At 41.4% G+C, this 61,927-nt stretch overlaps 2 protein-coding genes across 3 annotated transcripts; one reads left to right on the top strand and one right to left on the bottom strand.

Annotated features, from left to right (window-relative positions):
* Positions 1–7,292: 7,292 nt before the first annotated feature.
* fhl3a (four and a half LIM domains 3a) lies at positions 7,293–35,140 on the bottom strand. 2 transcript variants are annotated; one of them, XM_041044526.1, is made up of 7 exons: positions 34,914–35,140; positions 34,248–34,318; positions 13,401–13,573; positions 11,718–11,892; positions 9,317–9,486; positions 9,042–9,228; positions 7,293–8,713 (listed from the first exon to the last, which is right to left on the bottom strand). In XM_041044526.1, exons 3-7 carry the CDS (start codon positions 13,554–13,556, stop codon positions 8,562–8,564), a joined length of 840 nt encoding a protein of 279 aa, XP_040900460.1. In that variant the 5' UTR covers positions 13,557–13,573; positions 34,248–34,318; positions 34,914–35,140; the 3' UTR covers positions 7,293–8,561. The 2 variants fall into 2 exon arrangements, with proteins under 2 accessions (XP_040900460.1, XP_040900459.1); XM_041044525.1 differs by lacking the exon at positions 34,248–34,318.
* A 6,237-nt stretch (positions 35,141–41,377) lies between these two features.
* Positions 41,378–43,790, top strand: utp11 (UTP11 small subunit processome component). Its single transcript, XM_041044840.1, has 8 exons — positions 41,378–41,554; positions 41,741–41,802; positions 41,932–42,034; positions 42,184–42,303; positions 42,797–42,890; positions 43,044–43,174; positions 43,264–43,374; positions 43,509–43,790. Exons 1-8 carry the CDS (start codon positions 41,495–41,497, stop codon positions 43,590–43,592), a joined length of 765 nt encoding a protein of 254 aa, XP_040900774.1. The 5' UTR covers positions 41,378–41,494; the 3' UTR covers positions 43,593–43,790.
* The last annotated feature ends 18,137 nt before the right edge of the window (positions 43,791–61,927 follow it).

Raw genomic sequence — 61,927 nt, 5'->3', positions numbered from 1 at the left:
TAAACCTTTTCAGATGAATATCAAATGCTTTTCTTTTTCATTCCATTACATTCCATTTTTAACCTGCCCTAAGACAGGAATCGGATTGCTCCTTTTCCGTGCTTTTTTTTCTCTCCATACTAAATCTTTTAGACGTTTTGAATTACAGTCAATCATGGTCAATCCACTCCTCAAACTTTTTGCATTCCAAACATCTCATCTCCAAACAACTGTTCCAATAGATCTGCCCTGCTGCCAACAGTAGAACTGCACTGCAGTAGGATGGTAAGTTATGAAAGTGTATGAGTATTAGTCATACTCATTAGTCGTATTTTTTTTAAAAAAAATACAAGAGCATGCTCAGCAAACTGCTATTTCACTCCTTACCCTTCATTCACCTCTGTTTCATGAACCCATACAGATTCAAACACACACTACAGGAGGAACGTCTTGCAGACAACCTAACATCCCACTGAAGCAGAAAAGTAATCAGAAGGTCTTTCATTTCCTGTCAGCAGCTCTGGCTCATTTGATCAGTCTGTCATCGTCCTCACCGTACTCACTGTTGGCCTGACTGTGACTGCAGTATCCCCCCGCCAAACCATTACCTTCTTTTCAACCACTGACAAGTTGACTCATCAGACACCTGCACCACTCAACCATTAGAAGCATAAGTTTTTCTTAAAGACATGTGGCTTGATTGATGTCATTTCTTTAATACTGCCCATAACTTTCATCATGAGGCTCCAAACCTTCTGGCCGTGAAATCAGTCATATGCTCCATCTCACAGTCTTTGTACAACATTAGAAGGTAAACAAACTCTGGCTCTCAAATTTAGCCAAAAGAGCAAGAAAAAAGGATGTCAGCTAAGAAAATAATGTGCTGACACAAAATGCTTTCCTCTTCAGACGCAAAGAAGAAGCTTCTACTGCGTACTGTACAGCATTATAGTTTTTATGGTTTTCACCAGACCAAATACTAACAAGGGTAAAACCACAGTCACAATAGTTGCAGACAATAGTTGTGAGTAATATTCTTCTGTCCCGAGGTTGTTCAAGTCTGAGTTGCTTTATAAGAATTTAACACATTCCTACACTCCCACATTAATAAACTCTTTTAGTTCCAAAACCACATCAAAGTGTTAAAAGTGTAAAAATGTATGGGGAAGCAGCGAATGGCAGAAGAACAAACAAACAGTGTGTTTAAACACATTTTGCATTTTAGAATGTGAGAAATTGCAGTTTGGGTGTGAAGCACAAGTACATTGCATACAAGCTGACAATATACAGAGCATTCACTGCTCGTTTTCAGCATGGGGTGGTTTACACACCAACTATCTTCTAGTTGTTGTTATATTTACGTTGATGGTATGTTATTATGTAAACGTAGGTCAGATCAGAGCGGTGGATCCATCCAACCCTGAGCTGTGGAAAAACAGGGCCTTGTTTTCCTGCTGAGAGCGCTCATTACAAGACAGTATAAGAGCTTCCCACAAGCAAGCACAACTCCTTGACCTCAGATTGGAGTGAATGGAGAGGATGAAAGCTTGGGCCAAGCCACAGGGGCAGACTCCAAGCCTCGCCAACAAGCACTAACCCCGTGAGTGTCAGCTTGGGACACAGATGTGTGTTTCTTTTTTTTTTTTTTTAATTTCTTCATCCACAGCACATACCCCTTCAGTACACTGTCAGCCGCTACAGCTGCTCTGCTGTGGAGCCCTGTGTTCTGTTGTGGTACCTCAGCCAAAAGAACAGAACAAATTTAGGCAAAAAATATAACTGGGAATTACCCTATGGGAAATCACACAGTAACTGAACTACTTGTCCTTTGCCTGGTCTCTCTACAATAAAGGCTGCAGGTAAATTTGTCCATGTTAAAATGTTATTCAACCAAAAACCATAACCAATCACCCAGCCAACTCCTTTTAGCATGTGATTTAGTTTAGTTTAGAGCTGCATGTCAATAAACTATTTTAAACTGGTGTTTGCAACAAATTTTTGCCTTATTTTAGCTTATCAAATGGAAATGTTTCGGAATTTAAGTAAAACTGTAAACCAACATGTTTTGTAACCAACATGTTTTGTAACCAGCAGTTTTTGTAACTTAATTTCATTCTGACTCTGCATCACCAGATTTTCCAGCTTCTCCAACGTGGCGTTTCACTATGCATTGTACAGTGTGCATGACAGATGAAATCTGAAATTGAATTTGAAGTAGTCACTGAGTTAAACTGAATCACCAACAAGAGTCTAATCTCTCATTTTCTCATTTGGGGTTAACCCACATCTGCTGAGGTTACATACTACAGACATGACTGCGGTGGACCAGTGCACTTTGTCAAGTGGACACCTAATGCCAAAGTGTGTAATGACAGAGACCAGGGGAGAGCAGGAAGAAACCATCTTAATGTATGGCTGAGGGTTTAGCTTTCTGCGCCAGCTTCCATGTTCCACTCTGGAAAATAACCAAAAAGTAATTTTTCTGTCAAAACTTGTAGCATGTCTTTTGTGTCTCTGAGACAACATACAATACACACTGAATATGTTTATGTTTCTGATGAATTAACATGAACTGATGCTTAAAACACTAAAATACTGATGCTTAACACGGCTCTTTTGGCTGTCAGGCAGTGCAGCTCAGTTGCCTGATGGCCAAATACTAGTGAGAAGACTTGATTGTGGAGTTAAATGTAATCCCAGAAGAGCACACAGTGACCAGGTTTTTGATTCCCACAGACATTTTTTTTTATTGTGCTTATTTGCAAAATGACTCACACACAAAACAGAAACCCAGTGTTGAGTCTGGTGTGAAAAGAAAGACCTTGCGCCCCTCACGTTTTTGTTTTTTCAGCTTTTGTTACATCACTGCTGATAACTGGGTTGCAGACTCACACACTTCCAGTTACACTCTTTGTGGTTGGATTGAAATGTTATATGAAGATGGGGCTCCCAGTGGACCCATAATTTAGAGGAGTTAGAATGGCAAACAACCTTGCTCTTGGAGTCATCTGCAGTGATTAAACATAGTGCTGGGAATGCTTACTCAGCACTTTGTAGGCCTCTGCTCACCTAAAAATTCCCAAAATTGCTCAAACCTCTCACTCAAACCCACATCAAAAAGAAGGGCAACTTAATAAAAACTTTGATTCCCCTGAACTACTTCAAGGGGCAAGAAGAACAAATGCCAAGCCTCACTATATATACACACCATATCACTCGGCACAGGTGTGTTTCCCAATCTGTAATCAGCAGGCGAGGCACTCTCATTGACACCAGGTGTGTCATTTGCCACTGATGCAGTCAGTGGGACAAAAACACAGCAATGAATAAATGATTCCGCTTCCTGATAAATTAAACAGATGAAGTGAATTGCCTAGATGGGATACAGCACGCTGCACTATGAACAGCATGACTCATGCTGTGCTGTGCTTGTCTCAATTTCGTTCATGACATGACCTCAAGTTGCTGCAACACGCGCTGCCGCTGGCTCAAGCTTGATCAGTTTTCCATGATTAAGTCTGCCTTGATCTTTAACAAATGAAAAACAGGAGGATGGTAATTCAATTCATTATTTAATTCATTAACTTGTTCAGTGTTTTCAGCATTTATTCTCAAATTTGGTTCACAGGGCTGGATGCAGACATGGAAACGCACCACACAGTTTGTCAGACTATCGTAAAGTGGCTAATAAAGATAACCAATTACAAACACAGTTTTTACCGGTGGAAAATCGAAGTTTAGTCATTTAAAGACAAAAACTAGAGTGATCAACTCCAGAATAAGTCTCTGAATAAAGGCTGACAAAGAAGGTAGTGTTTGATTTGAAAGCCATGTAGACAGTGAAAACTCATCATACTCTCCTATACAAAGGCTCTCACATTATAAACAACATATCTTGTCAGGGGATCAAGATACAGCATTTTTCATGTTCAGGCTAAATTCACATAAAAGCAGATTAGAAATCTGAATCAGGTCTGGTCTGGTCTGAAACCTGAATCAGGTCAATGTAGGACATGAAACATAAAAATCCTGAATGTATAGTTTCTGATTTGTAGTGCTGTATTGAATATATGTAGTGCAATTCATTTTCATTCAAAAAAATGTTGCAGTAGGAGGCTTATTTTGAAAGTCTTACTACTCTAAAAACACTTCACATCCACACAGGTGTTTTCACTTATTGAAGCTAATTAGGCCTCTGCTCAGTTTGCTATTTGGCAAAACTATGCTGGGAATTACCTGAGGTCACAAAACTTCACGAACTAATAAGAATTTAAAAAGGTGTTAAGTTGTCCTGTCTTACCAGGTGCAATAAAACTGATAGAGTCAAAAGCTGCAAAGAGAGGAAACATGACTTTTTACATTTATGTTTTTTTTAACTCTCAGTTTTGACAGTGCTTTACTGGTACTATCCTGTGTCAGTTGCTATACCTACACACAGACTTATCACCTTTGGTGGTAGAATTTGTAGAGGTCCTCACAGTAAAGTCTGCATATTGTGACCCCAGCTGCTGCTGCAAGACATTTTCAGTTTGAAAGAGACAAACCGAGTCTGCTCTTTCCACCCAAACTGCAAGAACAGGATATTATTTATTTGCTGTGTAGCTAGTAAATCTGTACAGATAAACATGGATTCAGTTTAAGTTAATTAAATCTGAAAATGCATGACATGGATTAAGCTAGTTGTTTTCTCACATCAGTACAGGCATCAGTTCAACACTTTAATGCGAAATTAAATATAAATCTAATTAGTTTTTGTATTCAGGCAACAGCTTGAAAAGGTTTATATGAAACCGTGTTATTGTTTATTTTATTAGGCTTCAGTCAAATATAAATAGAGAATAATGTAAATTGGTTGTCTCACACAAAACTCTAAAGTCTATTTAAATTCATTTAATCTAAATATGTAGACGATGAAGCCTCTGAAATTATCACCTTCTGATCTGATTCCTATTTTTAAAAAAATAAGACAGGGCTAAGACTGTTAAACTAACTACACCTTACAAATTAAAAAAGAAAAAAACAGCATTTTTATTACATCACATTTACTTTGGATTCTGAGGATTAACTTTGCTCTGACACTGTGATAAGCGCCTCTGGCTTGCTTCAGTGCTTCAGCCGGGCAAGAGCAAGAGCAGACATCTGGGAACGATACAGATGGGGTCGGTGCTAATCATCCCTTACTGCTGTTTTTATGGACCCAACTTTCAGTAAACCGTTGGGATCTGAGCCTGTATTAACATGATTCTATCAGTCTCACTCCTCTTTTGATACTTTTTATGGACCTTACGAGTAGCCCTAACCTGTACTATTCATGATTCATGCCTTACTGTATCTTCTATTACTGTAGTCTTTCTTTGTACGTACATGGTGATACACATGTGATGAATATCAGAGAAATATTTTCTTACACGTTAACTTAAAGTAAAGTTAAAGTAATGTATTTATAACTGTAGTCCATAAATGTTCCATTGGAGGCATGTCTGTCATTTTTTTTTTAGCACAAAGGACTCAAATACATTATTAAGAATAGATTTTGTTTCTTCTCTTTAACAGAAACTGTACCAGATAACACTATAGACTGAGGGCCACAAATGCCCACAAAAGGTAACTGCATGTTTGACTTGACCTTAAAGTCCAAATCCTCTTATTATGTTATCTGGATGAACTATGACAATCTGTAATCACTTCATACAAGTGATGCAAAGGACCATATTTTGCACTGAACAGCGCTTAAATTGCAACAGTTTTTGATACAGTGTGCATTTTATAGAAATGCCCAGAGTTTTTAAATGCGTGTCCAGCAAACCTAAGTGTCTCAGTTAGGTCATGTTTGTGTCCTTTAGCGGTTAAGTTCAACTTTGTGATTTAGGCTGATAAGACAAATTCAGTTTTACATTAAACATAAAATTTGATGTGTTGCATTGATGAAAACAAAGTGAGCAGTGTGTGAACAACACCCCAGTTTCTTTTTTGGTGAAATTATAAATGACATGACTGGCACAGAGCCTTGCCTGTAGTTGTTTTACCAACTATAGATGGGAAATGGAGTCCGGCTATGTCTACTTGCATTAACCTTGTCATGTTCACGGACTAAATAAAAGTCACACTGTTTGTTTTTGAACTGGCGTTTAAGTGAAATGTTAGGCCTAGCAGCTAAAATGTGAGCCTAATATCTTTTGTGTGAAGTGACCAAGCATGTGGGAACTCAGCTCTGCTGCTGTTTGCACACTTCAAGCCTTGATTCTGGATGACAGTGATAACAAAGATGTGGGACAAAGTCAAGGAAAAAGAGAAAGAAGAAGAAGAAGAAGCTTGACAAAAGGCAGCTATTAGATTCATATCAGTCAGTTTTCAAATCGAAACACACATTCTTCCCCTCATGCTAGTAAAAGCTGCTAAAATTTAACTTTCTCGTAGAGTGCATGCACCATATGATACAGTTAACTGTCTCCTTCTGACCCTTCCTGCTAGCTGTCACCTCCCTGCCCGTCTCCTCCTTCCAATAAATCCAAAGAGGTCTGTGTGTCAAGCTGACCCCCCAGTGAAAGTGCCATGGAGCAAGTCCAGATGTGAACATCCTCCCTCTCTCCTTCTCTCTCCTCTCTCTCTCTCCCACACTCTTTTCTCTCCCACTTCCACCACCAGTCAACCCCCCCTCCCTCCCCCATGCAGCTACGAGTTTTCCATTTCCTTTTTTGGTGAAAAAATCCGAAACAGAGGCAGGGAGGAGGACATTTCACCAATGCAGACAGGAGAGTGTATCTGGCCGTCTGATGAAACAGTCGACTCAGCATAAACAACAGTGTATGTATACACATTCAGCCACACATTCACACACATGCGCTCACTCTCTCTTTCACTCTGTCACACACACGCACAGAAATATCTTAAACCTCCCGAAACACACACACACATACTTCTTAGTTTTTTTTTGTTTTTTTTTTTAAACTACACACTTCTTTCTCTAACACTTTCTCACACTCATACACGTTCCCCTTCTGGATTTACACAAACACCAGCACGCACACACACACACCCACACACACCCACACACACAGATCTTTCCTAGAAAGATTTTTTAAACACACCAGAAGGGTTTTCTCTGGCTTGGACAGTAAACACAAGTCTTCAGAAAGCTATGAGCTCATAAACCAGTTATGGATATTTCACTATAACCACAGCATATGAAAACTGCTCAGCAAAAATCAGTCAGTGTAAATTTATTTGATAAGACTTCACAAATAAGACTAACCATTGTAGCATTTAGTCATATTAATCATCTTTTTTTTTTTTTTTTTTACAGTAAATTCATACTGTTATTGCCTCGATGGCCTCTTTTTCATCTGAAAATGTATATTTGCCAACTCTGACTCACCAGCATCAAAGCTGAAATAATGAATTATAGGTTTGATTGTTTTTCTTTTTTTTTTATAATTTTTCACATACAAGTTAAAAACTAACAAAAAAACAAAAACAAAAAACAAAAAACAAAACAACAACAGCATTAACAGTAAGAAAACAATTACTGTGGCAAATTATGGCAGATAAAGACATGCATACTCCTCCAATACAAAATGGTAACACATTTCATTGCAGCTTCTTTTGGGTTATAAATGCTGGCTCTTTGAGCAAAGATGATAAAAAGATTCATTACAACAAATGAAAAAGATGATGAAACATTAAAATAAGTGTCAATGCAAAGTTCCGCAAGCAGATACATAACATTACAAGGGATTTGTGTGTCTTGCGCCATGTCTTTGAAGTGTGTTTTTATGTGCACATAACATGGTAGCAAGAGACTATCTTATCCAAAGTGCAAATGACTATCATAGACTGACTGCCTCACTGAAAGCATAATCATTTTTTTTTTCAATTTTTTTTCTCATTTTAACTTTGACACGTTTCAGTTTTGTAAATTGGTCTAATCTTTTGCCACTTTTTTAACAGTGTCACGCCTCCTTCTATGTCATTATATACAGTAAACTGTTCAAGATGTATAAAGCAAGACATACATTATAGAAAGATAACTGACAAAGCAACATTCAAAATGCATAAAACTGCAGTTATAAGAGCATTTAAAACAGTAACTCCACCATACTTTCAAAAATAAGTCAAAATAAAATCAAAATACAGACTGTAAGGTTTATACTCTGTCCTGTATCAGTGTTCTGTGTCCTCTCTTCAGAGCCTGACGTCTACCTGAAGTGGCAACTTATTTATATATAAAATATGCAGGAATTTTTTGCAAAGTGACTAGCATTTTGCGTTTCTTTGGTTTTATAGTACATAACATATTAGAAATTATATTCTTAAGGCACTCCATGAAGTTTTGTTTTTGGTTAAAGAGGAAATCTTTGTGGTGGTTCATGCAAACAATACAGCATCAACACAGGATTTTACGCACTAGTTCCTGGATGAAAATCTGACAACAGGAACTGATGTCTTTATATAAAAATGACCTGAGAGAAAGCATTTGTTAGCCTGTGTTATCTTCCTTGGTAATGACCTGGGGTTCTTGAAATGCTGTGACAAAGGGCTAATGGTAAATCAAGGGAAGGGTTAGAATACTGTGAATGACTGCTCTATAGGTTGCTGTGGCAGTCGCGGCACAGGATCCTTTCACCATCAGGGAAGAAGCCGGCGCCCACCAGTGAAACAGAGCACTGGGAGCAGGTGAAGCATGGCTGATGCCACTGACGATCCTCAAATGAGATGTATTTTCCTCCTCCAAAACCTGGGACAGAAAAACAATGAGACAGAGATTAAACTCTATATCAAGCATTGCAAAGTTGACTTTGCAAAAATAATCTCTTTCCAACATTTCCAATAAATCTTTTTCTGGAACTGAGATAGAAACAAATGTGTGGATCATCATTTAACTGCTTATGTGTTAAAAACAGTCTCCTCCATGCAATAATGACATCCTGAGTATTCTGAGTAATATTTTGAGTAAGGCAAAGAATGTGAAATTCAACATGCGATTGCCGGCCTTTGCGATATTTATTATGATTCGTTGTGCAGAATCATAGCTCAGTATATAGAGTAGAATTATGTAGTTTTGCCTGTGATGGGTTTGCTGCAGGCCTCGCACTTCTTGGCATACAGGCTGCCAAAGCAGTTGAGGCAGTAAGGGCTGTCGTCTCGGGAGGTGAAGTGTTGGCCTGCCAGCTGTGTCTTACAGCTGGTGCACACAAAACACTCCTTATGCCATGGCTCATCCCGATAGGTCACACCACCTTTAGCCAGGGTCTAAAAGGTCAGAGGTCATGTGGAGATCCTTTTAATTCACTTCTCAAATCTATTCCCATGCACATTCCTATTTGATAACTTTACTGACCTTTTTACAGCGTGTGCAGCGTGGAGCAAACTTATCCTCGTAGCAGGGCACACAGTAGTGTTCATCCTTGTCAGGGATGAAGGACTTCGAACCAATCGGCTGTTCGCAGCTGTGACAGATGAAGCAGCCCTCGTGCCACGTAGAGCCTGCATATTCCAACTTCCTCGTACCTAGCAGACAGAAAGAGGGGACGAGGAGAGAAAAAGAAAAAGAAGAATGGAATGACAGACAGCAGAGGGAGACTTAACTGTTTTGTGTAGAATGCATCTTTTACTGTCTTTCACAAAACCATATTGGGGTTTTTTTTGGTGGTAATTTTATTGAACAATGAAACAGAACACTTGAACAGCATGAAGGCATATAAATCTCATTTTGTTTCACTAAGATTTATTTTATTTTAAATCATAACACCACAGGCCCCATACTTCTTTCCTACTGCTGGAAACTGGCAGCAGGCCTTACAAGAAAAGGAGTAATGCCATTTTCTCTGCCGTGTCCCCAACCAATCCATCTTCTATCCCTTGGCTGTTGAGATTTTTATTTGACTAGTCGGTTTATTCTATGGTGACGCAGTGGTTTGTGTGGGGCTGACATTTTGTACTTCTGCTGTCTGCAGATTGCTAATGTTTCACTGCTTGAGGCTGTGTGCTGTGGTGTTCTCTAATCAAAAACACAAAACTCCCCTTCCAAAGCATTCCAGGTTATAAGCTCACAGGAAATACACTGGCTCAATGAGGACAATATTAGCATTTAGGTATGAGTATTTTGCGAATACAAAAATGTGAACAAGCTGAAATCTGAAACAAACCACTTCTGATTATTGGGAGCAATTTAACAAGCATCAGAACACAAAATCTCTTCACTGACAACAGGGTTTGCACACAATGGAAGTTCTACAGTGCTCAGAAAGTATTTAATTGATTTTGTCTGGTCAATTTGAGTAGCTCAATCTGAACAGATTGAATTCATCTTCAACAGATGAAAGCAAAGTTGCTTTTAATTGTAACATGTACACTGTTGCTGCAGTATGCATTGTAGGTTTTAAGTGAGACTCTCCAGTGGTTATTTTACTCTCTTTTGTATATTTATTCTACTTTGAAATGAAACTCAAATGAGACACACAGTGCAAACCCGAAACTGCTGTTTGTGTCAAAGGATTTTCTAACAGGCTAAAGTGAGTGACAAAAGAAGAGGGCCATTGTCTGGGAGAGCACAACAATACAACATGTGTATGACTATCTCTCTAACAGTGGGAGCTTTTTTTTTTTTTTTATCTGATCAGTCTTTTTAAACAAAACAGCTTACGCGGAATTCATTTACATGGCTTTGGTATAAAGTTTCTTCTCTCCTTTGGTTACATACACAAACCACTTCAGCTTAGCGTCCATTTATTAAACAAACATAATTCTGTCTTTGTTTTTAAGGATGTATATATTTTTGTATGATGGCAAATGATCTAACTGGAAATTCTCTTGTTAGTGGAAAGTTTTTATTCTTCAGATATGCACAACTGGATCCCAGTCTTCCAAAGCTTTCACCGTATACTATTCAATTCCTATCTGGCTTTATGGCAAGATATCATTGATCTAATCACTCTCTACAACAATCTTTGTTTCTCAAGGTGACTCACTTGGGTCTGACACAATAAACATTGCATTACAAATGAATGGTCTCGACAAGAAAACATGAGATTACCTACAGTAGAAATTAAGGGGAATGTCATACCTTCCTGGAATTATTTTCTGCTTTGTGAGAGATGTGTAATCTGCTACGGGGACACGGGAACAACTGACTTGCTTATCTCTTGTTATCATCAGTCTGCTGGCAGCCTGCCAGCCCTGGAGATCTGGCTTACAGACAACAAGTCAAGCATATTGGCAATTACTCTGTCATATTCAGCCCTGAGTGCTGCTCTGTTGTGGACGCTCACCTTCGTCTTCAACTTTTTTCTAAAACCTCTCTCTTACTGTATCTTCTTAATCTTTTACTTTTCATTTGTCCCTGCATCCTGGACTTTGCCATGTCATCATTTTCCAAAGTCATTTGTGTATCTATCTTGAAATTTGAATTTGTATACTACATGGAAAATGAAATGTGGAACAATGAAACTAATGTTTAGTGGGTGAGTAAAGTTCCACAAGATATGGCACTGTCAAATGCTCTTTGTGCAAAATACTTTACAAGTTACTTACCCTTTCATTTTATTTTATTTTTAATCAGTTGACACTCTAGCTAGGACCATACAAACCTCAACTGAAAGAATATTCTGCACACAGTAAAACATTTGATTGTTGGAAAAAGAGTAATTCAGAGAACACAAATTAAATGAGCCCTTCCCTGCAAATCTGAACACTCCAAGACCAATTGCACAAGTATCTTACATCCCTTTTTCCACCTTTACCTGGCATCACAACCTTGTCGCAGGCTACACATTTGGAGGAGAACTCATTACAGTAGCAGTCATTGCAGAGCAACGCGTCATCCTGGCTGGTGAAGGGTTCATCTGCCAATGAGCGATCGCAGCGGAAACAGCGGAAGCAGTGCTCGTGATAATGCCGGTCCTCATAGAAAAGCTCCTGGCAGCAGAACAAAAGGAGAAAACGAGGATAATGGAGGTCACTTCATACAGTTATAAACCCATCACTGAAATTTTATCACCTTCATTATCATGTGCTTCCTCCAAAATATTTATCTTTCTCTATATGTTTTAAGGTTCCACAATTGCAGTCAATCTGGAGAAAGAAAAAAAAGGGAAAGACTGCAAGACTAAACACTAACAAAGGTTTCTGGTTACAACAGGAGCAGAGAGGAGTGCAGGATTGTTCTGGGTCAAACTGATACATATAATGTTGTAAATGCATACACAGTAACAAGTATGTGGTTCACTGCACATGTTGTACCTAAGTGCATGCTTGTGTTTAAAAAGGTTTTACAGGGATCGGAGTGAAATGACTGTCTACAGGGCACTGAGCCATGAAAACGCTGGTTTTCTTTACCATCCACTGCCCTTGAGGGTGTTGACAACTCATAGGCCTCCTTAGCTAAGCAAACTACGAAGCATTGTAGCATGCCCCTTTCTGTAAACTCCACTAAGTAGCATATGTCGGTCTTAAATGATCCACTTCGTGTTAGTGTTTTCCATTAAGGGAAGATTAAATTTTAACTTGATTGTGGGGAAGAAGGAGACGTTCCCTCATGCTGCATTTTTAAAGTCTTAGCCAAAATTAGTTTGTTGGCTTATGTGGACTTAGTGGAAATTGCCTGTATAATTGTATGTTAAATTAGCCTTTACTGTGTCTTGCCACACAAAATATATAGAACACGCCTCATTTAACATGAATTATGCATCATTAACATGACATAACTTCTGTTTTAGCTATCCAAGACCACATCAAAACACGATAAAAAATGACTTAAAGCTAATAAGGGCTGTTCTTTTGATGTGCTTTAGCTTTGTTTAATCTGTTAGTATGTTGCCCACAGTGTGGAAAGACTGAGGTCATGTGTGGGATTCATTCCAGTGTATACATTAGAGAAAATAAATTTTACCATGTAAGCTGTACAGGTCTTAGGACTTTTTTAAGTAAATAACAATACACCTCATTCAATATAATTCTGTATAGTGCATTCAGAAAGTATTCAGACCCCTTCATTTTTTAAAATTTTGTTTTGGAAAGGCACACACCTGTGTAAGGTCCCACAGCTGACAATGCAGATCAGAGCAAAAACCCAGCCATGGGGTTGAAGGGACTGCCTGCAGAGCTCAGACAGGACTGGGGAAAGCTACAAAAAAAAAAATCTGCTGCACTAAGGGTTCTCAAGAGCATGGGGACCTCCATAATTCTTTAATGGAAGAAGTTTGGAGCTTGCCACCCAGCACAACTGAGCAACTGGGGAGAGGGGCCTTGAGGACAAAGCAAGGGTGGCTTAGGAACAACACGCACAGGCTGCAACATAATAAAATGTGAAAAAAGTGAAAGGGTCTGAATACTCTCTGAATGTACTGTATGCACTCGACTTGATACTATTGTTGTGCAGCAGATAGCTGATTTCATGTCTGATCATGTCAAAATGGATGCCTTACCCTTGCATCATGGCCAATCAGTTCCTTGCACTCATCACATGTATTTGAAAACAGGCTGTCGTAACACGGGATGCAGTAGGGGCTGTCATCTGACTGGATGTACTTGCGGCCGTACAGGGATTCTTTGCAATTGTCACAGTCGAAACGGTCAGCCATTTTAATTTTCTGCAAGTCTGAAACACAGAGATAAGACAGCAACATTTTAAAATACAAATGCCAACAAATGAAAAGGATAAGAGAGAGGAGAGGACAAGAGGGAAGAAATATATAGAAGAGGAGGGAGAGTCTTGAGGAATGATTCAGTCACCTTTTTCCAGACATCAGTATAGACTTTTCCTGCCAATATTTATGTTGAAAATGCTTTGGCTTGTACCAGCCATGAACCTGAGCTCAAACAAAACACAGAGTGCAAGTAGGAGCAAGTGGAAAAAGAAAGAAAGACAGAGGAAAAGAGAGAGAGAGAAAGAGAGGCAGTACAAAATGCCCATTAACTTTTATTGGTATGTGATGAAAGTGTGGTGGACGCAGAGGGAGGGGACAAGAGAGGGAGCCGTCACTTTGCTTTCTTTCAGTAACTACCAAACTCATTTCTGTCACTGTCAACTGTTTGGATCTGCAAACTCAAAATTAAAGCTCCAATACAAACTGAGCAATCTCTCCTGTAACTAAGAGGAAGTGAACTGCATGTGCATGTGAAGCCCACACATCATACACACCTGTAAATATTTATGAGGCAAGAATCTATTTGTGAGTAAAGCATGAACCACCAACAGATACAGAAACCCCATGAAGCATTTGTGAGTGTTAGTGTGTGTCAAAAGAGCAGACACTTGAAGCTGTTTGAACATGACTCCCTAACAAGTTGCTTCCTTTCAGCCTCAAGATGCAACTACAGGAACATGCTTATACAGATACAGGAGTGTTACTGTCTAAGAACATGGTTTTCGCTGTGCAATAGGCCCCTTGATCATGACTGAACACACAACAAAGTGACAGAATAATATTTTGAGGGCATTATGGCAACAATATCAGGTTGCCAAAACATTACAGCATGGCTGGAGGAAAGCCCAGTGACAAGTGATACAGTCTTCTGGCAGGGTGCACTGCTGGCTATTCATTCCCACCACTCAGGAATAATAATCACCTCTGATATAATAATCAATCAAACTTCAAACTGGTCCTGTGCTGCCTGTCTTACACGGACACACACACGGAATAACATCCACCTATGCAAGCGCACAAGCAACACACATGCCAAGCATGTAGAAGGCAGGCAAACACACACACTCCCACACAAAAACACAGGGTGACACAAAAAGAGGAACAAAGGATAAAGGCCAAATGACACAGGATCTATGATGAAAGCAAACATTAGTCCCAGACTCTCACTTTCCATGTGTCTCAGTCCTTTGTGAGACAAAAGCTCTTAATGATTCAGGGTGAGAAAGTTCACCACTACAGTTCAACACCATTTCCCCAAACTGGAGAGGAACTCTGAGCCCCCTTCGACAATCTTAAGACATAAATTAGAATGTGTAAATGCTTGAAAGCCCTGCAGCTATGTGTATACACTGGCTTGCTTCACTAGACTGCCATATCTCTCTATCTGATGACTGAATGTATACATCTTAAGTACCTGATGTCTCACACTATAGTATCCATCTGGAGGTTATGGCAAAATATCAGAATAAACAGCTGCGGTTGGCCTGTGTAATCTGCAGCAAGGTGCTGAACTTGCAAGTCTTTATTTAACATCAATTTCTATACATTTGACACACCATCCATCAGAAAATTCCAGCAACGTTGCCATCAGCCCACATAACCACAATGTCGAGATTAGATCAACAAAGTATAGAGCTGAAAATGAGCACGATGACCTTAATGTTATCTGCAGTGCCAGGTAGGTATGTGCTGCCTTTGCTTGCCAGGTAAGGGAACGAGACGAGGCATGACTCACAAAGCCAGGAAGGCAGTGCTATGACGTCTGATGTCAGCTTTAATTTCCAAAGCAAATCAGGCAGCTGTTTAATGCCCTCCACATAACGCATAGGCTAAAAGGCTGCAGAAAGTAGGTCATGAAATTTTTAAGTAGAAGCAGTATATTCTCTGACAGTACAATGGATATTTTAAGGCAGATTTCTAAGTAGCCACCATCTCTGTACCTGGGATGGATCATGCACAGTGTACCTGGATTACAAATGGGTGACAAAAGTTTAAGATTTTAATCATAAGAACACATACACCGGATGCTTCAGTCAAGACAACGGACCACACATTTGCCATTTATTCTTAACAATTTCAGTGTGGTGATTCCGGATCTCACAGAAACTTGTGTGATCAAACGTGAATTCAGAGCAAAACAACCATCATCGCCAGCTGACTGCACTTGTGGGTGTTGTGTTTTACACCAAAAAGCAAAATGCAAGTCATGTCTGAGAAGATCGAATCAGCATGGCTTTTACATTTTGCGAAGCAAGCTGGAGTTGAGTTGGAAATTAAGCTTTATTCTTAATCGTAAATGGAGCAAGAGCAAGCTGCTGCTACAAGTTAACATTATTGTTATGTGTTCACTTGTACACAGATGGAGGGAAAAGTGAAACCTGTGATCATTAGAAATGCAGTCATTTTTATACATTCTCTGACCTTCTACTGCCATGGGGTTGCCTTTCCATATTACTATTACTGTTCCTTGGGTTTGTACAAAGGTTACTGACAGTTGCTCAGTTTGTCTCATTTGGCTATCAGGTTTCTGCTCTATATATTATACTGCTGATCCTTTCGCACCACAAGATTTTCCATCACTGTTCCTTTCACACGGTAAGAACTCAAATCAAAACTGAAAATCGGAGAAATCAGGATTCAAAGTCAATCATTAAGATTATGTCTGTAACCTCCTCACACTACAAGTTTATTTGAGCAGATAATCAGTTCAGAGCAGCTGTGAATCAGGAATGCCCCCCTGATTGTTGGCTGGGGGCGAGTTGGACCCAAAATCTTCCCAATTATCCTCTAGCATAACATTAAGGAAGAACTCACTAAAGCACAGATGGGATCATGACATTCAATTCCAAAGCCTGATACATAAAGATGTATTACTTTACAAATCAGAGGGAGGACTCACTTTGTCTTGTAGTGTTTCCATTTCAGGGAGACTCACTTCGAGCATCAGTGTTTGAGTGGTCAATGCAGAGCCTGGAATGAACTCCTGATGGCACAGGCTCTCACAGAGAGGGGCATGACGTCAGTGCACTGACCCCTGGGGCGCTGGACTAAGACGTGACTGCATGCAGAAATTGCTGACCCAAAACCCACTATTGCAAAATGAAGAGAAGAGAAGAGAAGAGAAGAGAAAACTTGGATCTGGGTCATAGTGAACTCCAGTCCAGGCCAGTTCTCACAGGGCTTTGTATCTACTACTGTATATGCTAGCTTCCCGGCAAAGGTCCATCTCTTTCTTGCCCAGGACCCAGTGACTAAGAACCCCACTCTGAGTTAATAACATTCCCAAATACCAAAGCTGTGACTGAATTCAGCCCCCTGGGAAAAGTGTGGGCTTCAAGGAAATCACCTCCATCTTCACACAGGACACTGGCCCAGAAATATTGTACTGAGTTTAATTATAGTTCTGCAGCACAAAGTAGGGATTGTTGTTTAATACTGACAAAAGTGCATTACAATCTCTTTAATGATCCAGAGGGAGTTCATCTGAGAGACTACGATCTATGCTAAAAGCAGGTCATTGGGTCAGTGTGAATGACTGCAGAAATTGATCAGACTGTTCAAAGCAAGATATCTCCATTATGGATGGCCAGTTTTCTATAAAATTCGCACTACATGGTCATGGTTCTCAGAGGATGAACCGTAATGTTTGTGAGACCCATTTATGCTTGCCTTGTGGCACCATAATCACAACAAAAGAAATATCAAAATCTGATGTGCAGATTGCCGTACAAATCTTTAATATTATGGGATGTGATGAACTTTGCATGGTCCTCAGACTTTTCAGTTGTTGTCACACATCCAGTTATAAGATAGCAGAGAAATGCCAAGGCTGCATTCTGCTATTTGTCACAACACTACCTGATTGACAGAAGGGGGTGAAGTTCAGGGCCAATTGTGAGACACCACAGAGCAGCAGACCAATGCAAACAAGCAGACTGTACGCTGTTGCCAGGCAACATAGTCATGGTTGGTTACTGAAGGGCTAGCAGATACCCTGTCCAGTCCAGTCCCACAGGCAGGCCTGTTAATCCCCAGCCCAAACTCTGCTTACGCTCTGGTTGATTCCAAATGAACAGTCCGCATGGCCTGCTAAGGACGAGCCTGCCAGTTCTCCCACTCTTCCCTGCCATCCATTAGAAGGATCTGCTCATAAAATATGTTTTACTAAGACTAGGCAAAGCACTTGAGTTGACGTTACATCTTGACTGCAGCAAGCACGCGTCTTTCAATCAAAATGACAATTATTGTATGTCTCCTTTCTAATGTCTCTCACTGATATTAACTTCTAACTTATGCTAGAGGAAAAAAAGGTCACACTACTATCTCCAGTCTAATTAGAAAGAAAGCACTGTTACATTCTAAGAACTGCATTTAAAGTGTTCATGAGGGTTGGAAGGCCTTTGTCAAAGTCATGAAAAACAGATTATCTCTAAATGACTGGTTAAAGGGCTGAAGACACCTATTGTGGACCGTGTGTATGTGTGTGTGAATGTGTGCGTGAGGCAGTGCTGCTACAGACAAGGCTACCTATGAAAATTTGACCTTGGGACAAGAGCTTATCTCAGTTCATTAGCCAACAGGTGTTCAGTGCCCTTAATTATTTGTGCTTTAGTAGCTGCTGTTTTTTGTCTCTTGTTGACAAAGTGTCAATACGGGACAACAAAAGTGTGTTTTTTCTTCTTTACAACACAAAAACACATTTTGTGGCTATACTACTGCTGGGCCAATGTGGGTCATATATCCAACATTAAAAAAAAAAAAAAAAAAAGTCAATGGTGGAAGTGCAGCAACTGTATCCAGCCTGATAACACAACATGACTGGTGGTGGAAATAACATCACAGTCTGCCAATGATGCCTTGGCAGACAATTTTCAAATGGTTTAGTTTAGCGCCAAGTGGGAAACTGTACAAAAGTTGTGGATATGCTGTAGTAGCATGTCTACAAGCAACACAGTCAAGAAGACAGAAAGAAACCATTTCAGTACCAGAGCAACTATTCTATTTATTAGGTCTGTGTTTATAGGTCCATTGTGACTAGTGTACTTTTATGTCCAAGTGGATACTTGAACAAGTGTGGATTTTACTGTGAATAGTAAGATCTTATTTATTTAAATAAAAAAAATAAAAAAAGCAGCACTTACAAAAGCCACTCGATCACCTTTAACTGTCTGGATTTTTGGCAGCAAACAGACTCACACACTAGAGGAAGCAGTGTGCTGTTAAGCAGGTCGCCTTTTACACAGGTCCCAGAGAGAGTTATGAAAGAACAGAGAAGAAATCAAACGCAAGAATCGGATGAGAAAAAGAGAAAAAAAAACTGAAGTAGGTGACATTTAGCGACAAACGAATACTGGAGCAGGATCTTAAACCTATGACAAGTCTTATATCAAATTAGAGGAAAAGTGAAACGGCTGCTTTTGGATAAACACATACCATCACATTGCGCTCTGTCTGGTGCCTGGACATCTTCCAGACACAGTAAAGCTCCTTGGCTGGGTATGAGATGGGGAAAAAGTACAGCACTGGACACTTAAGTATATCATTTGAGGGCCTGGTTGAGCATATCAAAAATAAAGTACAATGTCAAAAACACACTTCAGAAAAATTCATTTGTGTCTCAGTCCAGTGGCCACTTGAAAGGAGCCTGATGGAGATGTCGTCTGATCTTATTTATTCCAGCGACTCATGACCATGGAAGACTTTCCATTTGATGACTAATGCAAAAAGGCAAAGGCATGAATTGCAAAAGACTTTTTTAATGGTTCAGAACTTATGTTTATGACACAGTGTCAGAGGGATTACATTCATGTTTTTCTTCAACTGACTGAGGTCAGGTCCTTTGGGAGAAGCTTGCAGATTCACATATTCTCTGGGACTAGTCACTCCATGAGCTAAACCCCATCAACATGACTAACTGTTTTCATGCACATTGACTAAAGTGGTCAAACCTATTCAGGTTGCAATAAAACAATGCAAGGGTTGGGCACTGAAATATATATTAGTCAAATGCTTAGTGTGCTTAGTGTGCTGTTCTTGCTGGCTTTCACTGGATCAGATAAATGAAGTCCAGTAATCGAAAGGACACACTGAGGCTATGAATCTTATCACAGGAAGACGAGGAAATTGCTCATGAAGGACAGATAATGCTGCAGCCCATTCATGAACAGTTGTGCTTATTTAAGCAAGCTTACAAGTACTGTTTACGGAAATACAAAAAACACTTTAATTCCAGCGTTAAGAAAGAATTTTGCTGACTTGAAGGTCGTAAAACAATCGAGTGCAACAGATTCTATTTTACGTAAAGACCATGTTATTTAGTGTAGCTGTGACACTGATTCTTAACCAGAAAACCAGAACTGCAATCATAACCATGATATTTAAGGCTTTGAGCAATCTGTGGTCATCAGAGTTTATACTATGGGGTCTGCTCAGCCACTGTTAACATGCTACTGGTAAACTACCAGCGGCTCTAATATGAGTCTTGTCATTTTTACACTATCCCTATCTTCCATTAGAGAAGAATCTGGGCCACCCACATTCTCAGCACACTACAGGAGCCTATATGCAGGAAGCTACAGAGAACAATTTCATCAACTGAGTTTCTTTGAAGAACATCAGTGAACGAGTTGTGGCAGGGCGGAGGGGAGTAGGGGCGGGCGGGGGTTGGTGTGGAGGCACCTGAGACTGCTCCTCTGTGGGAGCCTGGGTCAGACTTGAGGATAGAGTAGAGGCTGTAGGACCAGACACTGGAACACTAACCTGTTATTGTCCCTGAGCATTTAAACACCGGCTGGTGTGGAGTGGGAGGTGACAGAGGGCTCAAATGAAAGCCAACATCATAAACATAAAGGAGGAAAATAACTACCTGCAGCAGAAAATGTCACCATGGCCTTTGTAATTTGTCCCTTCTTGGCAACTTTTAATGACCACGTGAGTGTGGGGATATGACTTGATGTCTTTTAATATTAGGCTTGAATCTGTTGTGTGGTACACACTGCAGTGTTAGAGGGAAAAAATATGAGTAAATAGCAGCTTGCCTGAAAAAACTGTATGTCAGACCTTGTGGACTCAATTGTTAAAAGGATTTGACACAGTGATTTGTGTACAAAAGATAAACAAAAGCACAGCACATCTTCCACTGCTGTATGTTTATGTTATACTTAAAACATAAATTTGTTATAATTTGACATTTACTTGGCACACTGAGACTTGAGGACGTGCTAGCGAGGAAGACTCCACATGCATGGAACTTTCTGAAGAGGAGCGCAGCTGAAAATGTGATTGTCGCATCTCATCTGTCCCCTTCCACAAGCCTGTCTCAATCCCAGTGTTCCACAGTTCTCCACTGACACCAAACAATAACATCGCAATTACTCTAAATCATACAGTACTGTCCCAACCACTGTGAGGGAAAGTTTGGAACTCAGGAATGAATCTGAATTTATTTTTATATCACTCTGTGCGGATGGCCAAAAGACTACATTTTTGGCTCACATTAGTCTTCCTTTGAAGAAAAAAAAATGCTGCCATACATTAGTGCTTCACATCTGGTTTGCATTGGGGAAACTATGCAGTCAACTCCTGTGTGCCAGTGGAGGTTTTGGAGAGTCACTGCCTGGAGAATGCAAGAAAGGTTGTCTTTTTTTCTTTTTCTTTCTCTGTGCTGGTATTTGCCGGTAAATGTTTAGATGGCAGAGGGAAAACTGGAGTGAGAGTGAGAAAAGAGAAAGCAAATCTTGAAAGCAAGCACAAAAAAAAAATCTTGACAGTCTGTGAGCTGATCTTTGGATACACTTTGAGGTGGTAAACAGTGTGGTGAGAGGATAGGAAGGTAAGGAATGCAGAAACAATGGAGTTACAAATAATGTGCGATAAACAGCCAATATTCAACAAAAAAGATTAAAAGCTGATGCTTGCTGAACAAAAGTGTACTGTTACAAATATAAGTACATTGTGTATAGTAAAAAGAAATCCAAGAAAGGTGCTGAAAGATCTCAGGGTAACAGTTACATTTTCTGGGGGTCTCACTAAGTTGAGAAGAGTTGTTCTCTCTGTACATCCATATGAGAGGCAGTGTATATTATTTCACTTTGAACAAACATGGCCATCAATCCAAGGAACCCTTTTACTCCAGAGTTTCCCAGGGCAGAGTTGTGCCCAAAAATGGCTTTCTTAGTCACTGTCCTGATATCTTCACATCCTCCCTGTCCTCCTCAGCCCTGTGATCCAAGGGATAGGCCATCCCTTTGAAATCTGAAGCCTTCCCTATTTAGTAGAGACTCATCTTAGTTTTGACACCTGCTTTGTTTTGTTGAGAGCTGTAGACCTGTGCATTGTTTGAATAAATGTATTCAACACTCTGCCTTGTGCATCTTATCAGGTGTACCACAACCCTGTCTCTATTCAAATCTGACCACAATGAAAAGTAATGCTTAGTGAGGTCCAGGTACTTTCACTTGCAAGCTGGATGATTCAGTTACTGGTTTGCAAGACCGAGGAGAGGATGTTGTTTCACCAAGACAAACCTCCTGAGAGAGAACTGAAAGAGCCATTCTACTGCAATATCTTCAGTGGGAAAACAGAAATATCAGTTTTTGCCTGTGTCTTTATGCCTTTGCTACATGGCCAGGAAAAGACAGCAAACGTCTCACACGTCACCACAATTGAAAATAACCTCTGGACTGCTCCAATAAATAAAACAAAATGCTTTAAACTGTTGGAGCCAAAAGATTTAGGGGCCAGTTTGGCCTTCTTTGATTTATACAGGTCCAAATATGGATTTCAGGCACGTGCCTTCGAACTGTTGCTATGGAGTTTTGGACCATGAAATCTGATCACAGAGGATTTTGAGGATGCTTTGACTTTGTTGTCTCTGCTTTTTGATATGACAGAAAACTGGCCTTGAGCTTCTCTCTTTTTCCTGTCTCTCTGCTATGGCTATGTCTTCATTGCTGAACTTCAAGTGTGTGTTTTACAGCTTTGTGGCCTTGATATAAGCCCAAATACTGTCAGTTATCTTTATCAGTTGAACTTGTGATCCGTAAGTGGAAAATTTGGAATTTCACTCTCACTTAAAGGTAAGACATCTCAAAAACTAAAAAATATGCATCTAAATGTATTACTCAGTTGTGGTAAGAACTAAAAATAACTTTCATTCTGCCTTATTACAGCTGGTTACCTTAGCACTTTGAATTCAAATAATCCTGGTCACAGTATCATCCTACACTATTTTCTACCATAACTAAACAGTTGAGAAATTCCAGTAGGGATAATGATAACAGTTGCCTCATCATTTTGACTTTACTGTGTCCTGACCACTGCTGATTTTCATACTTGCTGGGTTACTACTTGCTTGTTAATAACCCACAGGTATTGAACACCAAGGCTAACTGTGGACCAAAAAAAAAAAAAAAAATGGCTCCTGCAGACCCCTGGTCATTCCCAGGTGGTCTCCTCATGCTGCTGACTCAGCACAACTAGCCAGGACATCAAGGAGCTGGGCTAGGGTTTCACTGCACACTCAGCAATCTAAGCCACACACAACTGTGTAGAACACACCCACAACTGCAAGCAATTATTTATAACTCATTCAGACTTGTGGCTCGTGGCTGCAGCGATGGCACCTGACCTTGAGGTTAATGCCCTGACAAGAAGGTTTTTTCTTCTTCCTCTTTTTTTTTTTAACATACATCCCAACCTCCCCAGACATGAATATTCAGCATGTTGTTATAAGCAGGTGGATGTTTCCAATCACTGTGTGCAGAGGGCTTTCGTGGGTATTTTACATTATAAGCAGTATGAACAATCCACATTCTTAACAACAGCTGCACGAATTATCTCCCACAACCGCAACAGACCAAAAACCTCACCTCTCTCCCTCTTTGACTCTGTAACCCCCAGAAGAGGGGTTCATACGAAGAAAAAAAAAACCCTGGCTAAGAAAACCGATTGTGGCCTGCCAAATGTGAAACAACTGGGATGAATATCCTAGAAGTCATTTCCAGTATATGCAGCCATTTTTTCCCTTCTCAGGCACATCTCTATGGCAACGTGTAAACAGTGCCCTCATTCCCCTGGACCATAAACCTCTTGGCAGTGATGTTTAGCTCTCGTTTCATCCTGCACAGTGCTGACTGAAGGCACAACCCAGCATTTTCTTGGGATGCTGCGGCGATGTGCAAATTGATGTGTTGTGCCATAAAAAATATTGAACCCATCAGGGAACTCAGTTATCATTTTAATACACCCTAAACTTAGGTCATGTTGATGATTTTAGACTTCCTGACTATTTCTAGAGTGGAGCCTGCAATGCACATGTAAAATCAGGTCAAACTTACTTCAAGTAAATCTGACAAGTCACCAGTGCATACAGTTAAATGCATACTATCTTATATGTATTTTAAATCACCCCACTGTAAAATCTCACAGCAGAAAACCAAAGATCTAAAAATAATGATAATGTAGGTTGACCTCTGAAACATCCCTGTGCACCATTTTCCTGACGTAAAAACACAATGTTTTCTTCCTTTACTCTGGTATGTGCTGTGAGAACCAAAAAAAGGGTTCATTTCCTAATGGGCAATGACCCCTCCCCACCAGTGTGGAGTTGATAACAACGAGGAGTTCAAGTCAGAATGCACACACACTGTGCTTCTTCCTGTTACCCCAAACAGAGATGTCTCTGGGCCTTCTCAGAATAATGGTCACACACAGTCACAATGAAAAACAGGCGTATTATGTCTAAACACAGTGAGACAATCTTGCAGAAGGACAAAGCCACAGAGATGTAGACACACCTGCAGCCACGTGCATGGGTAAGCACACACCTACAGTATTATGCATGCACACACACACATGTGAACACACAAAACTGAGGGTAGATAGAGAAATCAAACAAAAAAATAAACACAGCAGCCAGGCTGGGGGACAATGGGTGACTTGTGCAGGAAGAGCAGACACAGTGAGCAGCTGCATACACACACCCGCAGTTTGTTTAAGTCTCTTTGTGAGGACTTCCCGTCGAGTGTAATTACCACTCATATTCACAATCCCTTGCTTTTCTGCTCACATAAATGAAGCTGATAAGATCAAACAATTTGACGTATTTAGGAAATGAGTTTCAAACAAAGTGGCAAGAGCTTGGTAATAACAATCTAAACGCATTGAGTAGGTGTTGAATTCAAACTAGACTGAAAAACTGGAACTGACTACTGCCAAGCCACCCTCCTTAGTCCTCAATCCTCACAGAGGAGAAAGAAGATGGAAGCTTTACTTATTCAAACAATGATGTCACCATTACTAGAGACTACTGGAGAGAGAGATTTAAACTGCAAAAGATGATAAAAATCAGTTTCCATTTGGTCTCCACTGGAGATACTATAAATATCCCCTGATTATTCTGCACAATGAAGCAAAACCAGAAAACTAGCTGGACTCTGTAGGAACATATCTCCCTTGACCCAATTTTTATGATCCCAGAGAGGGACCACCTCCTTTTCCTCTTTGTCACTCTCCCTGTTGCTTTGACCTCCAAATAGATTACTTGTGTGGAGCGAGTCACGTGTTTGTCGAGCTCATTTTTGCTAGCTGGAAACCAAACACACACTGATGAATTGCCACAAAATCAGGAAGTGCATATGTGAATGGTACACTAGTGGAGGTTGGTGACCTAAGGGTCATTTATCCCCCTCGCCGTACTGCCAGGAGAATGTCCCAGCTCTGAAATGCAGCAGGCAGGCTGTGTGGCTGGAATGAGCTCACTTCAAAGGTGTCCATAAATCATGCTGCCATGTATCCAAGACTGCCTCCACCCTCATCTCTGCACGTCCCCCAATCGCTCACCCACCTACCCTAATCTCCTTTTCTCTGCTGTCCTCCAGTCGAGGTTCAGACCTTGTGTCTTTGTGTGTTACTAGCTCTTGCTTGTCATTTGTGTTTTGAGCTTTTGGATCCACGCACAGTGCCATGATAGATGAATTTGATTGTGCAGTAGCCTAGCAGTGACCAGATCATGTTAAATCCACCACAGCTGAGGAGCAGGGGAGCAGTGGAGTGGTACATGTAAACATGTACTCACCAAAAACTGATTAGCACTGGTATCAAAAGCAATACTTCCATTGGTAGACATGGATTTCAGCAGATTTATCTGAGGTTCAAGCCTCGAGAAGAGTTGCAAGTTCAGAAATCCTATAACTAGTTTCTCGACTTTGCCAGAAGAGAGCTGCAATCCGTCAGGTTCTTATCTCACTGCGTCACACACTGGGATCTCTTTATCATGCAGTCATGCAAAATTCCATTCATCTTCTCCACCTAATTCATTATCAGTGATAAAATGCAAAGTCCCAGCTGCAGTTGTTAAATGGAGAGACGACGTGAAAACAGGTGCTTTGGTAAACACTGATAACGTAGTTGAATTATGTTGCTTCCCATGCAGAACTGCCTATCGCTTTCAATCTATTAACCACAACTCTCATCCGACTCTTGTTCGACCTCATTCTGCTTTTATCCTGCTCTCCTTTTCTATATAGGCTATATGCTTGGCTTCAAGGGATGTGGGAACAGCGCTGAACACAAAACAGACACACACACAAATTGAGAAGATAGTTAAAAGGCACAAGGTTCTCGTGATGGCTCCACGGCCTCTTCATCGATCAAGTGAAGTGTAAATGAATGTCAGACATTGTGTAAATTTAAAGGGGTATATGGCTCTGCCTTGATTATTGGACTAGCTAATCCAGTGGCACAAGTACATGAAGGTTAAAAGCTACATGGCACAAACTTATACACAGTGCTGTGCAAAGGCACTGTAATACTCCCCTGACAGATCACCACAAGTGTGACGTGGTATGACCAATGGCCGTCATTATATGTGACTGCGCATACTATGGGACATTTTTTATTCCGTTCTTTTTTCAGTGATCATTAAACCTTAAACAGTTTCCACTCACCAGTGTTGAGAAAGTGAGCAATGGGATGAGGAATGGAGGTTTTTTGGGGGTGGGGGGGGGGGGGGGTTGAATACTTCCACAGTGAAGTCATGGTGCTTGTGTCATTCGCCCTCTGCTGTGCTTTGCTTACCGTCTGGCCCCCATTTTACCCATTGATCTAATTTCCATTGCCAACACTGGATGTGGTTCCGTTTGAAGCTGAATGTTTAGGCCCATTAAAGCATTCACAGAATTGCAAACGTATGGTGGACCTCAGGAAAACTAAAGAAGAAAACAACTTAGTGATATTTGCCAGACTCTTACAGGAATGGGGTAAACACAATTTACACTTTTTAGCAGTGTTCGGTGGGATGGGAAAATATATTACCCTGTTTACACCTGGTGTTAATGAGCTTCTTGCATCCTAGGTCTGAGCTGGTTTTTATTAATGTTTGGCATTAAAATTAAACAAAACCTGAATTCTTTTTTCTTCATGAGATCACAAATATCACCTCTTCTTATTACAGTTCTTTGATGGTATCTCAATTTCTGAGCGGCCTGCTGCTTGTGCTTACTGTTGTGTCAGCATGTTTCAGTTTATGTCCATTTATGTTGCGCCTATATATAGATTAGTGTCAGAGATGTGTTACATTTGCACTTTGCTGCTGCTAATGTGGTCAAGCACCATCTCTGTAGGTGGTTTGGCTGAATGCCTGAGACATATACAATACATCAAGGTGCCAGTTGTAATGGGGGACTGTGTCCGTCACATAATTTCTCCAACATCAGACATGGCTTCATTTCTAGGCATTACTGCAGGGAACTACACAGTACCCATTAATGCTCAGATAAGACAAAGTACACCACGCTACTAAGTCAACACCTGACTGAGGACTTATGACTGCCGAATGTCTGATGGTGTTCCTGAAGACAAAAGGCTTTGAATGGCAGACACAAGAATATATTTATTTTAAGGCTAAAGCTACCATTGAGACAACAACGAGGTCCAGACATCTGTAATATTTTCCCCATCAAACAAAATGAAATTGTTACAAAAACACACCGAGTCACTGTTCTTCTACTTCGCAGTAGCCATCTGTCTATGTATTACTGTACCACATGCACTGCAGTGAGTGTTGCAGTTTACAGCCTTAGTACCAATGCCATGGAGCAAAGGTTTCTATCTTATCAGAATAATGGCTTATAGGACTGTCTTTTGCTGCATGTCTCAGGTGCAGATATACTAGGAATACACGAAAAAAAGGCAAGAAATAACTATTGGTGGAGCTTTACCTATGATGTTTTAATATCTAGAGGGTCTAACACCTGATGATTGTACTAAATAACAGTCAAAGCAAAACAACAACAACAACAGTATTCTCTGGTACTGGAGGTCTGTGAACCATTTGGTAATTGTGTTGAATGTAAATGCTCTGATCTCCCTCTGGACTGAGTTATGTCCAGTTACTACAAACATCCTGAGCTCAATATGATCTGCTGGTTGTGAACACACTGTCAAACAAAGCCGTACTTCACTGTAATGATCTCACTGCACCAATTTCAAGAACTTTAATTACATAAGGTGAACGAGAGCTGATGCCTGATGCTTTGGGAGAGTCACAACATGTTCTTTCTTTTGTGTACATTCATTGTGATAAGGGTAAATAGTTGTTGGAATTTCGGCACACTTTTCCAAGATGGAGAGGTGGTACTCATTGGGTAAACTATATACAGTAGGGACATGCATTTATCTTCGATTACGCCTTCCTGTGACAGCCTGTTGACAGATGCACCCTTGGGCAATAATGGTGTGCTTGGGCCACTCCTTTCTCCATCTCATCCTTTCATTTTCTCTCGTAACTCTCTTAGCCAAGAAATCCCTCCTTAGCTCTCTGTTACTCGTCCCTGTTGTAAATTACGGTCATCTTCTCATCCAGGAGCTGACGTCCTTTTATAGCCACACCAAGGACACTTTCTGCCATTTATGGCTCCTCCAAGGCACCGTATGAGGGCCGGTCAGTATCCCATGAAGGTGAGACAAGACAGGGAACCAAAGGAGGCCAAGAAACATCCTGTCCGCCTCCTACTCCGATTCAATGCCACTTTGACAGCTTTACAAATTAGTGCTCAAGTGTGCCCAGGCAGTGCCAAGTGCACACTCCTCTGTGTATTTTGAAAAGGGCACAATTGTTGTACGCAGTTCAATTTACAGACTAGTGACTGACATAAATCCACACCTCAGTGTATGTAGCAAGTCTGGCTTGTCTCAGCCTGTCTGTTCTGTAGAGACTATTGTCTCTCCAACAGAGAGAAGTGTGAGGTTGAGACAAAGTGTGTGTATGTGCCTGTAAATGTTGGTGGGCAATGATGAGATGGAGATGGTGTAAGACATCCTGGGTAAGGAGTCACATTCTTGATCGCTCGCTAGTTTCATCATGCAGAGCAGGCATTTTAACAGTGTTTACTTTCAGCGAGGGGAACGCTCTCACTCACAGCTGCACTCCAAATAAACAGTCTTGTATTTATCAGAGACAAGATAATACACATCGAATCTGAACAAGTAACAGTCATTCATGCAGTCCAACAAGTTATGTCCTTCTAGTTCAAGACAGTTGTGCAACACAGAGAACATTTGTGCACATTTGAATAAAAATGTGCACATACTAAACGCCAACACCTTGCCATACACCCACACTCTCATGACTGCACTTCCTCTGCCATGATGTCACAGTCTGGGTTCATTCTTTGCAGATGTGTGAGCCAAACCTTTTCAGTGTTTGGGAAGCAATCAGCACTAATGCAGTTGGCATTGTGGCAAACTGAAGTTACTAGCCATATAAAGACACAACTACCACAGCAGTAGGGGGTGAAGGTGGGGAAACAGTAGTGGCACGGTAGAACAAACAACACACGTATACAGTGCCAAGGCTTGATTACCTCTTCAAGACATCTGTTATGAGAACAGAGTCCTGTTAGCATTTGTTGTTGGGAGAAATACTTTGTTAACGGCCCACTCTCTCTGGGGTCTACAGTGTTTTAAAAGGTGACATTTTGAGCCTCAGGCATTGTTGCCTTGTTTGAGGCCTGCTGTGTATCACTGCGTGGTTAAGGACTGCATGCCACATGGTTTCAAATTATTGCCCAATGAAGCCAGTGTACAAGAACATCCAATGGGAAGGATGACGACATTGCCGCTCCCATAGAAATAAAACTACTCTGTCAGTTCTATGTAGCCACATGGTTGCTGTTAGATTACTACATACTTACGCATTCTATAGCTAATTTTCTCAGCTCTCAAGTTTCAATTCAAAAATACCAAAGTGGGTAGGAGTGCCAGTTAGTGTCAGAGATTTGGAATTAAATTCTTTACAGTCTACAACAAGGAAAGTATACAGAAATAGAAGCCATGATAATTGTAGGTCAGTGGCCCAGTGATTCCCTCAATAACAATATTATCCAGAGGATCACTTTCTTATCCCGGATAGGAAGATGTGGTGTTTCAGCACGGAGTGTAAGCGTTGGCTTGTTTCTTTGTCATCTCTGTCAGCAGAGATCTATCAGTGTGAAATAACATCTCATTACCTCATGTACTGGAGAAATTCTCCTCACCCAACATTCTTCTCCTCAAGTGCTTCCATTAACCATAGGTTATCCTATGATTTAGCCATTAGCCACAGCCCAACATAACCATTAGTTATATGAATTTATAAGACACATCACATTACCAGTTGTATAAAAACCACTGCAATTTGTCCACAGACTTCGAATTTGTGCTCCCCTCTCAGTCCTCCCTTCTCCCTGCTGCTTGATGTGACTTGCTTAGTTGGTTTTAGAGGCCAGTTTGCTGACAAAATATGCCCAACTGACATTCTTAGTTACAGACTTTTGCAACATTTACTCTGTGTGAGTAGATGTACAGTTTTCCCATGATAACATCTTTCATGAGTGCCAGCATACTCAGCAAAGAATAACGTTAAGCAATTCTAGAAAGATTTGCACACTTTTTGGCAAAAGACATTTCCACCCACGGCAAAGGTGAGCAAGTTACAAGGAAATGCAGACAGGTTTATCTGGGATACCTTTCCCAGAAACAAACCAAGGCGGGCTCGACACATGCTGGAGGAGTTTATAACTGCTGCACGTGTTTTCATCATAGCAGTCCTCTTATAAGTACTGTGAATTGTACGTGCCATACACTTCTGTTAGAGTATGACCCTCGTCCCTTTAGGCGAGGGTGCAGGGAAACAGTCATCGCCTGACTCATACGTTTCCTCAAGTTGATAATGTGACAGACTGTGATGATGCAGCAGTGAATCGACAGGATTCATGCACCCAAACAACATCTGGTTGATGTAAAAAAGTAAGGAGGAAGGAAACACTGATAAGAAGCAGCACCATTAATGTCCAATTCAATGTGTAATAAATATAACAGAAAGATGAGAGAAAATGGAGTAGACCAGGTGAAATGTGGCAAAGCATAGCTCTATTCTTTCAGAACCTATAATTAGTTTGTATTAAACTAGTAACTGTGTAGTTATGGGGGATCTGCAATTCTGTACTAACAATTTGGTATTTCCTTTGAAAACTGCATTTCCTTTGAGAGCAGCAGGTAAGTGCTAGGTATAGGCCTGTAATTGTGTCCCTAGAGGAATGTAATTACCCCATTAGCACAGAGTCAGTTACCTTTTACACTCCTTACTTATCTATATAAAGTTTATGTTCTCTTTACATAAAATCTCACATGCCGTGAACACTGTGGCAGAGAGTGTAAAGAAAGAGAGAAGAGAGGGAACAAGAGTAAGGCAGGATGAGTGGATTGTGAGGGGGGGGGGGGGGGGGGATATTACCTCCCACGGGGGCCCTAGCTCAAAGGATCAAGTTTCAGACGTTTACCAACAAAGCATCCATGGAGGAAGTCCTGCACCCCTCACAATAACACCACAGCACCTGGCCATCACCATGCAGGAAACCTGAGGTCACTTCCCCCCTCTCAGGGAATGCAGACGCACTCCTGCTGCCAGCCACGCGCCCCCACTGCCTATTGAAGAGGGGCCTGACTACAAAGGGGAAAGACGTGGAGACCCACATACAACAAACTAAAAAAAAACATCTGAATTATGAGCAAAATATACAGCTGAAACTGTACAATTTCCCAAGTTCTTCCACTGACACAGTTCAAAGAAGAGCAAGAGACCTGTGTGCCAGACAGGTTTTGTTAGCACCAAAGAAGAAAGAGTTCCAATTTCCCTTTTTTGGTCTCACATGTAACACAGATGTGATGTTTTTTTAATCAGTCTGAACAGCTTAAAGCCTGGATTGGGTTGCATTTTTTTAATTCTGCTTGGAACCACATGAATAAGAAAATGAGGTATGTACCCTAATAGCTGTACTGGAATGTTCAGACTGAAAATTTTTAGAAAAAAACTGGGACACCAAAACACAGCAAAGTGAACAAGCAGTTGATGATTAGGGAGACACAATATATCTTGTAGAATTTGACACCACAAGCTTTGACCAAATGTGTTTGAAATAAGCAGGTGAAGCATTACAGTCCAAAGTAAAACTCATCAGATATCAACTTCAGTTTGGACATCAGCATGAAAACCTGCTGTAGCCTTACATAGAAAGTGACACAAAGTTATGGAAACAATACAAACTGTGTCCAGTGTCCTCTGAAACACCACGGAGGAACAGACAGCTGGATCATGTCAAAATAGAACTACTACTACAACAACACAAATCTAAATTCTGCTCCCTAACCACCTGCAGCCACTTGACCGCCAATTCTCCATCATTATCACTGGCCTGGTTTCAAACGATGCCAACCCATAAAACCAGCCCCAACCAGTCCAACTCATTGCAGTCCCACTGTAGTTCAGAGCTGGCTGGGGTCCAACCACCACGCGGGGCTAACCTTTGGAAAACACTGAGACCTCTGAAGAATGTGACCATGGTCAATGAAACAGAGAGGGAGAGAGGAAGAGGAAGAAAGCAAACAAATACATTATACGGCCATGGGCTCTGTCAAGGCAAACTTCCCAGATGCTAAATGGACCAGAATGACTGGCTTTTGGCTTCTGGGGGATTATTTCTTGTACTGTGACAAACAGTTTGGGTAAAAAAATAACCTGTCAGTGGTAAAAGTACAGCAGGATATATCAGAGAGCAAATTTCTCCAATGTGTAATTTCTGTAGTAAGAGACAGAAAAGGTGCTGGAGCGAATTCTGCTGTTGCCTTCAAATCTGCACTATTCATGCCATCGTTTTTGTTTTTTTTTGCAGTAGCAGCAGCACCTATGACATGCAGTTTAAGTAACCAAGAGATTTTATAAAAGAAAATTTCAGTCCTTCATTCTGACTCAAACCTGCCTGAATCTATTAAAGATCAAATAAAGCTTCACTTATCGATATTTTTATATAAACAATGGCTCAAGTGATTATGTGAAAGGGGTCACTGACAGTGATCAACTTAGAGAGAATTACCATCCTCAGTTTCAGCATCCTTTGGCTGTTGTTCAGGTTTTTGGACCCACATCATCGCTTTTTTTTTATTCACTGTGATGTCCTTCATCAGTGTCAGCAAAGAAAGGCCTGATGAGCCCGCTGGACACTACCTCTCCAGCCGCAAATCACAGACACAAAAAGTTTGTAACTAGCTGGTGAACACAGTGGAGAATTTCACAGCTAGACAGCCAGATTTTTCCTTTAGAAACTGATGGAGACCGAAAAAGAGAAACAAGGGGAGTGAATTTTGATTTACTTATTGTGGGTTACCAGAAACACAACTACGAATGCCAATGTTGATCCGTTTCTGCTGGATGTGTAGCAACTATTTGCCTACAAATTCACCACATCACCTTATTATGTCAGTGTTGTCGTTCCCACTGCACCAGTGGCCAAAAAAATTGTTCTGTGAAGAAAAGTGAAGCTTAATATATTCTTAAAAGCAAAATACTTTCTGATAAAATTGTCAGTTTGTGCATCTGACTGCCAATTCAAGTATTGTGACAACAGATGTTCTTTTTACTAGAACCAAAACAAAAGATGGCACTGTGGAACTGTAGACTAGACTGCTACTACCTGCTAGTATCTCTAGCTACCCAAAAGTATAAAAAAAAACCCACAGGTGAGATATTCCCATGAAAACATGTATGATCTTGAGCAAATTTTGCCTTTCTGGCAAGACCCAGCACTTTCCTTTCCCACTGTTCCCACTGTACCCTGATGACACAACAAGTGAAACATCAAACAATCGTCATGAGGGTGACGCTACTACTATGCACTGTGATGTGATGATGTACGCCCAAAACAAACTCAGAAGCTGCAGCTGAGACACACCCTTCCCAGGCGCACACTGCCATATCCCACTTCCTGCTTCTGAAGAAAAGACAAGTTTAGCCTGAGGGACTTTGCTCCCTGAGGCCTTCACACACCGCTCAGCTGGAAGCTTCTGTGACACAACTGCTGTTCTTTAATCCTTCCTCCGCACAGTTCAGTGGGTCACACAATCCAATTCAGTCTTATTTGGGGTTTTTTTTTGCCTTACTTGTGTGTGTGCATTGTAATGACAAAAAGACATGAAAGCAGGTGTGAGACTGTGGTTAGATTGACAGTGAAAAGATAAAAAAACAAAAAAAGGCATAAACAGGGAGAGCATAAAAACACACAGGCAGACAGAAAATGTCCAGATCCCACTCACTTGTCACAGGAAGTTGTTCCTCTTTTGTCAGGGTTTTACTTTGAAGGCTTCACTCCAGGCAGCGTGTTTGACTAAGGTGTGAAGCATTATGGTTTGTCATACTGTCAAGCCCACGCCTGCTTTCATCTTTACACTCTGAGATTTTTACTAGACAGCAAAAACTCAATGAAAAGTATAGGGGAAATATGACCTTACGATGTTAAACAAAACTTTTAGAGACATTATTCTATTATTTGATCATTATGATAACAGTAATGTAAATAGTAATGAAGCCTAAAATTATTTGATTGTTTTTAAACTGTTGATACTGGCAGACGCTGCCCTAAGGAAGCACCTTTTCCCCAAAGACTCCAATTTCCATTAATTACAGATTCAAACAGTTTTACTTGCCTAGTGGTTGTAATCTCAACGTATAAAGTACCAGATTTCATTCACTGCCTTCCTACCTCTCTCACAATCTCTATGATGCTTTATATGACATTTGAGATACACTTTCTCATTAAACAAAACACTTTTACAAGAAATGTCATAATATTTTACGTCAAGAGCCCTTTCCTTGCTTTCTGAAACTCCACTAAGGCCGAAGAGGTGACCACCGAACGCGTAAAAAAAGTCGAGATATGTATTTTTTATATATAAAAAAAATGTAAAAAAGTTGAGTCCTACCAGGAGTAATGTCTGAAGTCTGGAGACACCTTTTGCAACCTGACAGTGGTAACCCGCTCCCTCCCTCTCTCTGTCAGCAGACACTCGCTCAGAACAGGACTCGGATTAGTTTGCAGGTTGCTACTCCGACGGCTCAGGAGCGTCGCCCGCCAGCTGTGAAACTTTTTCTGTTTCTTCTGACTGTAGTCAAACCTCTGTGGCGAAGAGTGATGCAGCTTGCCGGCTACTTTTGTCCTACTACTGAGGAAGTTGCTGGTGAGTCACAAGATCCCGCCCCCCCAAAAAAACATTCCTCCCTCCCGCTCTCCAGCGACTTCAAACGAGAGCAGAGAGAAGTCCGTGCATTGGAGAGTAGATCCTAGTACGGCCCTCTGTCTCAGTGCTCTGGTGCCGTTTGTTTTCAAGGTATTTTAATAGAATTATGTTTTATTGGTGAATATTGGGCCAAGCCTGCTTTTAATAAGGTCTCTGAGTAAGGGAGTGTTGACCGTGACGGTGCCTGTATTTCTGTGCTTCTTTTGGGATTTTTTGTAATTTTAAAGTGATGAAAGAATGAATCAATCATGAAATCAGTCAACAAATCCACCACCTACATTTTTATATAAACGATAAACAATGAGTTTCTCATTTGCCAGATTCGTTCCAAGTGCCTGAAAACAAACTAGATTTCAAAAGAATTATTCCTCTCTAACTTACAGCTACATTAAAACAGTGAAAAAGGTGCAGTAATTTTGCTAAATGTAATATATCCAGGAGTTTTGCCAGTGAGACAGTAATGGTGGGTCATTTAAGAGTAACTTAGGGCAAGAATGTAAACACAATTGGTTCTGGACACAGTTTGCCTGGGTAGTCTGAATCTTTACTGCCACTGAATGTCAGTAAAATGTCTAAAAATAAGGTTAAGGTCTAGAATTAGGAATAGGTTGTGTAGATGTAGAGTTGAGGCTGGGACAGGGTAAGGTAAAATAAGGATCAGAATCAGATTAAGCTGAAGGCTAGAGTTAAGGTCAAGGTAACATGTTTTGTAAAGATTACATGGGTCACTTTGGAGTTTGCACGTTCTCCCTGTGCCTGTGTGGGTTTTCTCCGGGTACTCCGGCTTCCTCCCACAATCCCAAAAACATGCACATTAGGTTAATTGGCTAGGTGTGAGAGTGTGCGTGCGTGGTTGTCTGTCTTTGTGTGTTGGCCCTGCAATTGACTGGCGACCAGTCCAGGGTGTACCTCGCCTCTCGCCCGTAGTCAGTTGGGACAGGCTCCAGACCCACCGTGACCCTAACGGATCAAGGTATAGAAAATGGATGGATGTTCTGTATGTACTTTGCTCCAAAGTGACCTTAGTTGACTGTCTCGTGTAAGCCCTGACATACAGGATAATGACTGTCTCAGTGGTTAAATTTCACTTCCCTCTTTTAAAGCATTGGTCCTTTCTCCAATTCTGATGATTAATTTTTGTTGTGACTCAAGTGGGAGTGATATTTTTCTGTTTGCAGCTGGCTGTTGTTTTGTCACAGATGGACTGAACCTTACATTGGATCATTTGAGTCATTACTGATATCAGTATGCACCCACTGCGTAAAAAAAAAACAATACTGCTGACAGAAGAACAACTGTATGATAGATGGCTTTGTTCTACTGCTTCTCATGACATCAAGGATTCAGAGGGGTTTCCAGTATCCAGCTCACCAGTCACCACACACTTACTGTGGTTTGTGTTGTCTTATCTGCTGGAACTCAAACAGAATGACGCTACAGTTTGACTTAAATGACATTTTGAAGGCTGATACCAAGACCATAGTCACCCAAAGGAAATATTGTGATATCCTTTATAAGGATATTACAAGCATTCAGTGTTTTCCAAATTATCATGTTCATGGAGAAGTAAAAACATTTCTAAGACCAATTCTATCATGTAACATTTAAAGAAATTGTTTGACATTTAGATGTTAGATGAGAAGATCAATATCACCCTCGTGTCTGTGTGTTAAATATAAGTCTATAGCCAGCAGCTGGCTGGCTAAGATTAGTACAAAAAAGTGGAAACAGGGGGAAGCAGCCTGGCTTTGTCAAAGACTAAGAAATCCATGCCCCAGCATGTCTAAAGCTCATTATTAACAATTTGTATCTCATTTGTTTAATCTACTCTTCAAAAGCTGTGAAAAAAAAGTGCAAAAGCATCAGTTCCCCCTTTTATTCTGGGGGTGTTATGTACCAGAGCATTTTTGGCTCTGAGCAGTAACTTCCTGGAATCCCCACTGGTTGCCTGGCAAGACATATTTGTGCAAAGCTAAGCTAGCAAGCTAAGACTGCAGTGTCTTGTTTAGCAGACAGAAATGAGAGTGGTATAGTGGTACAAACTGCATTCCCCAAAATGTCAAACTGTTCTTTTTTTGGAAAGTTTCAGAAATGGTTTGACACATAAATCTGCCAAAGTTTCAGATGCTGTTCGAGTATCTGACAAGCACTTTGGCTGCAGCATAGTAACACTCTAAACACTCTACTGAAACCCACACTTCATAAATTCTTCAGTTCTTTCATTAGTAATGAGAACTCTGACATTTAATTGCCTTTTTAAAGCAGTGTCATTCATATTAATTTCTCTGCAATGTATTAATGTAAACACTGACAAAGGCAGGCCCACACTCACCCAGTTCCTCTGGAACACATACAAATTAGAAATTAAGTATTGTCACTTAATTTTATTTTGCTATTATTAAGGTAGCTCTGATTGGAAAGAAAACACGTTTTAAGTTTTAAAAGTGAAAAGTGTGTGTGGTGTGATTTCTGGGCTAACAAAATCTAACAAAATAGCTGTCAGAATAACAATCCATCAAACACACACAGTAGATAAGAACAGACATAGGTCTTGCAGATATACATTACTCAACATCTGTAAATTCTCTAAAGCACACCGGACACACTGAAAAAAGCATTAAATATAATTATGTAAATTTGGCATCAGTGTTATTTTTTTGTGTGTGCGTGTTTTCTTTATGTTTTTGAAAATGAAAAAGCAGCTGCAAGATATTACACATGAAATAACTCATTCAGCACTGATTTTTTTTTACATAACTGCCCAAACATGTGAATCTTGTCTTTCATGGTCCTGTGACAACCGAAAGAGTGTGATCCATAGTGGTCTGACCCCTCTATTCCTCACAACCCCCTAATTATAAATTCTAATTTTACACTCTGAGGCGTGGCCCTGTCAGACTGCTTGCAAATAATTAGAGGACAGATGCCTGTCAATTCATCATGGCAGAAATGGCTTGATGACTCCCTCACTGTTCCTTTCTTCATCTCTCTGTTTTACTTTTGAAAAACAACTTAAAAGGGTAATAGGATTTAAGTGGGTAATCACTTCTAATGCATGAAATGAAATGAAATTAAACAATGTAAAAACTGTAAGAGATTCTTAATATGGAAAGGCAAATAAAACTTAACTTTATTTAAGATGTTTTCCACCCTAGTTGGAAGAATACAATGCAATAAAATTTTAAACGTATTTTCTTATTCAATTCAGCATGTGAATAGTAATGGTGACATCTCAGGTGACTGTCATGCTCTGCTAAATGAAATTTTAAATTAGTGTTACACTGTAAACCTTAAACTCTTTTTTTGGATGCATGTTGTTTTGGAACACCTGAGTGAAGTTAACTCTAATGAGCGTCATGACCCTGAACAGCAGACTAATGAAGCAATTAAACTGTTAAAAGTCCCACTTAAGTGATATGTAGGTATGACTTCTAACAGCATCTGCCTGTTTTCTTCACAAGTGATGGTGAGTGGAAAGTGTGGCATGCTGCCATCATGTAACAAAAACATTCTTTTATAAAGTGGTGCAATTCACAAAACATCTGAAAATGCATTTACAATGTAGGGTCAAGTGAAATCATGTAATGGCTTAAGTAACCAAGTAACCCAAAGATAAACTCAAAACAATCTATCAAAAGACCATCAACTGGAAGAAGCATTTGTGTGTGATGTAGTTTAGGGGATGCAACTAAATAATCACACAAGAGGACATACTGGCTCATGCATTTTTTGACTGGGCTAGCCTGGTGGCTCATTGCAGATGAGGACCAACCATGGTCAGGGGAGACATACCAAAGCCCTGAGCTCAGCCCAAGTGCAGCAGTCTTACAATATGTCAGCAGTGTTATTTTTACAGGGTCATATTAGAAAACCAAACGGCTCTGCATCTGTCCCACAAGGGCATTCCTCCATTGCTGACCCTGAACAAACCCACAACCTCTTGTCTTTCTGCTCTTGCATCAGCTTGTTACAAGCCCCTGATTTCCAAAGTAGTATTTACCCCTGCCGTGGCTCACCAGGCATTTAACTTGTAATGATAAATACTCACATGAATTAAACAGCACGGAGCCCAATAAGTCAGAATGCAGACATTTAACCCATAAATTCTGGCTCAAGCTGCCGTCTGTGTTTGCCTAGTTAAACACAAGTTGGTGTGTTGAGTGGGTGGACCAGTCGGGCCTTGGGCTGAAACCTTCACAGGAATCGGGGTCATTAGCCATCAGACTGATGAACAAGCTTGTGACATAATGTGGAAACACTGATTCCATTCATAGGTCTCATCACCCGCAAAACGTTCTGCATGCCGAGCAAATCTCACACATATAAAACAAATTCCTTGCGGTTGGAGCAGAGATAGTGAGCTGCCATTGGGGAAAAGTGGCTGTTTTGTGGAATATAACTCCTGTCCTGCTGGCTTCTTCTCACATCCACAAAGAGTTGGGAGTCTGGGTGAGATTAGGGGACTGGTGCCATTGCGGCTTTGCCTTTGTCTCTTGTCTCCCCAGAATATCATGTCAGGAAGTGGATAGCCTTTCTCCCCAAAGTAGAGTGGCAACCCCCTCATCTTCTAAGTTCCTGCACTGTTTTTTCCTCTCAATTTGGAGAGAAAAAGCTGCACAGATACCTTTCATTTTTATTTTATTTTATGTTATTTTTTGCATATGAGCTAAAGTCATGGTCTGGTCAAACAACAAAATGTTTGAGTTCAAATGAGGTGGTTGCAGTTTATTTCCTGTTTGTGTGTGTACATGAATGTTCTGAGAAATAGTTCAGACTTTCTATGTATTCTCTTTTAGGTTTATTGGTCTGGACATAAATCAAAACAGGGGTCTGGAACCCGAGCGGAAACATGCAGTAAATGTCCATGTTGGAAAAACATAAACTTGTTACCAATTAGTGTTAACTGTGCGCTCTGGCAAATGCAGGCCCTCATTATAATGACCAAAATAATTTCGTGTATTAGCAGTGCAGCCAAAACACATTAAGTCAGCAACACTGTGATGACCCTCACTTGTTTTCATTCTGGTGCCAAGCCTGGCCAATATACAGCTTTAGAATGGCCAATACTGTTTGCATTGGTCTTCTAGTTAGATAAATATGATTAATCCCATTCCTCTCCGCCAGTAAACCCTATCTTGCAACTTTTGTGGTCTTGAGCACTTAAAGCCAAATGAAATATAATAGGGCTTTGAACTTAAATGACATGAGGTTGTTAGATAATAAACAATATTAAGGAAATCGAGTGATTAACCTGTTAAAATGCATTTCCAGCTATGTATTCATTTCTAAATTATTTACATCACACTAGTGGTGGAATAAGTATTAAGGTCATTTATTTAAGTAAATGTGGCACTACAACAATATAAAAATACTCCATTACATAAAGTTGCTCACACTAAAACTTAGAGTAATTAAATCAAAAGTGTACTGAAATGTATTGATTTTAGCTGCTTGGCTCCTGTTAAACTATATATGACTTTACTGGATTAACAATAGTGATGCATAAGCACTTAAAGTAGCATTTTATGTTGTAACTGGCCAAGTAAATTTTACTACTTTGTAAGTTTAGTGGATAACCATGGTTTATATTTTATAAACTGATCATATATTTGTAAAATCTTAATCTGCAAAGTACCAAGGAACCATAGCTGTTAAGGGGAGTAAAAAGCATTTTTTTCTCTGTGGTATTAAGTATCTCAAAACTGTACTTTATGAACAGTACTTAGACAATAGTAGTGTACTTAGTTACTTTCCACCTCTGCATTAATACTTCTACTATGATTCCATTGTCTTATGTTCAGTTTTATCTGAAGGTACTGGGGAAAAGTTCAACAGGCAGCTTGTCCTCTCACAAACTAGTTTTTAAAACCTGTGCAACAGCGCCCCCTCGCGTTTTTAACGCGCTTCTACAAAAGGCTGCATAAAATGCCATTTCCATTTTCCATTTTATTTTATCGAAAAGATGACTCAAAATGCTTCGGTTTCCATTTATATAACAGATTATATATATTTTTAACAAAAAAGATATTTAATATGAATAAAAATTGTAATGATGTTTTCAGTGTGAGCGCAGTTGCGAATCTGCGGGAGGGAAATGAAAAACAACTCACTCTGAACCAGGCAGGAACCCACGTGGCTCAGCTACCAGGGAAGCACCAGACCTGAAGCAACAAGGAGGTTTCAGTTTGTGTAGACCTCAAAAACCTACACATATATCTGCTTTGATTTTACTTTATTACGCTCGGGCGCTTTTTTTTTAAAATAACATGTCTTCGTTCAGGAAAGCGCTGAAATCCCGACAGAGAAACCACCATGAAAGATCTCAGGTGAGCATTTCAGTGTGTTGTTAGCCAGCTGATACGTTAGGAGGTGCCTCAGTCTGAGGCTTTAATGACTACAGATTGTAACGTAACAAATTAATGTGAGGTTACATTCCTGTGATACAAGCAGTAATAAAGAATATACTGAATGTGTGTCGCGTGTCTTAAACTGCATCGTTTTTGTTCGACCAGCCTGGCTCCAGGAAGCATTTGGGGTTGCTGGAGAAGAAGAAAGACTACAAACTCCGTGCAGAGTAAGTTAAACCAAAATTATGAGACATGCTTTATGTTTTCCAGGCTTCCAGACTCATAAAACTCTTTCTGCCTTACATGGTTGAGGCGTAAGCCTTCTAATGATCTGTGTTAATTTGGTGTTATAATAGTGACTACCACAAGAAGCAAAACACCCTCGCTGCTCTGCGAAAGAAAGCTCTGGAGAAGAATCCAGATGAGTTTTACTTCAACATGATCAACTCATCACTGCAGGTGAGTTCAGCCTCATGATCAGAGCAACAAGATGTGCGTCTTCATTCGAACATCAGAGAAGAGCCAATACACACCTTGCACTCTCTTTGCAAATACTGCAGTGCATGGATTTAGTTTGGATTTCATGTGTATACTTTGTTTTATAACAGGATGGTGTTCACGTAGCAAAAAAATCCAAGGATGAGGTGGAGGTGACAGAGGAGCAGAAAAAAGTGATGAGGACGCAGGATATCAGATATATAGAGATGAAAAGGGTCGCGGAGGCTAAGGTAAGTTTATCTTTCCTGTAATAGATTGTGCATAAAGAACCTATTGTGCGTGACTGTCTCAGCTCAAGCCATTGTAAATCTGGAATGAAAGAACACATTAAAAATGGACTTGGTTGTGGCTAGAAACCATATATCATGGAAAAGACTACTGGTGCTAAATTGTGTTCCTGAGCTCTAGTCTGGTCAGTTATTCTCATCGCGTTGCTTTCAAATGAACAACCTCATTTCACACTGCTTATTCCAATTGTATTGCATGTACTAGTGTGTTTTTAGATGAGCATTTGTAATCGAATGTCAAGATTGATTACACATTTCTGTCTGTTCTCATATAATTACTTTGGAGGAACATGTGCTCAATTTACAAATTGTTATCACACCAACAATAAAAACAAAAAAAAACTATCATTATCACTTCCCAATTGCTCTCGGTATGTTCAGATATCAGCCTGTTGTTTCTGTCTGTAATCTCTGCCTGTTTATCATTTGTTTTCAGAAAATTGAGAGGCTGAAAGGAGAGCTCCATCTTCTGGATGCTGACAGCAAACAAAAAAACAAGCACACATTTTTTGTGGATTCCAAGAAGGAAGGTAAGCAAAAGTATTGTAGTATTGAGTGCTTGGATCAGAAATGTCCAAAGTTAATTGATGTGCACAGACATGATCCTTAAATGCTTCCACAGTTTTGAAGTTACCTAGGAAGTTGATAAGTTTTAATATTTTTTTTTCTCTGCGTGTCCTCAGTTGAATCTTTTGACCTGGCAAAACACCTCAACACAGCTCCTGAGCTGGTGGACAGAGTGTACAACAGACCGACTCTGAAAACCCTGGAGACTAAGAGCATCCAGGGAGCGGCAGACCCTCGCAGTGTGATGGTCTGTGTTTGTAAAACATGCAGATCAGTCACTGTAATTTTCAGTTCAATCCACTGATGGCTCATGTTTTCTCCCCACTGTACCTTTAGAAGCTGGCCAAGCAGAGGAAGCACCAGTATAAGATCCTTTCCCAGAGGATCGACAGAGAAAAGAAAATGTTTGTCATCAGCCAGAAGATCCAGACACGCAAGGATCTACAGGTGAGGAGATGGAAGTGGTCATTAATCACAATAAGCATTTTGGTTTCAGTTTCAAATGACCATCTTCATTGGTGTTACTGTTCATTTTTATGTCAGTATGAACAGTCAGATAATTTTTTTCCTCTGTGTGCCAGGATAAGACAAAGAAAGTGAAGGTAAAAAAGGAGACACCCAGTGCTGCAGCTGTTTACAAGTTTGAGGCCAAGAGGAAACGCTGAGAGGGGAGTAATCATAATACAGGGAAGAAATCGCCAACTTTGCCAAGGAGATACTGATGACATAACGGACTTCTAGGCCATACCATGATTGCAGACATGGGATAATTTTTCTTTTCCTCAGATACTGTTGCAGCAATGCAGTTTTGTACATATTTATCTAAGACTTTTAGTTTCTTTCAAATAAATATCGGACGAACATGCAAATTGATGTGAATTATTGACTTACAAAAACTTGTGGTTGACCTCTTTTTGGGACTGTACTGTGTGGATTTAACATTTTATAGGGTTTTTTTGCCAGTGGAGAGAGAGAGACTTAAAAATAGGAAAAAGTGAAAAATGAGTGATTTGTCAAACAGGCCTCAGGCTGATATCGAACTTTGGATGTGGTATGTGCTGTACATGCTCTGGCCAGCTGATTTGTTGTGTTTTATTCTTGAACCAGTAGGTGGCATTAGTGTTCTTTAGGACACAAGCTGAAAAAATATATATATTGGTGGCCGAAGACACTAGATCTTGCACTATGTAGACTAAGCTGGGACTAAGAGTTACTAGTATGACCCACCATTTGGACTATTTAGACTTCAGAGTCAAATTGTGGCTGTTTGATTTTGTGTGTTATCACTTTATCACTGATATGTTCAGTATTTCTGTGCATCGCTAACAGGTCCCTGCTATGATAAGTAGTGAACTGTGAGGTTGGATGGGTCATCCTCATTTCAAACCTGTCTTAAAGGACATTTACACTCTATTTAAAAGCCACCACAAAGAACATTTACACTCTATTTAAAAGCCACCACAAAGATAAATTTCTTCTGACTTGGTTCTGAAGATGCAACTTTAATAGCCATGCAGATTCCACTGTCAGTTGAAGGTAAGTTGATGAATGTTGCCTTCAGGTTTTGTCAGCTTGCTAAGTCTGAGAAAACATGTCAATTCCACATTTAGTAAGTCTCTACATTCATGTATGATTATTACCTGGTAAATGCATGACCTGATATGGAACAACAAAGGAAGCAAGGTCAGTTTTAAGTAAGTGAAACCAGCCATAAATGTAACTTAGTTCTCGTTAGCGGCTATGATATGTTGCTCATCACAAAGAAAAATGTATATTTAATCTATTAACTTGGTAGATTGCATGCCACTGGTCATTGAAGTAATAAGTGAAACATCACAGCCTGTATGTGAACGTGGATATCATGGAACATGTCTGATTTAGCTGGTTTTTAGCACTCAAGCCATTTTAGGGGTAACTTTAATCCAACAAAGTACATTTTTTTTACTTGCACATTGACAAGGAACACACAAATACACTGTTGGGGCTGAGATGCGTTTAGCAGAACGTCTGAAGGACACACCTTTGTAGCTGCCCTTGACTTAGGATGCAGCACACACCTCCGACAGACCCTTTTCACATGTCACAGCAGGCTACACACAGCTGCAGCTAATAAAATTAATTATGATTTAGGTGTCAGCAAACATTGATAATAATAATACTATTGTCAATTCTTGCTCATTAGCTCACTTTGATCAAAATTACCAATTATTAATTTTATTGGCTGCAGCTGTGCTTACACAATGACACCCCTGTTAAAAGGCTGCCTTGAGAGACGCGTGTATCTGTTGTTACAGCTTTATCGGTTTTTTACAATTTATTCTCATTCAGGGGCTTATCTTTTTGATGTGATGCAAGGTCTGTCACAGGTCATCGGGTAACCAAGTTTTTATTCACACACTCAAGTTCACCATATGGTTATAGGGCTTTTTTCACAGCAAACACTGACTTTTCATTGTAGCAGAAGCACAGGTGTTAATAACATAAACAATGGCTCTGTTATATTCAGGAGTCCCAGTAAACCATGACTGTGTGACACAGAGACAAAAGGAAAAATACAAGGACCCTGAAACTGAACCAGCCACACGGAATTCAACCATGAAAATATCTTCCATAACATGATGGCATTTTCCGCGTCTTCCACACATCTTTCTGCCTTCACAAGATATCCACCTCACATAGGTGTATGGTGTTTGGCAAATTAGGCGAGTGTGCTTGGGCTGATCAGTTTTCTGATGCCCCAATGTAAGAAGGTCCCTGGTTTGACTTTCACAAAGGCCAACTCTTGTGTTGATCCTCCTCATCAGCCCTCATCCACATCCTGACAGTTAAAGTTGGCTGAGTCAAGGCTTCTAGGCTCTCTGAAATGTACCATATTTCAGGTAAAGCAAACAAATTGATGAAAATGTGGCCTTTTCTACTTCCTTATAGTTCTGTCTGTCTCTCGCAGCCTCTTTGCGGTCATTTAGAGAGTACTAACAAACTCTTATGTGCAGTTACTTCTTTGAGCTTATAGTGTGAAATAGACTGAAGGGCTGGCTCCCAGCAGCAGATCACAGTGACCCAGGCTTGATTGATCACTGTGGTGGCAGCAGCTTCATAAACAGGGCCCATCCATCAGCCTCTCCTGGGAGCCACCAGAGGGGAAGAGGGGAGAGAGGGAGCCGGGCGGAAATGTCACAAGGCGCAGTGAGAGGTGGAGGGACTGCAGGAGAGGGACCAGAGGCCTTGGCCCAAACACTGCTGACCAGAGCAAAGGTGAGCCAACCGCTCAGAATGGGCCAAAACAGGGAAAGAGTGATGGTGGGTGTTCACTTGGTTTGATTGCTCTCATTTAAAACTCAGAACTAACAGCAGTAAAAGCCTCAAGTTAGTGATATAATTTATTCTATCAGTGTCCTAATTGTAATCGAAATGATAAGAATGTTTTTAAATGTAGTGAATACATATAGTGAACATACAATATATGTATGTGCATGTGGGGATTTCACTAAGACACAAACACATGCACAAGCCTACATCACTGGTCCATCGCAAGATCCATTGCTAGTATTTCAGTGTTGGCCATTCATGTCTGAATTGTATTGTAAGCAGTAAGAGAGTGACTAACATCCTCTGCCAACTCTCCCTCCCTACTTCCTTACGCCTTCCTCCCACCCTCCCTGCCCTCTGTTACTGCGTCACACCACTGAGAGAGCGTGCCTGTATCAGGACCCTCAGGCCCAGCATCCATAAGCGGAGGGGGTGGAGGTCGTTGAGGAGAGCCCAGGGGTCAAAACACTGTGTGCGCAGTTCCGGGACCCCTATCTGACTGTGCAACCCAAGCATAGACGAGCCACTGTTCCTCTTCAAGCTCGCCTTTCATTCCCCACGGCAACGGGACCCTTATGACAGGGTGCAGTGGCAGGGCTCAGGGGTGGGCAATGGGCGACCTTCTGATTTTAAAGATATAGACAGGCATTCCTCTATTGTCAAAAGGCTCGTAATTCATTTGACGAGTCGCACAGGCCACCCTGTCCCCATCTCTAAAGTTACTGACCCTGGAGGTTTGCTAAAGAATAGTCATTTTTGGAATGGGGGGTTAGAAGTGAAGCGCTGTGTGGTAGTCACACAGCTGCAGGGTATGACATTAACCTCGATATGTAGTAAGTGTTTGAGAGTGAAAGTGCGGCCTGGTTAAGAAAGGGTACGATAAAAGGATCTTTGTTCTCCAGGTTTAGTTACTAGATGCATCATGGAAAAAAACTGGTCCTTTAAAAATGGGAATATATTTTTCACTGTTTCATACTATCCAGTACAGTGCATTTTAAATGTGTGCACAGTGTGTTCTGTGCATTATCCAGAGTAACAGGGACCCTGTTTGTGGAAAGTCATGCTGCAGTTAAATTTTTTTAATGTAATAGAAGAAATCTCAGAGACAGATATTTGAAAAAAATCTGTGCAAACAAGACCAAGACAAGGCATTTTTGTGTAATTTTTGGTGAACCAACACTTTGGCTTATTTTTAGGCCAAGAACAGGTTATTTTGTAGATGTTTTTATCTGTAGCCTATCCTTAGATGATACAGAATACAAATTAATCACACACCACTATCACCTCTCTGCACGGCTTTACCCTGGCACTTGATCCTTGAAAACCACAAGGGCGGCACCTCCACCCACCTTATTCGCGAACACAGCTCTGCCCTGCTCCAAAGCCAGAGTACAGAGCCGAGGTTAAGGATGGTTAAGGACAGTACTAATCGATCCTCCAATTACGGAGAGATGGAGAGCGAGAGGTGGCGAGAAGAGAGAGGTAGCCTGGGGTTTGAGTGTTGGGAGAGTGTCTCAGAATGCGAGGGGTGGGGGATGAGAGCTAGTCTTTATCTTCGGATCCCTCTCTCCTTTAACTTGAAGCTGGGTGTCATGGGGCTTTTGAAGTAGTGGATAGAGAGGAGGGACAGAAAAGGGGTTGAGGGGTGGGGGTGGGGGGTAGCTGGTGTGCAGACAGGGTCTCTCTCCATGCCAGGGGGAAGACGTCTGAAGGAAAATCTTTACAGCCTTGACAGTGTCCCTGACGTGCGTGCGTTTTTGTGTATTTGTGTCACTATTTGGATTTAGCGTATTTGTGTGTGTGTGTGTGTGTGTGTGTGTGTGTGTGTGTGTGTGTGTGCACGTGTGCTTGAGTTGAATGTCTGGCTCATGCAATGAGGTGGGGATCACAGAGCCCTCTTTTTAAATTGCCGCTAATGAGCCCTGGCTGGCGCGAGGTACTCGAATTGATTAAATTTGCATGGGAGCCTAAATCATGACGGGGGCCTCATACTTGTGCCCCCCGCCTCTAGGTGCACACACACATACACAGCACCCTTGGAGCCCCCCCGCCTCCACATCAGACCTACGGGGGGTATCTCTCTGCAGGAGAGAGGGACAGGATAGACCGGGGGGGTGTACGTGTGTGTGTGGTGTTGAACGGGGCGTGGAGCGCACCCATCTGCCCTGGTATTACTGTCAGTCCATCATTCAGGGGAATGCCAGGCGCGCGCCTCGGGGACGTGTTCATTACGCTTTAACTACCGGATCTGTCCTTGTCTCGCAGCCTCCCCGTGTCATTGTCTGCCCGAGATTGCGTGTGTGTGTGTATATTTATGCATCTGTCTGCTTGCATCACAACTGAACGCACCCAGTTCTTGTGTACGGGAAGGTGCTTGTGTGGTTTGAAATTGAGCAGTACTCTGGCCATATACTGTACTTGGGTTTGATACTACAGATGTGAGTTCATGAAAACTACTCATTATATTAGTTTCCTTTCGTGTCATGCTGCTTTTCGCTTATTGTTATCAGCATTCTAATCCGTACTTTTACCTTCCACACGAAGACACTCTCTCCCTGTCACGCAGTGTTTTTTGTCTCTCAAATTTGTTAGTGCGTCGCCTCAGTAATGGTAACTATGTGACGACGCGTGGTGAGAGCTACTTTGTGTGTACGCGTGCACCTCATATCTGCTCAGCAGTGAGGTGTTTGAGTAAGTGTGCATGAGTGTGTGTGTGTGTGTGTGTGTGTGTGTGTGTGAGCGTGTGTGTGTGTGTGAATCTGAGCGCTGGTGGGGGACAGTGCTTGCGCGTGGTTAAGCTGGGTGATTGCAGTAATCAGATGGGGGTGTTAATCAGAGTTTGTTCGTCAGTGGCCTGATGAGGGGCGATGAGGGCCGCTGATTGTAATGTGATGCTTCGATCGGTGTCTCTGACGACTACAGAGACAAACCGCCAAGAGAATCATTATCATACCGTACACTTCTTTTTCCACTTTTGGAACGCCACGGCAGACTGCTAAAGTGTAAACAAACAAGCAAAACAGTACACTTCCATATGCATGGAAGTATGTCACTGGGAAGATGCAGACTCAATTATTATTATACAGTGTTTTCATTCCAGTGGACACAATGAGGCACTGTGACACAATGGGTTATATATCACTATTTAGGTGTCACTCCTATTGAATAACAAGAGCAGGGGGAAGGGATATGTTGGGGTTAGAGGGGAGAAAAGACATAGTTGACAGAGCTGTTGGGGGTGGGGAGGTGAATGTGACCCCATGGTTTATAGTCCTGTCTTGTCACAGACAGGGTTGCATCAGATCTTTTATTCCCTTTTTCTCTTTTTTAATTTTTTTTTGAAGGGGGGCGCAACTGACGCTATTATGGCTGCCTCATCAGCCAAGTCCCTACAAGGGCTGATACAAATTAATTAACCTAATTAGGGGCTGTGATTGCGGGTGTGATTATAGGGGCTGGAAGGGGAGGGAGGGAGGGATGAGGCGAAGAGGGATGGTTCATGGAGGTGGGGGTGCACTGGCAGCCAGAGCCCAGGCGATGATGAGCCGGGAGGTGTGGGAGAAGAGCCAAGATGCTCTGCATGGCTAATGAGGAAAACTAGGGAGCTTCAGCCTTCTCTCTCCTTTCACTTTTCAATTTCGCACCTTCTATTTACTTCTGGTTTGTTTGGTTTTCCCCCCCCCCTTCCTTGTTTTTATATTTCACCTCTCTTATGCTTCAATTTCTGACTCATTTTAAGAGTAATTTCACGTTACTCCCCCCATTTTGCCTTTGGTTTGGCCTTGTGTTTTTATTTTGATCACTCTGACTTACTCTTAAAAAAAAAGAAAAAAAAAAAAGACTAACTGATGCACCTGTTGCAGTGCACAGTGCACTGGACCTTCATCTAGGCTTATCATCAATATTCAAGGCCTTTATGGCAAAAAGCGCACAACGTTTTTGACCATTTCTAAAAGTAAAGCAGAATTCCAGCTTCCACTACAAAGCTTAAGTCTTCTTTTGGTTGATGTTCTGTAGTATCATGCTGCACAGGGTGCAGTGCAGCACTGCCTATTGTTCACTTTAACTGTACTCCTCACAAGAAACAGAAATACCCTCAGGGAACACACATCCAGTTACACACACACACACACACACACACACACACACACACACACACACACACACACACACACACACACACACACACACACACACACACACACACACACACACACACACACACACACACACACACACATACAAGCTCACACAATTTTTCATCCTTTCGTATGCACAACCAATCGCGGATCGACACACAGATGCACACAGTACACTCTAACTCTCACTCTCTCTGCCTCCCTCTCTCACTCAGCCACACAGGCACACTCCAGAGGAGCAATATTTAAATCTCCTTCTATTTGTATTGGAAACAGAACAAAGATATTCTTCAGACCGAAGCAAAATGTGTTTTCTTGCCAGCATCAGCAATTCTAATGTTTCTAATGAGTTGGAAGAGAAGAGGAGAGACTGGAAGCGGTTAGGTATCAGTAAATAAAAAAATATCAAAAGAAAAGAAAAGGAGCACCAGAAAAGTTCCTCACAAGTGCAGTTTTTGGCCTTCTACCTTCCCAAAAGTGCAGGAACCCGTGCCAGCATTGTCCACTGACTGCAATGTCACCTTTGAAAATTGCCGTGGTATCTGTGCCATACTAAGCACGTGGTGGATTGTGGCATTTGATTTCCAAGATTGTGCCTCCCTCTCACGTTCTGTTTCTGCCTCAGTATCAGTTGCTGGGGTGTGATTAGGAAGCCACTAGCAGACTGTGATAGGGAGGTGTTCATATCGCCCTTCTAATCTGGAGCCCCAGGAAAAAAAAGGCCCCTTCTGTTTTCCTTTCTCAAGGATTCTGCATTGTAAATGGCTGCAAGGCTACTCTTCCTATATGGAAAGGAAATTAGGTTTAAAATAATGAAGAAAACATGAGATTTAGATTGTGAGATTTAAAGCTGCTCTAATCAGTATTCCTACATCAGTAACGGATGAAATTAATGTGAAAGGAGTCACTTGTAGTGACAAACCCACAGTCACCCTTTGCTCTATGGAGCATTTTAGCATCTTTTAGTGCTTAGTTTTTGTTTTATGGATGCAAAAGAATGCAGTTTTGGTTCACTCACACTTTCATAAGACTTGTTTTTTTTTTTTTTTTTTTTCAGAATATGGCTCAAGTAAACCCACTGTATGTTACCTACCCAATACCAAATGGCATAGTGGAATATTTAGCCCATAAACAGCCAGAAACTTTTCCTTTAGTTGTTGGTGGAGTGAAAGGAGTGTGAAAGTAGGACTTAAATTTGTCAGGCTGCCCTCAACATGACTCAAAATAAATGTTAGTATTGCTCCATGTCTGTTGGATGTGTATATAGGCATCTGTTTGTTAATACCATATCAACTCTGTGAGGTGATAGGATGTCACTGTTGTATTTACAGCTTGTTTGACAGCACCTAAGTGGTCAAAAGTTAATTAATTCAAGGTTGATGAATATGAGATTAAAATATTGTGTCAAAGAAGCCAGAAGAAAATGTGCATGGTAAAGTAGGCATTTCTAAACATATGATTACATTATTCTTGGTTAGATTTAAAACAAAAGCACAACAGGTAAACATATCCATCTGAACTAAATTTAACTTCTACAGTGAAATAAATTGCAGTTTTTCTGTAAATGTATATGATGGATGTCAGATGTGATTTCAGCTTTGCCCTCTGCTCTGCCTGGCCATTCCTCAGACCCTGTAGTCCTACTCAGTCTGGTATATTTACCATTTAATCTTGAGCAATATTTTCATAAAGATCTTTTTTGTGTATGATGCTCTTTTTCTCTTGCCATTCCATGTAATACATTATTGATACAGCCAATACCAGTTTAAGAGCAGTAGCAATCACTGTTCTAAACACCTGGGTGTCAATTACATCTTTCCAGGGAAGAATCCTCTGGCACATAGGAAGTGAAATAGCAACATAAAAAAAACAAACAAAAAAAAACAAAAAAACTTTTGTTTGTTTGGAATTAATACAAGACTAATTAGCATTAATAGCTACAGTCACATGACTGAACATACAAAATTCCCCTTTCACACACTGTTATGTTGTTTTGTTTTGTCTTAATGAGGTGTAACAAATTGTTGATTTAGTTAAGCTCTTTGTACTTACTGTATGTTTCATTAAATAGTTTCAATTCCTGCAACTGATGAGAACCACTGTGAAGCTTTTGTATTCCATATGCACTATACGGAGAGAGGTGTCATGAGGTGGGTGATGCTCAGGTTGAGGGTGTGTGTATGTGTGTGTGTGTGTGTATGTGTGTGTTGAGGGAGAGGGGCCCGAGCGATTACTCAGGCCTTTGAGAAGCCCCTGTCTCTTCCTTCCAGGACTCTTGCTTCACTGATAAGCATGAGCCCTGTCAGAGGGAAGGTAAATACGGCACTTAAGGATTCCTCTCTCATTTTGTAGTCACACTCACACTTTAATTAAAGCCAAAGAGAGAGAGTGAGAGAGAGCGATAGCCCTGCAATGAGCCGATGCTATCGGAGGGCCAGGCAGGTAGAACCACTGGGAAAAGAGCGGCCGAGATCTGGCCTCCGACCAGTGTATGTATGTGCATGGAAAAAGAGGGAATGATACAGTACATGTTTAAGCATGTGCGTATGTTCACATGTATGAACACCCTGGTAAAAATATTTGTTTGTGTGTGAGTGTGTGAGTGCGCAAGGCGATTTACGTTGCTCTCCTAGCTAAACAGCTGTAGTGAGGCTGCTATCAGATATTTATAAGCTGCTCATGAATATGGATGGGCGGCGAGATGGGACTGATGTTTGTCCTCTAAGAGGGGATGAAAGGAGAATGTGTTCCCTTCCCTGAGAGACCCAGTCAGGGCCGCTCACAGAGCAGGGGATGGGAGCTCTAGATTGGGAGTAAGACAGAGATTGGGGTGGTTGTTGGTAGTTCAGGACAGATGGTAAAATTTAATGAAATGTGATTTGGATACTCAAGGCAAAGCATTTCCCTTATGGGTTTCTAAATTGAAAAAAAAAAATATATATATAGGGAAGCATTAAAACTGTTGTCAGTGTAAGTGTAGGTTCTTGCTACCCCCCCCATTCAAGATTTTCACTGCATTTTGAATTTTGAGATATTTGCATTCTTAATGATAAAATAAGACTGGTATACTATTAAAAAAAAAAGAAAAAAGATCTGAAATTTGTGTTGTCAGAACCACTTTCAGTTTGATAGTCATTTTTAGAGATGTACTTTTCTTTTGATTGTGCGAGTGTGTTGTACCAGTGGATTAGAGTCCAGGGTGTACATAGTGTCTACATTTACATGCACATCTTAAGTCTATTTGTGTAAGGTTAGGTCTTCCACCATTTCTAACCACAATCATGTCCTAGCCAAATGAGAGTATACTTTTCAACCCTTCAAGAAAAAAAAGAGAGTTAAACTTCTTTGTCATTGTCGCAGTGAATAACGAATGTCCTTGTCCATAGCGGTCACTCTGATTCCCAGCAGCAAACATTTGGTCAGGGACATCCACAACTGACCTAAGTGTCCACAGTAGAGGTCACCACATTGAGAGACGAGATCAGAGGACGGCAAGTACGGGGGCAAGCAGCAGCGCTGTACTACAATGTACCTTTCAATGCTAATCACTGAGTCATCTATCAGAGCTAATACATGGGCGCTAAGCAACCTGTACATGCATTAGACCTCCCCAATTACCATAATGGGTTGGTTTTTAATATGGCTAATAGGCTGGCACGACCTTGCCCATTCACTCAGCAGGTACATGCACCCAGCTGATGTGAAATGGACATATTGAGAGACTAAATGACCATTAGGGACTCATAGCTGTTATGGGTCCATAGTTATGCATCTGAAAAGGGAGGATAGATGGATGGACAGATGGATAGATGATAAACAGGAACATTTGTGGACAAAAGTCAATAAAATGAGAGGGAAAAAAGCTGAAATGGTGATGTATGCAGAAGAGAATGGATATTATTGTTGGTTTTGCTCTTTGGGAGTACAAAACACAAAATGGCTATTTTATGGGGGAGAGCTTTGACCAGGCAGCCTTCTTCTTATCTGAATGTGCTGGTGTAGGAGTGCCCTGTGGGCACCACCGGGAAGTACGTCAGTGTGGGTGCAATGTGGTACCAGGAGGGTGGATGGGTAGAGAGGAGGAGAAGGGGCAGAATCTGAAAAATGTGCCTCCGCAAAACCCTGGGGGGGTTAACATTTTGGTTTTCTCTGAGTCTTTGTGGCAGTGGACAAATGATCCCAGGAGTCGGACAATAATGTTTTTATGGGACTCTAAATGTTGAGCTCAACAAGGTCATTGTGGGAGTGTAATGGCCAACACGTGGCCAGGCTTGAACTCCAGCAGCCTTGCAAATGGTCTGGGGGCCAGAGGGGAGGAGAAGAGGGGAAGCTGGGAGGAGAGTAGGTGGGAGGAGAGCAGGGACTCACCCCTCTGGGTTTCTCCAACAAGCCCTCACTTTGTTCTTATGGGAGACAAGAGCCACTCAGAACATAAAGTACCTAGATGGCCAAACTCAACCAGGCCAGGCCAGACTGGGTCTTGTAAACTGTGCCAAAGAGATAATGTTTCCCTGTAGCTAATCTGTGCCTGGATGCCCACGCCCTGCCATATAGTGAACAATAACCCCTTCCTGCTTCAAACAACAATCCTTTTCTTGGTCTCTCTTGGGACATGTCGGACTTTCACTGTCTGTCTTTCCCCTGTGTGTGTGAGTGTGTGGGTCAGAGCTGAGTGATTTATCTGTTTGTTAGTCAGGATAAAGGACTTCACTGTAGTCTGGCTGTACACTTCACTGTCACTAATACCAGAAGGAGATGGAAGCTGAGTGCACCTCTGTTGGAACTAAGGCGTAGATATATAATGGTATCAAACAGACCTTTTAATTTGTTCCTGAAAATTTTTAAGATCTACTTTCATGTAAATACTAACAAGGACAGAGAAGAGAGTTTCACTATTTGTTTCACTAATATGTATGACGTTATCTGTGTAGGAGGTTTTCACTACTATGTGTGCTTTCTCTGTGTCATCTCACAAATTCAGTATAGTTAGTGTTAGCTTATTTTGTTGTTTGGTTTATAGCCAGTGAATGTGGGGATATATCCACACTCATGGACTGATTAATATTATAACTCTGACAAAGATTGGTGGTAGATGTCTTATGTGTATCTGCTGAAGTGTCTGTGTGTGTATTCTAAGATGTAAACAGCCTTTGAGTCAGAAAACGTGTTTCACCAAGCATCAGCTTCTTAGATTGACTGAACAGATGTTTAATAGCACGGTTTCATCCTATCTCTTCTTTGTCTCATAGTCCTGATGGTCACATGGTAAATAGATGGACCTATGGCATGTGTATGTGTTCCTCTGAGGCCCCTTGCTTCATGGTCCCCTGAGTGAAGCCGTATGTCTGCTGTTAAAAAGGGCTGCAACAGCAGAGAGCTAATCAATAGATCAATCATAACATTTCCACTTCAAATTAATTACACCATGACTTCCTATCCATCTTTGTTCCTTTGTTTCAATAGATTGAGCCTTACCCTGTGAGAATTCTTTGCTTCTATTAATGTAATATTTAATATTTAGAATGAATGAATCGGCTTTTATGTTTCTAGTCATTTGTGTACACACACAGACATATTCCCAAATTACATAGTCATTTTTAATATTGAAGGTACCATGAAAGATTTGTTTATGTCATAATGAAACCATCAACACACACAAAAAAAATACAGCTACATCTACAGAGGGGGAATGATTAAGAGTCACAGAAAAAAGAGTGAGAGTGAAAGAGAGATAGTGAAAAAGTAATGAAGAGGGTGCATTGTTTCCAGTCTGCATGCATGAGCTTGTCTTTTCGACTATGTTGAATTCCAGCCATTCAGATGACTGGAGTGCGTAGGCCAGGCCTCCAACGCGTTTCCCCATCACCATCACAACAGTTGCCATTCATGAGGCTCTGCTGGCTGTGGGGACATCTGCACCACAACTCTTGTCACCTCAGCCCCCCTCTTCCCTGCTGCACTCTGCCCCGTTGAAACAAACACACGCAAACAGTGACACACGTATACGTGCACACTCTAAAACTTTTCCTGCTAAATGCCAGCTGAGAGAATCAGAGGGGCATCAGAGGTGGCTGTTGTCTGCGTACGCCCATGTGTGGTTTTGGGTGAATGGGACCCAAGGATGGGGAGGTCTCTGATACCACAGGGTGCCAGCGGGGGTGGCACATAGCTTGGCTCTCTTGGGTGTGTCACGATGCTTGGAGGGTTAGGCGGGTGACAAACCCAAGGTTTTCGACCAGAACGACCCATTGGCATTCCACGCAGGCTTGTTACACCACAGTGACGTGGGTGGGCCAGGTGACCTTTGAGCCTATGGAGCTCTCTCATATGTGTTCATTGTGCCATAGATTCTATCAATTTCACACATCTACACAATATGGATGTCAATGGGTCCCTATACAAAGCTTAGTATCTAGACTCAAGACAAAGCACTCTGTATACAACCAAAACTAAAAGTCATTCAGATGACTTGTGAGTTCTGTATCATTTCACAATATGTACAATAAATACAGATTATCATCCCTAATCTGTAATTGTCTTTTTAGTTTAAATCACTGAAATATGCTTCATAACGGGAAAGTACTCAATATACTGGAGTTCCCATTCATGATATTCCCAAGTTGGCTCTTCTGCTGGCATTTCACACCATTGGGTATTGGGCGTTAACACAGAGGTTTGTTGGATAAACATCCAACGCTGAGTAGGAGCTCCAAGCATCACAGTTATTGTTACTGCTTAATGCCATGCACCAGCATTGTTGTTTTGCAGCAATCAACACATACATATGTAATAAAGCTGAGAGGCAGTGGGACAATACAAGCTATTGTAACGCCCAACTCAGATCAGCACAAAGGCCCCCACCAGTCTAGATCGAAGCTGACACTAGCTTTGCATAACTGTTTTCCAGGACTGGAAATAACTGTTTCCTAGTTGGGAGTACAGACTAACGTGATCGGTCCCTGTTGGGAGTTACCTGGCATTTGTCATGGTCTTAATGGTTTGGAGCCATCTGTTGAGCGTGTTGGCATTTTTGTGAATGATGAGAGTTGATGGATGGTGATGAGAGTTCAATCGAGGGAAGGACAAGAGGTTGACGGGACATTTTGGAGTGACTGCAAAGACGTGGTAGAGTGTCTATATGTGTGCTCCAGTGTCTTGTGTGAGCGTGTGTGTGTGTGCGTGTGCGTGCTTCTAAGGGCAAATGTCGATGACTGTGTCAGGGGTGAGTGATAACCGTGGTCTTTTCAGCACTGCGGGGCGGGTCAGACAGATGTGATGGATGGTTAGCAGTCTGGCCCTCTTCTTCACGTCTCTCTCCAGCCCAGTGTCTGGAGATATGGGCTCGGGCAGAGAACTGAAAGGGGCTGCCAGGTGGTTGGGGGTGAACTCGTCTGGCCCTCGCTAGACAGAGGTTGTCTGCACTCTTCATTTAAAAAAAAACAACAACATTATTTTCTCTCTTTAATAGAGCAATCGCTATTAGCTAAACCACTTGAATTTCTGAATGGAGCTGTCAGTCGTTCAATGTAGCACCTGGAATTGCTCTTCAGCAGTTTTGACATTGACAGCTAACAGATAAAAAAAAAAAAATCTTTGTGTTTATATGGAGATGTGCTTTCTAGCTCTATTTTCATTTTGCCATGCCTTAGAACCTTTAACAGCTAAATCTTAAACTATTTGGAATCAAAAACTGGTAATTAAGACTAAAGGAGGTTATTTTGTTACAGCTGATTTGGAATTTTTCATATACTTTCAAAGGCTTTTATAGATCACATCAAAATTTTTATAAATGAATTTGCTAACTGTGCGTTAGGGACAATTGGAGGACCAAAGAAGGCCCCCTGCTGTTTACGTAGTAGACTGCCTGATATAAGTAGTGCTTAGTGCTGGGAAAACAGCTGTTTGGCTTGAACAACATAAAGGAAACTTTATAGAGGTAAAAATAAAAGCAATAAAAGTAAGAACATATTTCCCCATTATCCCCATCTCCACCCTCCTCCTCATCTGCCTCCTTGCCCTTTTCCTATTTTATACATACACATCTCAGGGACTATTCAGCTCTCTGCACTGGTAGAGGTGATGGTGTATCTGACACAGCCATTTTCTTTTGACAGAGGCTGGCTTTCCATGGCCAGGCCTGTGTCTTCCCTCCTGTGTTTGAAGGCTCTATGGACTCTCTGGTCTGCTGCTTCAGGCCCAGGCAAGCTTACAGAGGGGCAGACAGCAACCAATACCCCAGAGAGGAGCTACAGTAACCTGCCTTGTGTCTTTTCTCAATCTTCAAACACGGGGAAGATAAAGAGAGGGAGAGGGAGAGAGAATCAACAAAGGCTCATGTGAAAGAGCACAAGGCCTTCACACACCCAGGCTCACTAATTGACAGCTGCAGGGAGTGGGAAAGACAGTGGGAGAGATACAAAAGCCACCAGGCCCTGCTAACACTCTGCACATAGTATATTCAAATGTCCATGCAGAAACACATGGACACATCTATACAAATATCAGCACATAGCATATATTTTAAAGAATCTCTGTTTAAAACCTCCATCATTCACCTTCCTTATGCCTGTGATGCTGCCATATCTGTAGTTATTTTTGCCTGTATTTAGATTTCCTAAAACAACTTCTGCAGACACATGCAGAATTTGTTTCATCTCTTTGGTATACATGCTCATATGTGCACATATGCATGGAGAGAAAGGCCCAATTTGCTGTTTTGTCACTGGTCTAGTAATAGCAAACTGAGGGCCTACGGCCACTATTTAATTGCTTTGGCCATGTGCACCAAAGAGGTGCCACACCAATTAATCCCCTCAGTGGCAGAGTGTCCTGTCCCATGCCTGCACCCCCTGGCAGGGTGGTCCCTCAGGGGAGAGGTGGGTGGGGTGGAGTGGGTGGAGAGGCACATGGGAACACCTGCCAACAATGGGTACCGAATCTATACCCTCTGCTCCGCTTCACCACCATCCCCCCTCAACATCAATGAATCACCTTTCATCTATATATGCAAGCTAGCAGTGCAAGCTGATTGGCGTGATTGTGTGATCCCTGATTCACTCTGCCAAAGCAAATTATGCAGCTGCATCAATCATTTTTAAATTGAGGTGAATATGGAAGCTTTGCAACAAAAATTTGACTATTTGTCTTTGTTGCTTCCTGTTGTAGGCTGTGGCCAGAAACACATGGGAAAGGACCCAGATGAGGACACGCTAGGCTGGCTGATGAGGAACAATGTCAACAAAAATATCACTGGCATAAAGTCCATGAGGCCTGGAAACTAATCTCAGAAAAACCAAAACCAATCCTCCTCAAGGGAAATGTACTTAGGGACTCTTACGTAGGGTCAAAACACAGCTATGGAGGTAGGTCCAAAGTGAACTAGAGGAGCAAACATAGGTAGGATCACAGGAACAAACTCAGGGACAACAACTAACAAAGAGACAAGGGAAGCACTGGGACTTAAATAAACTGAGGGCAATCCAATAACAGGTGATCCACATTAGGGTGGGGAAGACAATCAACAAAGGCGGGAAAAAGACAAACACAGGAAGCAAACTGGGAACAGATACACAGGGAACAGGACTTCAAAATAAAACAGGAAATGCTGAACAAAACTCAAGAAACCAACCCAAGAGTCCACAAAGAGTCCAATAAGTCCAAAACAGTCCAGAAGGAGTTCAACAAAAGTCCAAAAAGAGTTCAAATACAGTCACCACAGGGCTGATCATAATAGTACCCCCCTCTCCGCCAAATTCCAGATGGCCCTTAGTCTGTCACAGATCACTAAGCAGGGTGGGTGGAAGAGGTCCAGAGGAGGGATCCAGGGACCAGTAAACAGGGAAGAGTGGAGCACAAGCCAGACAAGGGGGGAGCATGAGACCGAACCAGAGCGAAACAGTAGACTTCGAGTGGACAGCGTGGAGGCCAACCCAGAGGCTGGACAAATAGGCTAAAGCACTGGGGAGGCCGAACCAGAGGCCGGACAAATGGGCAAAGGCACTGGGAGGCCATCCAGGAGGCTGGACAAATAGGAGGAGGCAAAGCTGAAGGGCAATGGCAGTGATGGCGAGTCCCGTCTGGAGACGAAACTATAGGGTGGTAGGTCTCAACCAGACCGCCAACTGGAGGCAGGGCAGAGGTGGACCCTCAACGTAGGAAGAGACACAGGAACATGCAGGACATCAGGATCCCCAATGCTGGAACACATGGTACATCAGCCAGGACTTCTGACACAGGCAGAGACACAGGAACAGACTAGGGGTCAGTAGGAACCCCTGATACTGGAACACATGATACATTGGCCAGGACCCCTGACACTGGAACACGTGGTACAACAGCCAGGCAAGGCAGGAAGAGACACAGGAACAGGCAGGACGTTGGCCGAGACCTCCGGTGCTGGAACACGTGGTACATCGGCCAGATCCCCCAACACAGGAGACACAGGAACAGGATGGACATTGACCAGGACCCTTGATGCAGGAGGGGATTGTGCGTTGATGGGAGTGGCCAACTCTGGGTACAGCTGGGAGCTCAAGGAGTCGGGATCCTCAACGGCCATGTCTACTGCTGCGGCTGCTAGCTGACTGGGAGGCTGGCAGGAGGCTTGCAGGCCAAAGGCTAGCCGAATGGGAGCCTGGCTGGGGAGTAGCAAGATCAAGGCTAGCCAACTGGGAGACTGGCTGGAAACTAGCAGGCTGAAAGCTAGCCAACTGGAAGGCTGGCTGGAACTCAGGAGTGTCCACGAAGCTCTGGGGACACTTAGGCAAATTACTCCTTAACCAGGGCTTCTTAGAGACCTTTTTGTGTTCCCTGCTATAAACTGCCTGAATGTATTCAAGTGTGTTAGAGGGTTCCTCCAACTCAGCCTTAATTTCGGCTAAATTAAGGGTAATTGCCAACAGGTGATCCACATTAGGGTGGGGCAGACAATCAACAAAGGCGGGAAAAAGACAAAGATAGGAAGCAAACTCAGACCAGATACACAGGGAACAGGACTTCAAAATAAAAGAGGAAATACAAAACTCAAACCAAAAGACAAAGAGTCCAAAACAGTCCATAAGGAGTTCAACAAAAGTCCAAGACAGTCCAAAAAGAGTTTGAACACAGTCACTAGGGGGCTGATCATAACACTTCCAGTATAGAGGAAGTATTCAGAGTCTTTATTTAAATAAAAGTAGCACCACCATGTAAAAAAACACACAGTGCAAGTCTCTGAATACAACATTTTACTTGTACAAAAGTACAGAACATTAGAACATTGTAGAACATTAGCTTATTATCAGTAATGCATTAATGTGTGAACAGAGGGTTTAAGTGTTCAATGGAATAAATATAATAAATATTTTATGTACTGTTGGGTGGTTCGGTTCATAACTTTGCATCATACTTTAAAAGCTCATAGGTTTTCTGAAATGTAACTGGTCACTATATTGAATAAATATTATGGAGTAAAAATATTTAATTCTTGTAGTAGATGTATACAGTGGCACAAAAAAAACCTTAAGCTTAACCTTAAAGTTATACTTAATATGTATTTTAGTAATTGGAAATGG

The sequence above is a fragment of the Toxotes jaculatrix genome, chromosome 8 (assembly GCF_017976425.1).
Source record: "Toxotes jaculatrix isolate fToxJac2 chromosome 8, fToxJac2.pri, whole genome shotgun sequence".
In the NCBI taxonomy this organism is placed as follows: Eukaryota; Metazoa; Chordata; class Actinopteri; family Toxotidae; genus Toxotes; species Toxotes jaculatrix.
Note: the sequence above shows the minus strand (reverse complement) of the source record. Positions and strands in the feature narration are given on the sequence as shown.

Bases quoted from the DNA above. Each gene is read 5' to 3' on its own strand.
- fhl3a (XM_041044526.1), bottom strand. From the start codon at position 13,556: ATGGCTGACCGTTTCGACTGTGACAATTGCAAAGAATCCCTGTACGGC. The intron at 9,487-11,717 runs GTAAAGGTGGAA...TCTGTCTGCTAG, and splicing joins CGACAAGGTTGTGATGCCAG to GTACGAGGAAGTTGGAATAT. The intron at 9,229-9,316 runs GTCAGTAAAGTT...CTGACCTTTTAG, and splicing joins GCTGCACACGCTGTAAAAAG to ACCCTGGCTAAAGGTGGTGT.
- utp11 (XM_041044840.1), top strand. From the start codon at position 41,495: ATGTCTTCGTTCAGGAAAGCGCTGAAATCCCGACAGAGAAACCACCAT. The intron at 42,891-43,043 runs GTAAGCAAAAGT...GCGTGTCCTCAG, and splicing joins TGTGGATTCCAAGAAGGAAG to TTGAATCTTTTGACCTGGCA. The intron at 43,175-43,263 runs GTCTGTGTTTGT...CTGTACCTTTAG, and splicing joins CAGACCCTCGCAGTGTGATG to AAGCTGGCCAAGCAGAGGAA.